Here is a 72,089-nt window from a genome sequence, read left to right on the forward strand (position 1 = left end):
CACGGCATCTGATAGAAGAAAAAGTTGGCTAGGATCTACATACTGTGGGGTCGGGCTCCAAATTCCTCAATAGGACTCCCATAGCACAAGAGTTAATAACTAGAATCAACAAATGGGACTTACTCAAACTAAAAAGTTTTTTCTCAGCAAAAGAAACAATAAGAGAGATAAATAGGGAGCCTACATCCTGGGAACAAATCTTTACTCCTCACACTTCAGATAGAGCCCTAATATCCAGAGTATACAAAGAACTCAAAAAATTAGACAATAAGATAACAAATAACCCAATCAACAAATGGGCCAAGGACCTGAACAGACACTTCTCAGAGGAGGACATACAATCAATCAACAAGTACATGAAAAAATGCTCACCATCTCTAGCAGTCAGAGAAATGCAAATCAAAACCACCCTAAGATACCATCTCACTCCAGTAAGATTGGCAGCCATTATGAAGTCAAAGAACAACAAGTGCTGGTGAGGATGTGGGGAAAAGGGTACACTTGTACATTGCTGGTGGGACTGCAAATTGTTGCAGCCAATTTGGAAAGCAGTATGGAGATTTCTTGGAAAGCTGGAAATGGAACCACCATTTGACCCAGCTATTCCCCTTCTAGGTCTATTCCCTAAGGACCTAAAAAGAGCATGCTACAGGGACACTGCTACATCAATGTTCATAGCAGCACAATTCACAATAGCAAGACTGTGGAACCAACCTAGATGCCCTTCAATAGACGAATGGATAAAAAAAATGTGGCATTTATACACAATGGAGTATTACTCTGCATTAAAAAATGACAAAATCATAGAATTTGCAGGGAAATGGATGGCATTAGAGCAGATTATGCTAAGTGAAGCTAGCCAATCCCTAAAAAACAAATGCCAAATGTCTTCTTTGATATAAGGAGAGTAACTAAGAACAGAGTAGGGACGAAGAGCATGAGAAGAAGATTAACATTAAACAGGGATGAGAGGTGGGAGGGAAAGGGAGAGAGAAGGGAAATTGCATGGAAATGGAAGGAGACCCTCAGGGTTATACAAAATTACATACAAGAGGAAGTGGGGGGAAAGGGAAAAAAATACAAGGGGGAGAAATGAATTACAGTAGAGGGGGTAGAGAGATAAGAGGGGAGGGGAGGGGAGGGGGGATAGTAGAGGATAGGAAAGGCAGCAGAATACAACAGACACTAGTATGGCAATATGTAAATCAATGGACGTGTAACTGATGTGATTCTGCAATCTGTATACGGGGTAAAAGTGCGAGTTCATTACCCACTTGAATCAACGTGTGAAATATGATATAGCAAGAACTATGTAATGTTTTGAACAACCAACAATAAAAATTAAAAAAAAATAAAATAAAATAAAAAGAATGAAAGGGTGACAGAACAGTCAGAAAACAATTAAAAAAGGCGGAGGGAGGGTCTTTCCAATGGATAAATACTGTAATTGTTAATGAAATAAATTTGTCAATCAAAAGCTGCAGAATGGCTGGATGGATAAAAACCAGGCCCATAGAGTGCTCCCTGCAAGAGACTCATGTCACTTTAAAGACACTCATAGATGACGATTGAAGGAATTGGGACCAGAACAGCGAGAGCGGCTATTCTCATATCCAACAAAACAGACTTTAAGTCAAAAACTGTAATGAGTGACAAAGGTGGCAATTACATCATGGCACAGGGTAAATTCATCAAGAGACTGTAACAATTGCAAATATTCATGCACTTAACACTGAAGCCCTAATGTACAACACAAATACTAAACGATCTGAAGGTAGAAACAGAGAATACAATAATACAGAGACTTGAGCTACCCTACTTCCACTGTGGATAGATCATCCATGCACAAAGCCAATAAGGAAAAATCAGGCTTGAAGAACACCACAAGTCAAATGGCACTAGCAGAGATGCCCAGGCCACCACGCCAGCAGCAACAGACCCATTCTCCGCAAGCCACACAGAATATTCTCCAGGACAGGGCACATGTCAGGCCACTAGACAAGTTCTAACTCATTTCTGCTTCAACAGACTGAAACAGAATCGTGGGCCTGTTCTTACCCCAGGGAGCATAAAACTAGAAACCGCTAACATGCAAAAAAATGCAAAAATTAAACAACACATTCCACTCCCGAACAACCGAGGAGTCAAAAAAGAAATCAAAAGGAACATAAAGTATTTTGGGATCAGGCCTTGGCTATGGGTGCAGGCACAGTCTTAGCTGGAAAGCAGTGTGGTTGTGCTGCTAACTCGAGGGGTCCTTCGGTAGAAGCAAGAGGACCTCACTGATGTGAAGAACTGGTGGAATGGAAATGCCTCAAGTTCAACCAAAGGGGCTGCCCCTCTGCTCAGTACAGAAGTATATGGTAGCTGCTTAATCCACGCCACCCTTCACATCGCTGATGGCACAAAAGATGGTGTTGTGCTCCATCTCCTTAGGAAGCAGAACCTGCCTTGGATAGTACCACCTCCTTTTGTCTTAACTCTACTCTACCCCTGGTCAGGAATAAATCTCACTGTAGTTAACAGAAGTCTGCATATCTATAACCATTAATGATTGTGGCCACCTTATACTGGAGTGAACACATGCATGGGCAACTTTAACTCAGGTAGCAATATAAAATAGAAGCATGGGTAGCAAACTGTACACACTGAAATTTGATAACAGGGCAGAACTAGAACTCGCACAAATATTCTTATACGCTCCCTTCCCTCAGCATGAAGGTATTCAACTCTCCCCTTTCCAGTCTGCGTAACTTGCTTACTTAAAGTATGTGAGGGCTGCAGACGAATACCTGTATACAAAAAGAATGAGATGATAACTGCAAACAATTCTCTTTAAGAATGGCTCTTTCCTCATGTCTCCCTCAAATATCCAGGATTTAGATAAAAATGCTGTCCTTGACTTGCTGAGGAATGATGTTCTAATAATTCATTAGCAAGTTTGTTATTTGAAATTCAAAAAAACTTTTTCTAGGAAACTTGATTAAATGTTATCCAGTTCAGACTGTAAAGTCAGTTTCAATAAGCATTCAACAAAGAACTATTGATTATCAATAATGTTGAGTACTGTACACAGAAGGGAGTGCAGGAAATGGAATGACTGAAGGACATAGTACTTATGATTTTATCTAAAGGACATAGTACTTATGATTTTATCTAAAGGAGAGTACAACCTGCTTAAATTAAAGGTAACATATGACATATTTAATGTGTTGAGTCATAGGGCTACAGAGTTTAAAAACAACTAAATGAAACAAAACTGACGTTGGAATAAGTAAAATGAAGAGATAGTATAGTCCAGTCTAGACTAAAGGAGCCGAATACACAAAGGTATCACAGTACGAAAATTCATTAAGTGCTATGTTTCGTATGGCTAAATAAGGAGTTGGTACACTTTCTGCAAAGGTCCAGAAAGTAAATATTTTAAATTTTCTGGACCACTGATCCTTTTAAAACTACTCAAATAAACTTGAATAGAACCCCCCCCCCAAAAAAAAGGTATTTGGGGACAATTGGAATCTCCTGGGGTGCAGCAGAGCATGCCAAGACAGTGCCTGCAAAGAGAAAAAAGATCTCAATGACCAAACTGTACACTGCAAAAGAATAGGAAAAAAGAATACAACAAGCCCCAAATCAACAGAAAGAAAATAGCCAATATCAGAGCAGAAATAGATGAACTGGAAAACGATATTAAGGATCAGTGAACTATTGGGTTTTTTTAAAAGATAATCAAAATTGACAAACTTTTACCTAGGCTAAGAAAAAAGACAAAAGTCAAATAAATAAAACCAGCAATGAAAGGGGAGGCCTAAGAACTGACAGCATAGAAAGACAAGGATCGTGATAGTTTACTAGGAGCAATTATATACCAACCAATTGGATAACCTACAAGGAATGGGGAAAGCCCTAGAAATCAACACTGAGCAGGACAGAAACATAAAGAAATAGAAAATCCGACCAGATCAGTAATCAGTAAAGAGATTGATTCAGCAATCCAAAACCCCAGGACAAAGGAGAGTCCAAAACCAGATGGTTTTAAGGTGAAATTCTACCAAACATCAAAAGGACAATTAATACTTTCTACAAACCCTCCAAAAATTTGTAGAGGACATCAAACTTGTTTTACGAGGGCAGCATGACTTTGAGAAGAAAGCCAGACAAGGAGACTACAAGAACACAAGTTTATTTTAATGTGTACCAATTATATATGTGAGCATATATGAACTGTACATTTAGCATGAATTAATTGTACCAGTTAGGGGGTGAAGGGTGACATTGCAATCCATTCATACACACGGCTTCCCTTTATCCACTCCACACTTCTCAGTCCCTAACCACCACCATCCTACATTCATGTGTACCCCTATTTCCCCCACCATATCTGAGAGAGTATGTAGTAGTTGTCTTTCTGTGGCTAGCTTTTTTTTCACTTAATATAGTGACCTATAGCTCCGGTTTCATACTTGTGGCAACTGACAGGATTTCAATCTTCTTCATGGATGAATGATATTCTATTGTGTATACGTACCAAATTTTCTTCATTCATCTGTGGAATCACGTAGCTTGACCCACGATCTTAGTTACTGTGAATAGAGCTGCAATAAGGCATAGGACATGCAAGCACATCTTGGGTATACTGATTTCATTTCCTTTGACTATATACCCAGAGGTGGGATAACTCTGAATAACATGCTAGATCTATTTAAATTTTTGAGGATTTTCCACATTGTTCTCATAATGGCTACATTTATTTACATCCTCACCAAGAAAATAGGAGAATTCCCCTTTCTCCACATCCTCAACAACATCTGTTATTTTTTTGGGAGTGTGTGTTTCATAATATCCATGCTAACCAGAGTGAGAGATCTCATTGTAAATTTGATTGGCAGTTCCCTGGTGTCTAATGAGTGAATGGTGAATTCTTGGAATTGAAAATACTGGATAGGTTTTTGAAAGGATGTGTGTTCATGTGTGTGTGTGTGTATGTGTGTGTGTGAGAGAGAGAGAGAGTATGTGTGTGCCCATGTGTGTCTGCATTCATGTGGCAGTCCCAAATCTTTGTGCAGTTTAAGCTTTAAGAAGTCCTGAATTATAAATGCTGCACCCTTAGAAAAAAATATCATTTGAAGTTTGAGCTACTTATAATTCTTCCATATTTAGATTTGTGAATTTTGAATGATCAATTATTTTAATTTTATGTATGTAGGTCCCTCTGATTGAAAATGGGACAAAAAAAACCTTAGTATTCAAAATTCATAGAACTAAATTGAGCGTAAAAGAAATGTATGTCCCGTCCCTGCACTGACGTAAGAACATTGTATGGGAAAGTCAGAATTGAAGACAACTAGATCCTGGGAGTAAAACTTCCTGGGAAACAGCCACAATTAAAGGGTCAAGCTCAGATTTTTTAAGGGCTGTAAAACTGGTAGAACCCAAGTTAGGATCTCCAGTGGATAAAAGGAAACAGGTGGTGTTGAGTTGGAAGAGGAGTGAATAGGACATAGAGAGAGGTCTATCTCTGACAGTTGAACAGGTGGCTTTGGAAGCAAGAGTCTAGAAGGCCCAGTGGGTGGAGGGTGTGCTGGGCTACTGGGGAAGGGCTGGGAGTGAGCCTTTTCTCCTGTGCCCTCCCCGCCTCTCTTACCCACTGTGAGGAGCAAGCCTGAGCTCTGGGCCTGGCCCCTGGCCCCTCTTCCCAGAGGTAGCTCTCAGGGCCCCTTCCTGCCAACAACAGTGCAATTCAAGTGGTGAACTGATGCAACTTCAGGAAGAGCTATCAGGGACAGGGACCTGTCGGGCCAAGGACAAGCCCTGCCCCCCCCCCAGACCTCCCTGTCTACAGGTGACAGCAGCAGGGATACACAGAAGGTGAGGTTCCAGCTAGAGAAGGACACAGGCAAGCATCTGGGGCATATTCTAGGGAAGGTCCCGAAAGATCCATCCAAGGACTTGGAGGTCCTCCCAGGGAAGGTTCAGCAGGCACACACTCTGGATTCAGTAAGTAACCTGACGAAGCTGTTGAAGAGACGCTCAGAAAGCGACTTCTCAAGACCCGTGGACCAGAACCAACTAGGAAGCACGCTGAAAGGCCACTTGTGCCTGAAGTCGGGGCAGATCCAAGAGGGCCTGGTCCCCTGGAATGTGGACCAGTCCTGGCTCTCTATCAAGAGCACTTCGTCCACGTCTGCCGCCCACCTGGAAAGCGGGTCCCTGGCACTCTCCGAGAGCTGGGACACCTGCACGAGCACCTGCGCGAAGCTGCCCTTTCTCGATGCGACCACTCAGCAGATCCTGGAAGACCATATTATAAAGCTGTGGGTGAAGCACAGGTGGGGCCTACCCCTCAAGGTCCTCAAGCCCCTAAATCTCTTAAAGATGACATCGGCTCCACCATGCATGACCCTTCCAGAATTTGACGGCCCCTCCTCCTCCTCCCAGGTATCTGGGGCCAGCTCAAAACCTGAGGTTGCCAAGATCTTGGGGAAACCACCTCAGGCATGACAGAGAGGGCAGGCGCTAACTGACGAGTCTGTTCCCACACTGGGCCAGGCATATCCCACACTAGGTCAGGCATATGCGAGAGGGAAGGTGCAAATTAAGGAGCCTGTTACCACACTGGGCCAGGCATATCCAAGAGGGAAGGCACTAACTAAGGAGTCTGTCCCCGCACTGGGCCAGGCATATCTGAGAGGGAAGGTGCTAACTGAGGAGTCTGTCCCCACACTAGATCAGACATATCCCGCACTGGGCCAGGCATATCCGAGAGGGCAGGCACTAACTGAAGAGTGTCTTCCCGCACTGGGTCAGATGTGTCCGAGAGGAAAGGCGCTAACTAAGGAGTCTGTCCCCACACTGGGTCCGGTGTGTCCGAGAGAGCAGGCGCTAACTGACGAGTCTGTCCCCACACTGACGAGTCTTCTCCTCATCTCCTCACTTGCGGGTAAGGAAATCGAGCGGGCCCTGACAGGGGTCCCACCCACTCATGACCACAGGCTTCCAGAGGCCCCTCCAGCTCTACAGGAGAGCAGGCCGCCTTCTAAGACCCTCACACACAACCTCCTGGACAGAACCCTGCAGAGCAGGACAGTCCAGGGGACGGGGAAAAGCAGCCTCAAAGCCCCTTTGCAAAGTCTTCACTTATTATATGCCGGGCTCCTCCTGAAGGGTGCACTTTGGTGACACTACATGTTTCTCAGTGCTCATGGGGGCACTGTCTTCTTGCCTCGTGAAATATTTCTCATGACAACTGTTAAAGATGTACCACCCTATTATTTCTCAGGACCACAGGGTCCAGTCCTTTCTGTGAGAGGTACACAGGGCCAACACCAGTGCTCTGCTAACCTGTTTCTGTTTCAGCAAGAAATCCCCTTTTTATGTTCTCTTCATTTTAAGTTTCCTGACCATGAAGTTTTCTACTTCATTCCCCTATGATGTCATTAAGTCATAAAAGATGAACTATCATCCTAGATGTCCTCTAATGTGCTACAAGGCCACACAGACTTTTAATAGAGCAACCTGTGAAAGTAAGGTGATTGGTGAGAACCACATGGAATCAACTAGGGGAAATTCCACACATGAAGCTATCCTTTCCAAGTTGACTGTTTTAACAGCCTTGAGATCAGTGATTTTGCTCAGTCTTAGAAATTTAAGTTGCTCTGGGTGGCTGGGAAAGTCTGGGAACAGGGAAAACGTCCATAATAAATGGCATGTTGAATGTGTTGTTCTTAACTGGTAATTCACTGTTCAATAATCTGTGAAAAATTGCAAGGAACAACGCACATTAACGCAAACCCCATCACTCACTGTACAGTCATCTGTCACACTTGGCCTCAGGTGGTTTGTGCCTAATTTTCACAGAATAAACTTGAAACTTCACCCCCAAAGAAATAATCAAGGGAGTTCAATCCATTAAAAAGATATTGTCAATATTTTCCGACTCTATTACCATCTGTACCTTATTTTTAATGAGATTCACCTATTGCAAATTTTATAAGCATTTTATCATTTATATATGCCCAGATGAAATGTATATCCATAATTAGATAAGAAAGAAAACAATAAAATAGATCTCCTTTGTTTTCAAAATATTTTACATCAAAACATATTTCTGGAAAGGAAGTGATTTTTAATCTACAGATAAAAGGCTCTGTAAATGATATTCAGGATAGATTGCAAGTTTGGATTTAAAATAGATTCATCCTTAAAAAAGGGCTCACAGCGCTTTCAATAAACCAGGCTCTCAGAACACAATGTGTTGGGGGGGGGGGCGGGAAGCGATTCCGTGTGGACTTGCTACTCCTCCAAGGGGTGAAGATGTTTTCTGACAAGCAGAAAGAACAGTCCCTCCACCATAACAGTGACTGAGAGCAACCCCCTCTCCAGCCCACAGAGCCAGCTTCCTGCAGCACTAGTGCGTGGGCTCCACAGAAGAGTCTGGACATTCCCAACCCTGCACAGCTGCACTGCCCCTGTGAGCACACCACTGGCAAAGCACAGCACAACACCCTCAGACCCAGACACCAGGGCTTCAGAGTCGCCTCCTCTAATGCAGAATCTGTATCAAGTAATGAAATTGAGGCAGCTATCAAAAGTCCTCTACCAGATGGATTCTCTACCAAGTTCTACCGGACCTTTAAAGAATCCTCCTCAAATTATTCCATGAAATAGAAAAGGAGGGAACACTGCCAAATTCATTCTATAAAGCCAGTATCACCCTGCTACCAAAATCAGACAAAGACACGTCAAGGAAAGAAATCTTCAGGCCAATATCCTTGATGAACACAGATGCAAAAATTCTTAATAAAATATTGGCAAACCGCATTCAAAGACACGTTAAAAAGATAGTGCACCATGATCAGTGGGGGTCATCCCAGAGACGCAAGTGAGGTCCACACACAGGAGTCAGTAAATGTGATTCACCACATAAATAGAGTTAAGGACAAGAATCATATGATTATCTCAATTGATGCAGAAAAAGCATTTGACAAAATACAGCACCCATTCATGTTTAAAACATCAGAGAAATTAGGATAGAAGGAACTTAACTCAGCATTGTAAAGAATGCAGATGACAAACCCAAGCATTATAGGGAAAGGAGAAAAACTGAAAGTATTTCCTCTAAAAACAAGAACAACTCTCAACAAAACAAAGATGTCAACTCTCACCACTTCTATCCATTTAACACCTAAACAAAACAAACAAACAAACAAAAAAACCCAATCAATAAATGGGCAAAGGAACTGAAGAGGAACTTTTCAAAAGAAGAAATACAAATGGCCAATTAAAATATGAATAAAATGTTCCACATGTCTAGCAATCAGGGAAATGCAAATTAAAACTAAATTGAGATTTCGACTCACCCCAGTCAGAATGGCAATCATCAAGAATACAAATAATAAGTCTTGACGAGCATGTGGGGGAAAAGGTACACTTATACATTGTTGGTAAGACTGCAAATTAGTGCAACCCCTCTAGAAAACTTGGAATGGAATCACCATATGACCCAGCTACCCCACTCCTTGGTGTAGATCCAAAAGATCTAAAAATCAGCATACTGCAGGGACACAGCACATCCATGTTTATAGCAGCACAATTCACAACAGCCAAACCATGGAACCACCCCTAGGTGCTGGTCAACAGATACATGGATACAGAAAATGTGGAGTGTTAGCCATAAAGAAGAGTGAAATTATGGTATTTTCTTGTAAATGGGTGGAACTGGAGACTTTCATGCTAAGTGAAATAAACCAGACCCAGAAAGTCAAAGATGGAATATTTTCTCTGATAAACAGAAACTAGATCAAAATAAGGGGTATGAGGAGTGGGGGATAAAAGAAAAGGGGTTCCATCAAGACAGAAATCAGTGGAGTAGGGGAAGGAGGGAGGAGGGAGGAGAGCAGGAGGGAGGAGAGAAAGGATAAGGGGAAAACAGTGGAATGCATCTGACCTAACTTCCCTATGCACGTATCTGAATATACCACGGTGATTCTCACCATTACCTACGGTCACCTACACTAATCTATATAAGAAGTGCAGGTAGATAGCAGAAAGATCAGTAGAGAGATGGGAATAGGGGAGGGAAGGGGAAATACTGTAGACTTACAGCAAATTATATCCCATGCTTTTATCATTATGTAAAAATGGATCTTCCTCCGTGCACTTTGCGGGATGGGCCTGTCCTGACCATTCCTGAGCCACCCTTGGTCTAACTGCCCCGCGGTGCGCATCGCCGCATTTTCCAGCATCGCCCCCTGCTGGTCCCCGCGGGTGACTGCGCGCCCTCCGGGGCTTGCAGCAGCTGCGCTCAGCGAACCCACGGCCCCAAGAGCCTGGGCTCCTGGGTGGGGACACGCGCACATCCCGCCACAAGTGCGCAAGTGACGCGCCTACCCCAAGTTCCAGGCAGCTGCAGGAGGAGGCGAGCCAGGCCCGGGAGCCAGGCGCAGAAAAGGCCATATGCCCTGTTCCCAGCAGCGTCTGGGGAAAGGCGGGCAGTTTAAGAGGTCGTCTCCTCATTCATTGTCACAACCTCTCCTTTACTTCTGCCACAGCTTTATACCAACGGTGCTTTACACACCTATGTACAATGTCAATAAACGTATTTCCTAAAGACAGTCCCTGGAGTCGCACTGTCTCCCTACCTGCTGGGTCTACTTCTTGAACAAGTCATGTGTGGCCCAGATGTAGCAATTTTGTACAACCATATTACTTTATCTCAGAAGATTTTGTGAAATGTTATAAAACTTTTCTTATAAAATTTGTCAATCTAGGGACTTATGCTTTGTTATTATTTTTTTTAAAAAAACATTGTAGTTGTCCAAATGCAGGGCAAGTTTTCTTCTTTACATATATCAGAAACTACATTAAGAACTTGGCAAGGAAGATATCACTATTTTGTCACTTTCACTTTATATATTTATTTTACATTAAAACCTGTATTATTGCACAGAAAAGAAGAAAATTGTTTCCCTGGCGGGGGCAGGAGTCACCCTTAAGGGCTTTCTAAGAGTAGGGGCAGGGGATGGAGCTCAGTGGTGGAGTGCCTTCTCAGCGTGCCCCAGCTCCTGGGTTGTTCAATTCCCAACACTGAATAAGAAAAAAAAAAAAAAAGAGACTCATTAAATTAAAGCTCAATGTTTTAGATCTGAGGGTCACTTTACCTTTCTAAAGATGATTTTTTTTTTTAATGAGATGGTAAGAAGACCCAAAGTTTTAGTAATAGAAACAAATTGAGAATGAAGACTCAGATTATGACATGGAATCTTGTAACAGCATGTGAGGCTACCCAGTACCAGTAGTAGGTGGGAAACTTTTAGGTGTTAGGAGGATGGCTTCCAAGTACCAGGTACCAGAGAGAAACCAGCAGACAGAGTATTCCTGAGCTGAGAATGGCCAACACCCTGCTGGGCTTCTGTCTGGGATGCTTTAACCCCTAGAGGAAGAGATTTCATGGGGAGACCATGGAGAAGGGAGAAGACAGCCCACAGCAGCTGCTATCACAGCTGTGCTGGCTGTTTTCCTCTGTATTATGAATGTGATTGCTTTTAGGCACAGGCATGATGTCACAGGCACTTGTTTACTTGGGGGTGAGTTCCTTTATATTGTGAATCAAACATCACTTGGGTCAGTCTGGTCCCGGGAGGTGTTAGGATGATGAGCTCTTTTCTGAGTGAGTTTGTAACCATAAAAATGCATCCACAGGGACACTAAGAAAATATTTCCTAGTAACTTTCTAATCAGAAAAGTATCCAACAGCATACTTATTTAGGGATAAAAATATGTCTTTAGAAAAATTTTTGACGCAGGGCAGGGATGGGCAGAAGTGGTGCCTTGGGCCTGGCTGGTAAGTTTTCTCCTTCATGACTGTGCAGTGGGCACCCAGGTCTTGTCCAACTGCTAGTGTCGTGGTTCCCAGGCTGTGGCCTCTATCATGCTCAGGGCAACCTGGGCAGCTGCATATCTGAAGCCCAGTGTTCCTGTTCCTTCCTATCCCCTGCTGTCCAGATGGACACTCAGCACCTTACAGAGCTAGGAGTGTAATGGGCCAGGCTAGATGGGCAATGACCAAACAGACCTCATTTTACCCTGAGACTCCATATCATATAAAAGTGCTTCTCCCATGGGAAAGCCCCATCTCTGTACCCATTAATAGTTACCTAGCATCGTACTTGGCAACACAAAATAGCAATTCTTATACAATATAAAATTGTTCTCTGGTTTCCATTTTTATTGGGCAATGTACCTTGTCAGAGATTGATTGTCTAGACATTAGTAACCATTCTCTAACTTGTACTGAACTAGGGTCATTTTGACCCACTTCCCTTCTGCTTGCTTGCTGCTAGACCAGCCTGGAAAGTCCTGTGGGAAATACCAATGTACCCATTGCATTGTCTCACTCACTTCCCAATTCAGCTTCTGTACTTGCTTGCTTGCAGCTGTGTCAACCCAGATGTGGTTTTTGCAGTTTTTGCCTTTAAATATCCTAAAATATTGAGGCTCGAAGCTTGTTTCCTGCAGAAAAAACTTGGTCCTGTAGGAAGCAATCCCCACAGGTCAGAATAAAGACTCTTCAATTTGGACAAAACTGGGACTTGTGTGTTTTCTGAGCCACCTGCCCCACAGCAGGAGGTGTTTGCTGAACTAACTCGCTGCCTCAGAGGACATGCCAGGCACTCTGTGGGGATGGCCCTCACTGTCTTCTGTAATGTCAAGGTGGAAGTACATAACGAGCCTTAAAGCCACCCCACTAGAATAACGTTCTCAATCTCCCCCCACTAAAAGTGTTGTGTTAGCTGCTGTTGCTACCTACCTACCACAGACTGGGGGGCTTAAGGGAATTTATCAAGTTAGAGCTCCAGGTCAAGATGGCAGCACATGTGATTTCTTCTGAGGCCTCTCTCCCTGCCTTTCAGACGCCACGATGGCCTGTGGTCTACATTGTCCAATCTCCTCTTCTTATAAGGAAACCAGCCTTATTGGATAAGGCCCAGCTTTAGGATTACTTTTACCAAATGACCTCCTTAGAAGCTCCATCTCCTACCACAGTCACATTCTGAGAGTGAGGGTTAGGACTTCAACTACGCAACTTGAGGGGACATGGTTCAGCCCATAGCTGTCCACATGATTTTCATAGTGAACTGAGTGTCAGAGAGACTGGACTGAGGTTACAGTGACCTAGGAATGCCACAGAACAGCTGGGGGCTGTTTCCCCCGAAGGTACGCAGGCCTGGAGGCTTGGAAAGTGTGAAGGTCGATCCTCCTCACAAGACTGGACTCAGAAGGTCAGAGTACTTAAGACCACCTCTTCCAATATGGTAAATACACACAATAAATATAGTACTTGAATTTTAATGAGACATTTAAAATTTTCTCAGGAAAACAATTGTTGTTTGTCGCGACCCCTTGCCCGCAAGGAAGACGCAACACTCAGGAATCTTCTCTCAGTAGTTTATTCAGGTCCCTTGATATTTCTTATTCTTTCTTCTTCTCCTCTTCTCTCTCCCCCGGATGCCCTCCCAGCCTTAATAAAGCATCCCAAGCCCCAATACAAAGCTGCCGCGTGGAGCTTTCTCACAGGGTGGTGAAAATCATGTGCCAACTCTCTCAGATAAGGAGTTGTTTGTCACATACCACAGCGGAGCCAGCGCCATCTCGTAATGGCGACCATAGTCTGCAGAAACGGCAGAAGCGGCTCACCACAGTTCCCCCTTCTGTTTTATTAAAACAATACAGGCGAGAGTAGAGGTCCTATCCCACTGTGCAGAAGTGGCTGCATAGTATGGCTCAGTCCTAAGGAGGGCCCTTCCCCAGATCCGAGGCCATATCAGCCGACGCCTTTTTTCGTGGGGCGGGGCGTGGACGCGTCTAACCCGCATGCAATAGGACATGCTCTCCTTGAGGTCCACGTCAAGGATCACTCAAGTGCAGTGCCTTGCCTCGCATCCTGTATCGTGACGATGGTGGACGAAGGGGGATAGCTGAGGCTGAACTGTGGCTGTATTAATGACAAACAAGTTGACAGCACCCTGAAAGAAAGGCATGGACTTTAAGGCGATAGTAAAGCACTAGTGTGGAAACCCATCTGCGTGCAATGGCAGCAAGACCGGCAGAGTGCAAGGGCTTTCCAACACTAAGAGAATAACAAGGAAAGTCATGTCGATCCCAGTGCAATGTTATAATAACTTGGGGTGCAACGACCATGACAAAGGTTTACTGTTTAAGATGCGCAAGCCAGACTTGAGGTGAGTTGCCATTTTCTAAAGCTGCAAGAGCTTGTATGATCATAGCCTTTTCTTGTGCATGGCGAGTTTTAAGGAGACAGAGAAACCACAAACAAAGTATAACACTGAAGCAACACATTGCACCAAAAATGCCTACTCCCACCCACTCTTTGAAGAAGGAAAAAGCAGAAGATATCCAATCGGTGAATTGACCCAAAGTCACTGGTTCGACACGGGTACTGTTCAAGACAGCTATCTGGGTTAGTTGAGACTGGATCATGTCTTCCGCTGCCATGGACCAATTTCCAGCCAAATATTCGCCAATGATGCGGGAGGCATTTCTGGAATCATTAAATCTGACAGAGGTTATGCATAAATGTGCACGTTGATCAACACAACCCAAAAGCACTAAGTCAGCCAATTCTTCTACCTGAGCTTGAAGTAAATCTATCCTTTGGTTGGCAGCTAAAATCCCTGACAAAATATGTTGATTAATTGAATTTTGGGATTCAAGTATGGTGGAAGTTTGTTGAACAACTTGATTAATGGTGGCAGCAGTTTGTACTTGACTGGCCATGGCTACTCCAGCTGTAACTGCTGCAGCAGCAGACACCGCCACAGCTGTCACTATAGCTGCCGTAATTCCAAAATCTCTGCGGACTCTAAGTAGTTCAACAATGGGGAATTTATCTGGGTCCGCAGTGACTGGGATTGGGACAAAGGTTGGAATTTTCATAATCACTGCCGTAGTCCAGGAGCCATTCCAACACTCAGACAAGTAGCAAGTAACATTAGAACAATTAAGCATCCCCTGTAATGTAACATTAGCCAAAAGAAACAGGAACGGAGATTGGAGACAGACTGCTGCGGAGGGCAAAGTAGCATTTGATAAAAAGCATATCCTTATCCCAGGCAGGGTGTCCTGCTGCATGATTTTGTGCAGCCTGCTCTACCGCGCCCTCTAGCATAAATGCTCTCCAGTCCAAGTATTTGCCTGGGGAGACACAAGCGCGCACCAGACTAGCCCAATCTGAGGGAGTCATGCAAAATCTAGTAAGTCCCTCCACTTGAGTGAGAGTGAAAGCGGCATCTATGCCATAAGTGCGGACAGATTCTGCCAAGGTTTTAACTATCTTAAAGTCTAAAGGCTCATGATATCTTCCCCTGTTATTGTCCTGAAACACCGGGTACGCAAGTCCCATATCTGTATTAACTGTCCTCCAAACTTGCGCATGAAAAGACCTCCCGGAACCTTGGCTCCCCCCCACATACGGGGGTGGGGCAACAGGCATCATATCTTCTTCTAAATTTTCAACCTCCTCCTCCTCAGAATTCTGTTGACCAATATTAGATCCCTCCCCCTTCTTACAGTAGGCATGCGCGCCTTGTGTCTCCTTTTTCTTCTTTTTCATTTTTATCTTATGTAGTTGTTGCAACAATATATCAAGGTCCTCAGAACACTCTGAGCCACTTGTGTCCTCAGATGTTTTGAATTCGGTCAAGTCTGGATAGAGCCTTCTCCTATTTTTATCTTCAGGCTCTTTTGCCTTCTCACTACTGTTACTTTTGATATTCTCTGCCACTTCACTATGTGATCCTTCAGATTTTTCCTCATGTAGTTGTTCAAGAATGGCCTGACCCTCACTCACAGCTTCTTGGCATTTACCATCTGTAAGGCAACTACGGACCATGTTCCAAAGGGGTATCACCCCACCCTCTAATATGCCCTGCTCAGAAGCAAAGTCAAGATCTTTGCCTAATTTATCCCAACTAGGTACAGTAAGGCTGCCCGAAAATGCAAACCACGGTGCAGCGATATCTATCTTCTGTAAAAATCTCTGTAAAGTACTATGTTTCACTTCCAGGCCCTTGGAACGTAACAGGCCATCTAGGGCCAGGAGAAGCGGACTTGAAGATGCGGCACCCATGACACAACAACAAAGGAAGCACAAAAAACAAAAGCGAAAGTAGAAGCAAAAGTACACAGTGCAGCTGCAATAAAATGTAAGGCTCTCTCTGTGTTTACAGAGGAGCTGCCCCGCTTTGGTCGCGGATCCCACTTACCTGGGACTAACCCCGCTTTGGTCGCGGATCCCACTTACCTGGGACTAACCGGTGCACCACCCCTGACTGCTGAAAGTTCTGGTTCCCGGGTCTCGGCACCACTTGTCGCGACCCCTTGCCCGCAAGGAAGACGCAACACTCAGGAATCTTCTCTCAGTAGTTTATTCAGGTCCCTTGATATTTCTTATTCTTTCTTCTTCTCCTCTTCTCTCTCCCCCGGATGCCCTCCCAGCCTTAATAAAGCATCCCAAGCCCCAATACAAAGCTGCCGCGTGGAGCTTTCTCACAGGGTGGTGAAAATCATGTGCCAACTCTCTCAGATAAGGAGTTGTTTGTCACATACCACAGCGGAGCCAGCGCCATCTCGTAATGGCGACCATAGTCTGCAGAAACGGCAGAAGCGGCTCACCACAGTTGTTCATTATGGTTATAAAGGAAAAAAGCCAAATAAGTCATTATGGAGTGACGAGCCTAACGTGAGAAAGTGGGAAAGGGCCCAGTACAGAGGCTCTGGGCATCACTCACAGGAAGCACTGTCCTTTGCAGTGTGCCTGGTTCCCTCTCTGTCTCTGTCTCCCTCTGTGTGTCTCTGTGTCCCTGTCTCCCTTTGTCTCTGTCTCTCTCTGCCCACCCCACCCCCACTCACACACACAGAACATCAAGCCCATGCTATGTGGCAGGCACTGTGCTAGCTGAGGGGACAGGGTGAACTTTCTTGTGCTCCTCAAGTTTACCGTGCACATGAAGAAAGAAACCACTGACGGGACAATCACACAGCCCTCAGATGCAGCCACAACCACCGACCAGAGCCGCTGGTGCAGCCCCTCTCGTCACCCAGCCTCCTGTCTCTCTCGACCTTCAAGGAGGCCTGTCCAGGTGAAGGCCTGGAGTGAGTCGCGCTCTGTGGGAGGTCACAGAGGACACCTGCTGTCCACCTCTGAACTGTGCAGCTGGACTGAAGGTGGGGAACAGAAGTGGGAGGGAGAAACCCCAGCACTGTGCCCAGCCACCTGCTTCTCCCTGACTGGGCAGCCACTAGCCCACTGCTGTGTCAACTCCCCTCTGGCCCGTCACAGGGCATCAGAGACCCTGCCAGCTGGAAGCCTGGCTGCGCCCACAGCACCCCCTCACTCAGGGCTGCCACCTGACTGCAGCACACCCAGCCTCCCGCCTGCGCCTCAGAGCCCTGCACTGTCTGCGCCCCCTCAGGTTCCTGCTGGCTCCACCCTGCCCTTCCCCACTGCCGCCCAGCCCACCCCGGGTCCTCCTAGCTTTTCTACACACACACACACACACACACACACACGCCTGACAATAAAGGAAAACCCATTCAAATAAAATTGGACAAAAGATTCAATAAGACACTTAACCAAAGAAGATGCATGAATCGTCAATAAGCACATGAAGAGATTCTCAGCGTGCTTCATCAAAAAAGTTAAAATTAAAATTAAATAACGTCACGCCCCCCTTAGGGTGACTAAATTTTAAAAACTGATAACACCAAATGATGATAAGGAGGGGTTACAACTAGAACCCTCGCCCACTGCTGATGAAAACAAGAAGCGATATGCCGCTCTGGCAGAAAGCGTGGCACTGGCCTGTCGTGTTATTCGTGTTATCCCAAATTTCACTCAATGGTAGGAATTTACACAAGGAAAATGAAAACTATGTCCACACAGAACTCGTATACAAATGTGAACTCGTATACAAATGTTTATAGCAATAACTTTATTCACAATTGTCTGGAAACAACCAAAATGTCCATCAACAAGTAATAGACAAATACTTTAGGGTTTATCCATGCTAATACCTAGTTATAGAAGGAATAGCACTAAGCAGTAAAAAGTGGTGAAATAGTACTATACACAACAAAACAGGTGAAATCAAACATCATGCTGAGTAGCAGCACAGGGGCTAAGCACACACTGGGAAAGCACAGAAGGGAAACATTCAGATTCAGTAGAGGAGCATGCACAATTTTTCTATAAAATAGACATTAAATATTGAAATAGAAAACAATTAGAACCCAGAGGCTTTAAGATGTCAGTTACAAATGGAGACTAACAGCTGTGAGATTATTTATGTCGGTTTCTGCACCTCTTTGAATAAGTGTTTGGCCTTAGCATAACTGCTGAGCTCATCTTTCTATTTACACTGTAGGTTTAGTGCTATGCACATGACAAGACCTCAACAAATGCTTGTAGAATAAATAAAGCACCTTTGTCTCTATGTATATCAATGCTCATTTTTCATGATTAAACTCGAAGGTGATCAATTCCCAAATGATTGACTACTGTGTTTTCTCAAGAATTGTTATTTTATCATGGACACTTCAGGGGAAGAGTTCACAAATTTTGCTTTGCCAAGGTCCGTATAAAAACAACAATAAAAAGAACAGCATTTAATATTTTATACCAGCACATTGTCAATCTAGAATGAAAGCACTTGCAAAGTGGTTTTTTGAAGATGCCTGCCCATAATAATAAAGTGGTTGTTTACAGAGGAGTGGGCAGGGTGAAGGACCTCATAGGAGATGGGCAGTCATCTGAGAACCAGGAGTGGCAGGAGGGTGATCCCTTTCCCGGGCTGAGTGGGCAGAGGTGGGAATGTGCTATTAGTGCTACAGACAAGGATGGAGTAAATACACAATATTTTCAATGATTATTTAATATTTAATGGTTCATGGGCTGCCCAGTGTGGTATGTGGTATATAAGCTAAGTAAAACACGGGAGGATGGCCAAAAGCCAGGAGGGGAGAGTTGAACTATGACAATTTGAAGTTTTTGCACATATTAAGTGATATAAGATCACTTGAATACAAGCTAAATCAAGTGAAGGATAATACAGTAGAGACCCCCCAAACAACCACTAGAGTTATAGCCAATAAGTAGCAACCGAGATTATATTAAATCATTATTTTTAAATTCAATTAATCCAAGAGAAGGCAGAAAAAGATGAAAGAAAAAAAAACAGAGAGTCGTATGATAGATTTAAGTAACACTATATCAATAGTAACATTAAGTGTAAATGTCCTAAACACCACAATTGGAAAACAGAGATTGTCAGAGTGAATTGAAAAGCAAACTGTAACTATATTCTACCTATTTTAAACCCACATTAAAGGCAAAGTCAAATTAAGTTAAAAAGTAAAAAGGAATGAAAAAACATTAGGCTCACCCTAATCCAAAGAAAGCTGGAGTGGCTGTCTTCGTATCAAAGAGGATTTCAGAGGGATGAAGTGTCCAGTGATCAAGCAGATACACTGACGAATTTCAGGCACCTCGCAATGGCTTCAAAGGATTTCAAGATTAAACTGATATAATTGCAACCAATAGAGAAATCCACAGTAACAGCCAGAGATTTCAACACTCACATCTTATTAAGCTGGACCTTGGAGACAAATTTAATATGGACACAAACACTTAATTAACTTGACTTAACTGACATTTGTAGAATACATCCAAAACAGCAGAGAACACATTCTTCGAAGTGTAGACGGAACATTCTAGGTCATAAAACAAGCTCAACAAAAATAAACTGATTCAATTCTTACAGTGTATGCTCTCCAACAATCCTGGAACTAAATTAAAAGTCAGAACACAGATATCCACAGCTTCCTCACATGTTTGCATATCACATAAAACAATCGAAAACAACTCCTGGGGCAAAAGAGGACTAAGAAATTAGAACATATTTTGAGCTGAATGGAAAATAGAACACATGACTTAAATGAGTGAGTTCTCCCTTGAGTAAAATCAGTAGCCCTGGGTGCTTACGTTAGAAAAGAAAAAAGTTCTCAAACCAACAACATCAGTTAGCTTCCATCTTAAGAAACCAGAAGAGCAAAGAAAAACAAAAGTAAGTAAGACAAAGGAAGTATTTAAAAAGACCAATGTGGAAATGAACAGAATGGAAAACAAGCAAAAACATTAATGAAACCAAACTCTGCTTCTTTGAGAAGTTCCATAATATAAATGAACCTATTCAGGTTGATCAGAGAAAATAAAAACTACCACGTAAGGAATAAAAGAAATAACAGGAGAACAAATTCAACATGTTAAAAAAGACAATAAATGGGCCAGGCGGAGCCCCTGTAATCCCAGCGGCTTGGCTTGGGAGGCTGAAGCTGGAGGATCAGGAGTTCAAAGCCAGCCTCAGCAATGATAAGGCTCTAAGCAACTCAGTGAGACCCTGTCTCTAAATAAAGTATAAAATAGGGCTGGGGGGTGTGGCTCAATGGTCCAGGGCTCCTGAGTACAATCCCTGGTGGTGGTGGTAATAGTAGTAGTGATAGACCCAACCTGATCTTTTATTAAAATTGGGAGCCATCTTGCCACAAAGCCATGAAAAGATAATTTCAGCTTTACTATAAATTACTGCAAATTCTGAACCTGCTTGCAATGCCTGCCCGTGCCTTGAACTCACCCATGCCTGGCTCTCTGACCAGATAGCAGCCCTCTCTGAAACTTAGTGACACCTCATAAATATTGGCCTTCCCTGGCCAGACAACAACCCTCTCTGAGGCTCTAATGGTCCTCATAAATTCTGATGTTGGGGCCAGCAAAAAAAAAAATGTAAACTACCATTAGTGTGATGCTTGTTCTGTTATCTGTAACCCCCCTTTTGTGTAACTTTCTGGGCTATAAAGCTGGGCTGTAGGAAAGGTGGGGTTGCTGTCTTGTTCCCGCCGTTTTGGGAGGGAGAGGCAGCCCGGCCGGTCGAAATAATAAGCTTGCTTTAATTTGACTTTAATTGGAGTCAGTGGTCTTTTCTTGAGTCCTGGTCTAACAGTAGTAGTAGTAATAAAAATAAACTGTAACTTTGAACAATATAATGTCAATAGATCTGACAGCTTGGATGAAATGGACACATTTCTGCAAGAACATAATTACTTAATCTCTTTCAAGAAGATATTCACGGAGGTGGAGGGAACTCTATCTAATAAAGAAATTTTCATGTTTAAACCTTCTCTAAAGAAAATTCTAGGCCTAGATGGCGTCAGTGAAGACAAAATGTTCAAGAAAAAATATATGACGGATTCTTAGCAATTCTTCTAATTAAAGAGAAAACCGAGGGGGGAGGGTGGGACCAATCCTATGAACGACTTGCACTTAGACACACAGGTGTGCAGCTGCGACATCCTTTAGTGAAGAATTAGCTATTCTCACAGGTGAACTGGCCACAGTCAGAGACAGGTTTCAATTTCTTTTCAAATTTCTGCATGGAATCTCTGCGGGAAAACGAGTGCTCCTGACAGGCAGATGCTTTCCGGGGGAGGAATGTCACTTACACAGCTTCTGAGCTTCGGACCACAGCCCCAGAAGCAGGGGCGCGGGCGCTGGCCAGGGAGGAGTGCTTGGGTTTCCATGGCAACGCGTGGCTTTTCATTGTTTTTTACATAAGAAAACAGTTCGGAAGTTGGGACTCCGCCACTTTCTAAGCCTCATTTTTGCATAGGAGGAGGAGAAGCTGGGAGGGGCTCTTTGTTTGGAGGGAGTTTTTGTAAAACAGTTCTGGGAGGGACAGAAGCAGCCTCTCGCTAGAGTGCCCGGTGCAGATGGGGAGGTTGCAAAAGCTGGATGGAATCAGACGCCGAATCCGGCCTGGGCTGCGGATCCCTGATCCTGCACCAACCGCGGGAGGGAGAGATTCCCAAGCGGGCACAGCGCTTCTGCCACACGGTTACCCCAGAGGTGTAAGTCGGCGGCCTCGAGCGCGGTCTGTTAGTCAGTCAGCAACACCGTGAAGCCCGCTTCTACAGCTCTGGCTGCCTGTCGCGGTGAAGGAAGATCGCCCAGAGCAAGAACTTCACGGCGAACCCAAATCCAAATCTACGGCTTTCCTGCAACGCCAGGCCTGGGGCAGGCTGATCCAGGGCTACTGTGCCCACTCCGCAGCTTCCCGCAGTGGATGTGCTGCTATCCGACACGCCCCTCGGTCACAGACAGGCCGCAGTTGTCACACGCACTTGTCAAGACAAGCTAAAGGCCAGGGGACCATCTGGAGCCTTGGAGACCTTGTGACTTGCCCACGGAGACGCAGAAACGTGAACGCCACTGGCCCTGGCTCTGTTCTCACTGATGCACCAGCAGATGAAGGGATGCTGGCAACAGTGACTTCCTTCCTGCAGAGCCTGTCTCCCTTAGCCGTTGCCCTTTCATCACCCACCGGAGGAGGGGAGAACCCCAGGCCCCACGGCCACCTCCCCAGAAAGCTCTGAGCTGTGCTTTCAGAACACAGTGAACTCCTTGGCCATTTTTCTTTTGAAACCGCTTGTGAACGTCCTGTCTCTGCCCAAGCCTCCCCAGCCCCTCACTGTATGTCCCTGGCTCTTCTTTGCTGTTCTCTGAGGGGACCCTGTGGGCTGGCCCAGTGAACAGAGATCCAGCATTGAAACAGGCTGTGATCTTAAAACCCAAGACCCTAAAGTGACAGGATGGAGAAGTGTTGGGGTGAGGACAAGACAGTCAGACTGGACCGCAGCTTGTGAGATCACCGGCCAGAGCTCCCCTGGGTCAGCCCAGCATTCTGTGATTCTGAAATACTTCTGACTGTATTGGATTTGGGAGTGGCATCTTCTTTTTGGTGACAGCCAGCACATGTGTGCAACTGAGACCTTTTAGAGCTGTAAGAATATTCGTATTTGACCCATAAAATGGAGCTCTCGTGTTTAATGATTTAGAAGTGTACATCACTTAAATGTGATTTAAAAAAATTTAACAGATCATTCCCACTGCATCACTCCAAAGTATTAAAAAAAATCCTCTCCAATTACATTAATATAATTTAAATACAGGGTAAATTACAGAACATTTATACATGTGTACTTATTTGTGAGCATTATTAATAATGAGTATTTGATAAATACGTTAGGGACATCACATAAGGCGCCTGGAATACACCCTCCCCCACACAGAGTTTACAGTCCACCTGGAAAAGCAGAATCAGCATATAACACTGAATGATTCCAACTATGTTTCCATAGTGGCCTCTTTCACTTGGCAATGTGCATTTAAGAGTCCTCTGTGACTTTTTGTGGCTTAATAGTCCATTTCTCTTTTATTGCTGATAATACTCCATCGTATCCATTCACCGCAGTTCATGTGCTCCCCTACTGAAGGACATGTTGGTTTCTCATGAAGCACTGGCTCACCTCCCAGATCTACCCTCCTGGCTTCTCATTCTTCAGCCTAGCCAACTTGCTTCTTGTCTCTGAGCTCTGATGTCTGCCCACTTCTCTCCTGACAAGTCCTTCTCTTTCCCCCATTAGTGTCCCTGCACATTTCCCCCAAAGTCCATTCTTCAAAGACATTCATTCATTTTTTACTGAAAACTCAGCACAATTTCCAGCACTATGTTCAACCCCAAGGCTGCAAATGCCCAAAGCATACTGTTTGCCCATCCCAGAGACAGAACTTAGAGGACTCAATGGAGAGGTTTGGGACATTTTATTCCTCACACCTCCTAGGCAGGGCAGGCTGGCTTGTTATGGAGGGCCACCCCCCACCTACAAGCAGGGCAAGTCTGTGGGCCAGGCTACAGGCCCACTGCACAGCTGGAGTTGCTCAGATGTTTTCTGAGCAAGTTCTTTTACTGTACAACCAGAGGCACTCTGCTTTGATTCTCACAAAAGATGGGAGATGGAGAAGTGGCCACTTCCCTGTCCACTTCCTTCATTTCACATTCTGTGGAGTCCTTATCTCACCACATGCTTTCTTTCTTAGGTGCTGATCTATGTTTGACAGAACACCTATGCTAGATGTTGGGGTGATTTAAGGTACAAGACCCAAAAGATCAGCAATCCGCGGAGTTCCATTCCACTTACAAAGATCTTAAAAGCTCAGACATGAACTTTTCAGGTAACAAATAGACTATGATTATGATTGGATCAAATAGTTCCAGAGATTGTGTTTCCAGGCATATACAGTTAAATGCATTATCACTCAGGGCACTGAGCTAGGCATTTTACCTAAGGGGGTTGTCACTGAGGGTGTGCATGCTCCTAAGGTGTGAGGCTAAGGCCATTATTGCTAAAGGAGTTGATGACAAGGGCATTTGTTATCCAAGACCTTATTTTCAGGGTAACTGTTCCTAGGGCACTGTTGCTAAGGGCATTGCTTTGAGGGTCATTGTTACTAGGGGTGTTGATGTAAGGGACAGTGTTTTAAGGTCATTGTCACTAAGGAAATCTTAATATAGGCATTGTTGCTAAAGGATACAGCTGCTGAGGGCATTGAAGGTGGTGTATTTTGGTGAAATTATTGTTCCTAAAGGGATTTTTGCTAAGTACATTCTAAGGACCATCTCTAAGGGCATTGTTAGTAAAGGTGATGTTACTGAGGACCATCAGAGTATTGTTGCTAGGTACCCTGTTGCCAAGTACACTGTTGCTAAGGGTGTTATTCTGAAGGCTTTGTTGCCAAGGGCATTGATGCTAACAGCATTGTTTCTCGGCATCTTTGATGTTATGGTGTTAACTGTGATCCGTATGCTTTGGCTAAATGTAATTGTTGCCATGGGCTGTGGTAACTAAGGTGGTGGAGTGTATATGGGCCACTGTAGCCGAGGGTGATGTTTCCATGGACATGGGTGCTAGCAGTCATTGTGTCTAGGGAAATTATTTCTAAGTGTCATTCTTGGGGGCACTGCTGTTATGGGTGAAGCCACTGTTGCAAGGACATTTTTGTAAAGACACCATTGCTATTGGCAGGATTTCTAATGTTGGTGTTGTCACCAACACTGATCCTAAGGTGGTTGTCACTAGAAACCCAGTATAGGATAGTATCACTATTATTGCTGAGAGACTATCACATACTGTTGTTAAGGACACTCTCTAAGGGCATCATTTCCAAAGTGGTGTTGGCAAGGGACAGTTTTATTAAAGGCATGGTGACTATAGGAAGTGTTGTTGAGGGATTTTCTTCAAAGGGCATTGTTGATCAGGGGCCTTTAGCTACAGGCATTGCCGATAAAGTCCTTAATACTAAGGTATTGATGCTGGGGCATCAGAATCAAGGTTTTGTTTTTAAGGGTCATTGTTGCTACAGTTGTTGCTTCTTGTTAGAAATACTGGGTGCCACGAGGAATCAGACATACACTCAAAACTAGCCCAGCAAGGAAAATTTACTTCTACAGAAGGGTGTACTGTTGAACACAGCCAGACAAGCAAGCACATTGGGTGGGCCATCCACCTGTTTTCATCCCCAAAGCAGCACTGCCCCTCCTTGCTCTGATAGGAGGAGCTCAGAGTCAAAATCTAATTTGAAATTGGGGCGGGAAAAGGAAGGACCATAATTATGATTGGATCATTGAGAACACTATATACATTATGATTGGAAAACTGGAGGACAAATGTTGATTCTAGTTGGGGCTTGTGCCATACATAGGTATCAGGCTGGGCATTCTTGCCCATATGTGAACATATGTCATACACGCTGGGAATTCAAAATGGCTATATTTTAACCATATGGTTTTGTAACTTAAAACGGTTCCACCTAACCACACCCTGTGAAATTTACATTTTAGGTCTCAGTAAACATTCTATTGGGAAACTCAGACTACAGGTTTAACTTTGACAGAAAAGAATACGTTCATCTTACATTCTAAGGGCCAGGAATGCTGGTGCCAATGATCCTGCTGCTAAGGGGATGAACCCTACCAGCAATATTGTGAGAAGATTGTTGCAGAAGGTGTTATTGAGAAAAGTCATTGTTTCATGGGACATTATTGATAAAAATAACTTTTAAAAGAGCATTATTGCTAAGGGCATTGGCTAGAGGGTACTATTGCTAATGATAGGTTACACACAGACATGAGCGGTGAGAACATGAGGTTAAGGGACCAGTTCCATAAACAGGGCCCATTATGCTGACTCCCACATGCTTTCTTTTTTAAAAAGCCCTGCCTGGTTTAAGTCAATAGGCTATGTTACATTCTGCTGCAAATAACCTATTATCTGCAGAAGAAATGCAGATAATAACTGCTAATAAGAACCCAACTTAACCTGGAGGAAGAGGGGAATTTTGTGACCCTTACACAGACCTGGTTCCAGAACACAGGGAAATAAGTATAATTCCCCCAAACATAAGAACAGGTTCCAATTAGAACTGGTCAGCATGGGCCAAAGTGACCTAGAGTTGCCCTGGAATTTTATCATGCACAGTTGGGGACTTGAAAGTTTAATGTCACCCTGCTGTTGTCTGCCAAAAGTCAAGAAGCAGATCTGGGCAGGATTCTCTGGAAACTTCCCTGAGACCTTCAATAAAACTGAAGGACAGGAAGGGCACACCATCCTTCTCTTCTCTGAAAAGACCCACTCTCTCCCTTGAAAGTGTCCCCCTTTCCCTTTTCCTATTTATTCTAAGTAATCTCATACCTAATTCTCTGAGTGACATGTCTGAAATTTTTCTGGCACAATCACAAAAAGCAGTGAAGAAGGACCGTTGGCTAAGAAAATCGGTGTTAGCACTAGCAGGATGAGGCTTAGGATGTTTTTACTTAGGGCGTTGTTAAAGGTGTTGTCTCTAAGGTTTATTATTTAGGGCAGTTTTCTAATGGCCCTGATGTCAAGGGTGTGACTCCAAGACCCTTGTGGCTGAGTTCACTGATATCAAGTATCTGTTGCCAGGACATTATTACTGCACAATGTGTGCCATTACCAGCAACATCACCATGGGGGCATCTTGTCAAGTGGTTGACACTAAGGCTGTTTTGACTAACATGCTGCTGGCATGGGTGCCGTGGCTAAGAATGTCCTTTTTCACTAAGGATATTGCCACCAAAGGCTTTATTTCTAAGTTTGTTGTTGATTTGGCATGGTGTTAGAGTCATTCTTTCTAGAAGTTTTTGCTACGACATACTGTCCAAAGGACCACAGTTTCAAAAGGCATGGTTTGGACATTTCCAAAGGATCAAGGCAATTTGTGGAGCTAAATGGCACAGCCTTGTTGCCAAGGGCATTGTTGATATGAGAATTCTGATGGTGAAGGTCAATGTTGCAACTGGCACAATCCCAGGGGCCTTGTTGCTACAGGCAACACATTCAGGCTGTTGTTCCTCAGAGCTCTGTCAGTCAGGCCCGTTGTTCCTAAGCACCATTGATGCTAAGAGTACGGTTAAGAGTGATGTTTCTATGAATATTAACCCTGGGGCCATTGTTTCTCAGGGCTGCTTTTATCAAGGGTTCTATTCAAAGGAGGATTTCTAGGAGGACATTATTGGTAAAGTGTTTACTATTTGTCACTGTTATTAAGGGTGTTGAGGCCAAGGGCTACGGCTGTAAATATTACTATTACTGAAGGAACCACTGAGTCCTGATGTCAGTGTTGTTGATAAGGACATTTTTGTGACTGACACTTTTAGCCCACTCAGTCTCTTGGTTAAGAGAATCAGTGCTCACGATGCTGTCTCCTGAAGCATTATTTCTGATGGCACTGATGCTAAAGAATTTGTTGCTAAGGGCAATTATTAGTCAGAGGCATTATTAAAATAGAATTGTTTTTTCTAAAGGCATTGATGCTAAGGGTGGTGTTCTTAAGAATGTCTTTGTTAAGGGAATTACTGGTAAAGGAATTATTGCTAAGGCCACCTTTTCTCAGTGGGTTGATGCTAATATGTCCACACCTTGAAACTGCTAACTCACTTTCCTTTGCCTCCTCACCTCCCCAGGCCATATTCCAATTCTTTCAGGCTCTCTGATAGCCCAGTAAAGGTCTTATTAGAATAGCTGATAGAGTGACAGAGGCTTCTATCAGAAAACAAGAGTGTCCAGCCGAGGTGCCAACCCATTCTAAGCTCAGGGTGGATGGCAGGCCTGACAGGAAGCTCAGGTTTAAACTGAGACCTCTTAAACTCCTGGGCTTAAAACTGGCTGAGTAAGCAGGCATGGTGGTGTGTGCCTATTCTCCCAGCTCCCTGCGAGGCTGAAGCAGGAGGATTTCTGGAGCCCCAGATGAGAGGCCAACCTGGGCAACAGGCCTTGGAGCCATGTTCACAGATAACATGAAATACCTCACAACTCAATTTGCTCTATCTATTCAATGTCTTTTCACTTAAAATATGCACAGGGTCAAGTGAGGACACTGACAAATAGATTTTCATATTTCTGGGAAAGAGAGGAAAAATAACACCTCATAAAATATCTAAAGAAGAAAAAATTCATTAGGAGGAGTGCTTTCCTAACAGCCAAGTCTTAGAAAGCTTCAATCATCCAGGCAGGGTGGTGGGGGTATGGTGAGGGACAAATAGCTCATAGCAAAACAGGGACCCCATAATCATGCTTAGCATTCATAGCCATGTTTGTTTATGGGTGTGTGTGCACATGTCAAAGGGGAGAGAAGGGATCATTTAATTTAGGATAAACAAACCTGATAAGTAATTTATAAAGAAAGTGACTGTTCAATTTTAAAATATTAATAATAAATTGTTCAATAGCAACATGAAATTCTGTGAACACAGGGGTCAATTTGATCAAAGATTAAAAAACATTTGGAGTGCTGGGACTGTGACTCAGAGGTAGAGAGCTTACCTAGCACATGCGAGGCCCTGGGTTTGATCCTCAGCACCACATTAAAAAATAAATAAAACAAAGGGTCCAACTACAACTAAAAAATAAATATTAAAAAAAGAAACATTTGGAGCCTCCACTCAATAAAGTAAAAAATTTAACCTACCCTGGAGGATGGAGATGAATACAATGGTTTAACCATTTTAAAGGTGAGTTTTTCATGATGCAGAGAAGGAAAAGCAAATAGATGGAGACATACTACACATATCAACAGACAGAGCCAAAATCACTAAAGATGTCAATTCTATCCAAATGGCCAGTATGATTCCAGCCAAAACCTCAATGAGATTTCCTGAGAACCTTCATGAACTGATGTACAATGTATATGAAAAACAAAGCCTCCCCTACCCCACACCAAACAAAATCACAGAGACACTCTTTGTGCAATGACATATGGGAACTTACGAACTGGCTCTTAAACCTTATGATGAAGACAAATTACTTAAGGCAGTTTTGCAGTGTCAGGTAGAGACAAACCCTCTGTAATGGTTCATTTGAATTGTGAACTTGACTGGATTAAGAGATGCCAAGGTTTAAGAAGATTTTGTGTGTGGCAATGAGGGTGTGCTGAGGAATGATTGGCATGTGGGATAGCCAACTGAAATGAAGACCCTCCCTAAGTATGGGCAGCACTGACCAATAGGATGGTGGCTTGCATGAAATATAAATTGGAAGAACAGCCATAGATACAAGCTTGATTCTTCTTGAAGGGGTTCTTGATTGCTTCTGTGATCATCTGAGGATATTGGATTCTGGCTTTTTTATTCTTCCAAAGCGGACTCTGCCAGTGATTCTCCAGAAGCCTTTGGTCTCAGACTAGGGGAATACCATTGATCTCTCTTGTTCTGGGGCTTCAACCTCTTGGACTGCTCAGCTACTGGTTCCTCCAGCTCTCCAGTCTGCAGATGGCCACTGTGGAGTATCTAGCTTCTGGTCATAAGCCAACCTAGTAAGTCCCCCTTTTATAATTGTACTTCTTCTTGATTCTGTTCCTCTAACGAACCTTGACTAATACACTATCTAATGAAACTGAAGAGGGAAATGGGAATGGATACCTCTGAGACAGGTGACATGACTAAAATAGCTAAACCATTCAGATATCCACATGGAAACACTGCGGATCTTCATCCATCATAAAAATAAATCCATCTCGGTGGGATTAAAGACTTCCACGTGCAGCACAAACATTTCAGTCATCTTGCAAAAGGAATAAGATAATTTACTCAGGAATACAAGGAAACGCTGTAGGAAAAGGAATAGAGCCAGCACAATTCAAGGTTCAAGTAAAATTTGCATTATCAGGGCTGGGGTTGTGGCTCAGCAGTGGAGCACTGGCCTCGCACATTTGAGACCCTGGGTTCGATCCTCAGCACCACATAAAAATAAATAAGTGAAATAAAGGTATTGTGTCCAACCACAACTAAAAAATAAATATTAAAAAAGTTTGCATTATCAGTTTTAGTCCAGGTCTTAAAGAAGATTTCTGAGGATTTCTGTCACAAGCCCATCAATCTCCCTGCATAGTTTCATAGCTTAAGATCCTTAATAGTCACAGGAAGAGGCTGTTAAATCTAAGCTGTCTTTAGATTATCTATGCATTTTGGAGAATGCATCAGTATTTAAGAGGCCACCTCATGTGTTCCTCAATCTCTTAATCTGTGCTAGGGGGAATCCGCAACTCCCCCATGGTCCTGTGTGGTAGGCCAGGTACTGCCTTGGAGGAAGAAGCAGCTGGCAAAGTGCTCATACCTGCAGGGTTTCATGCTCCACGGGTTGTTCTTCCTACAGCACTGTCCTGCCACTCCAGTCAAGGTTAGTGTTCCTGGTTCACTTCTGAAACCAAAGAACAAAAGAAAAGGGAAGGAAAGGCAATCGTTGTTTACACAGAAATTAAAAAGAGAAATTGTTTTTAAGAAGAATGACCTTTCATTTTATTTCTTCAGTTCAGCTGAACTCAACAGATCTGAGGGCCAATGTTGCTAACACAGGTGTGACTGCCACCCTCCCCTGTCTGTGCATGAAGTGCTAGAAAAGGAATTAACAGTGGGAGTTCAGTGAGCACCGTCAGTCTCGTTGCCAAAGAGAAGGGAGGTGGAACTGGTTATAATAACCATATTCAAGGAGTGCAGTGTGATAATGCCTGACATGTATATAAACATCAGAGCCATGCTAAATATTAAGATTTTAAATTTTTCTATCAGCCCAAAATATTCCTGTTGCCCCTTGGGCATCCATTTCTTCCTCTCCTTCCCACTGAACCAGATAATCTGCGATCTGCTTTTGGTCATATAGATCAGTTTGCTTTCTCTGGTATTCTATATAAATGACATCAGTATGTACTCTAGTGTGGCTGGTTTCTCTCACTGTTATTTTTTAGGATTCATCTTGCTGTAATCTGTATCTTGGTCTCACCCATACTGAAGTATTACAAATTTTATAGTATACAACAATTATACATTCACCATTTGCCTTGGTTCCAGGTTTTGCTTTTAGAAATAAAGTGGCTGTAAACATTGAAGTACACCTCTCTGTATATAAGCTCTGTTTTCTCTTGGGTAAATATCTAGGAATAGAATTTCTGGAACAAATGGCAGGCATGTTTATCTTTTTGAAAAATTGCCAAGGTATTTTCCAAAGTGGCTATACACTACCATTTTAAACAGTCACCAATAATGTATGGGAATTCCACTTCCTGTACATTTTGTCAACACTACATACAGTCATTCATTTTTAATTCTTGACATTCAGATGGGTGTGTGGTGATGGCCAGGTGCTTTGGGCTTGGATTTCCATAATGGCTACTAACATTCACATGCATTTTTCACATTCTTATTTGTTATGTATAAAACTTTGGTGACGCAAATTTAAATGGGGATGTTTGTTTTATTATTTACTTTGAGGATCTTTTATATATTCTGAATACAAGTTCTTCATCAGACAAAAACTTTGCAACTGTAATCTATAGTATAATTCAAATTATACTATAGAGCTACAGTAACAAAAACAGCATGGTACTGGCATTAAAAACAAACATGCAGACCAATGGAATGGAACAGAAGACAGAGATAAACCTACACAGAAATTATGCAATGCTAGAAGAAAACAGTGTCAAAACTCCAACACACAGGTGCAGATATAGACTTCCTTAATAAGATTCCTAAAGCTCAGGAAATAAACCAAGAATTAATAAGTGGATGGTATCAAATTAAAAGCTTCTGCACAGGAAAAATAAAAATTAAGAGTGTGAAGAGAGGGGCTGGGGATGTGGCTCAAGCGGTAGCACGCTCGCCTGGCATGTGCCGGGCGCTGAGTTCGATCCTCAGCACCACATAAAAATAAAGATGTTGTGTCCACCGAAAATTAAAAAATAAATATTTAAAAAAATTCTCTCTCTCTCTCTCTCTCTCTCTCTCTCTCTCTCTCTCTCTCTTAAAAAAAAGAGTGTGAAGAGAGAGCCTACAGAATGGGAGAATATCTTTGAAAACTACTCTGGGACACAGGATTAATATCCAGAATATATAAACAACTCAAAAAAAAAAAAAAAAAAAACTTAACACCAAAAAAATCCCAAATAACTCAATCAATAAATGGACAAATGAACTAAAAAGATATTTTTCAAAAGAACTACAAGTGGCCAATAAATATATGAAAAAGTATTCCACATCTTTAGCAATCAGGAAAACGAAAATCAAAACTACACTGGCATTTCATCTCGCCTCAGTTTAAATGGCACCCATTAAGAATACAAAAAATGAGCCTGGTGTGGTGGCACATGCCTGTGATCCCAGGGACTCAGGAAACTGAGACAGGAGGACTGCAAATTCAAGGCCAGCTTCAGCAATTTAGCAAGGCCCTAAGCAACTTAGTGAGACCCTGTCTCAAAAATTAAAAATAAAAATGTCTGGGAATGTGGCTCAGTGGTTAAGTGTTCATGGGTTCAATTCCCAGTACCAAAAAAAAAAAAAAAAAAACTAAAAATAAATGCTGGTGAGGATGGGGGGTGGGTGGAAGGAGACTTATATACTGTTGGTGGGATTGTAAATTAGTATAACCAATATGTAACTCAATATGGAGTTTCCTCAAAAGATTAGGAATGGACCCACCATATGACCCAGCTATACCACTTCTTGGTATATATAGGAAAAAATCAAAGTCACTATACTAGAGCAATGCATGCATACCCGTGTCCATAGCAGCTTACTTCACAATAGCCAAGTTGTGGAACCAGCCAAGGTGCCAAACAATGGATGAGCGAATAAAGAAAATGTGGTCTACATTCACAGTGGAGTTTCATGCAGCCATTAAAAATGAGATTATGTCACTTGCAGGTAAATGAATGGAACTGGGGGATACTGTGTTAAGTGAAATAAGCCAGTTTCAAGAAGTCCAGGGTAATATTTTATCTCTCATATGTGGAAGCTAGAGAGAAAAGAGTGAAAATAAAGACCAGTAGAGTAGAGAATGGAAATGGTGGGAGAGGAGGGAGGATACATGGGCAATGAAAGTGATCAAATTATATTATGTGCATATACAAATATATCACAATGAATCCCACTATTTTGTATATCTATAATGCATCATTAAAAAGGAAAAAATAATACAAATAAAATATAGTTCAAAGTAAGGATCAAAGTTGAAAATAAGTTTTCCATATATAAGCAGTTGATTTCTGGAATTCATAAAGTTCTGTTGTTCTATCCGTCATCTTCATACCAATACAAAATTGTCTTGAAGCAGCCTCAAAATTAGTCTGTGCTACTCCTCCAACTTTTTCATTTTGTAACATTGCAAAGTGGATTCAACCATTCTAGGTCCTTTGTATAGCTATATGAATTTTAATATCAACTTATAATTTCTATAAAAAGGTCCCTGAGATGCCCTGAATAGGGTAGAATATACAGATTAATTTGAAATTTGACATATTAACAGCCCTTTGACCAAGCATATCTCAATTTTTAAATTTATTTTAAAATTACTTTCAGCATTTTTCTGTAGTTTTCAACAGAAAATATTTTACAATGTTTTTGTGGGGTTTTTTTTTCCTAAGATTTATCTTTAAGTATATGCTTTTCTATCTAGCTACAGTGGTACATACCTGTATTCCCAGCTGAGACAGGATGATCCCAAGTTCAAAGCCAGCCTCAGCCACTTAGCAAGACCCTGTGACCAAAATAAAAAATAGAAAGTGCAGGATACAGTGCTGCACCCCTGTAATCCCAGAAACTTGGGAGGCTGAGGCAGGAGGATCGCAAGTTCAAAGCAAGCCTTGTCAACTTAGCAAGATTCTAAGAAATTTAGCAAGACTCTGTCTCAAAATAAAAAATAAAAAGGACTGAGGGACTTTGGAAGATGGCGGCGAGGGGAGTGCATTGCCCCCGTGTGCTGCTTCACTGTGTGGGAGTATGACAAGTCAGGACGGCTAAAGGCTATCTTGTTAGGAATTTCCAACAATAGTGGGGTGCTCCGGAACCTGGAGGAAGGATTTCCATTGCACGAGGATCGGCTACGGGGACTCAAACGCGAGAGGTTTGTCGCACGGAGGGTAACACTGCTTATTCAGCAAATCGCCCCGCGGCTAGAGTCTGCAGCGCGCGCTGGGAAACGAGGAGATAGCGACGCAGGGATACAGCGCTGCAGTTTCTGCCAGCCGTGCAAGCACCATACTCAGGGCTGAATTCTGGGTTCGAGACGGGGGAAGGAAGCGGTCCATCTCGGTTCTCCACACCGGTCAGACCACAGAGGAGGCCAGCAGCCACCATGTTGGAAAGCTGACGTCACCATCCCTGCTTTCGACTGACCGCAGCTCATTCAGCCATAGAACAGGTAATTTCAGGCTGCCATTTGCCTGCGGCTTGCAGACAGATTGCTAGGGTTCAGTGCCTGGGGGCTTCTTAGAACCTGATCTTATCGGAGCGAACACCGAGCGCGGGGCGGCCGAGTTCTGGCTCCCGGAACCGCCCTGGCCCAGGGCTGGGGAGCCTGCGGAGGCTGCTTCTTGGACCCTGCTCCTATCAGAGCATACACCAAGCACTAAGCGGCCGAATTCCGGCTCCCGGAACTGAGCCCGTGGGGACTGCTTCTTGGAGCCTACTCTTATAGGAGCTTACACCGAGCACGGAGCGGCCGATTTCTGGCTCCCGGAACTGCCCTGGCCCGGGGCTAGGAGCCCACGGAAACTGCTTCTCGGTCCGGGTCCTGCTGAGGGCCGGTCAGGACTCACCCGTTGCTTTGGTTGCCTGGCAAGGGGAACGAAATGCTGCCATTCGCATAGGATACCAACATGGCAGAGATCTGATGTCATCAGAAAGCGGCGGAGGAGAGAACTTCATCAATACCGGCGGCGACAGAAACAGTTGGTCTCCTGGTAGGGGGGGTGAGGAACAGACACCCGAGTCTCCTCAATTTGTCGTCGAGCCAGAGGGGAGGAGCCGGGCCGCCGCCAGCGCCTGGAGCAGGCCCAGCGGCTCACCAGCGTGGTGACCGCGTGACCCCAATTGGAGAGGGGGCGGAGCGGAGCCGCCACCCGCACCCGCAAGGTGAGCAGACCCGCGACCCAGTGGTACATGGGCGTGGTAGGAGGGGCAGGGCAGAGCCGCTGCCCGCGCTTGCAAGGTAAACAGACCTGTGACAGACTGGCGGGTCAGGCCCAGTGGCCTGCCAGTGTGGTACACACGTCACCCCAACTGGAGTAGGGGCAGAGCAGATCCTTCTCCCATGCCCGGATCAGGCCCTGCCAGTGTGGTGGCCACGTGACCCCAATTGTAGTGGGGGCGGAGCGGAACCGCCACCCGTGCCCACAGGGTGAGCAGACCTGTGACCAACCTGGAGATCAGGCCCAGGGGTCCGCAGGCGTGGTAGGAGGGGCAGGGCAGATCTGCCGCCCGCGCCTCCAAGGTAGGCAGACCTGCGACAGACCGGCGGATCAGGCCCAGGAGCCTGCAGACGTGGTACACACACCACCCTAATTGGAGTAGGGGCAGAGCAGAGTCGCTGCCCGTGCCAGGAACAGGCCCAGCGACCTGCAGGCGGGTAGTCACGACACCCCAATTGGAGTAGGGGCAGAGCAGAGCCGCCACCCGTGCCCAAAAGGTGGGCAGATCTGCGACCGACCAGCGGGACAGGCCCAGTGGCCTGCCAGTACGACAGACACGTCACCCCACTTGGAGTAGGGGCAGAGTAGAGCCGCCGCCCGCACCTGCAGGGTAGGCAAACCTGCAACCGACTGGCGGATCAGGCCCGGCGGCCTGCCGGTGTGGTACACTCGTCACCCCAATTGGAGTAGGGGCAGAACAGAGCCGCCGCCAGTGCCCAGAACAGACCCAGTGACCTGCCAGCGTGGTAGCCACGACACCCCAATTGGAATAAGGAGAGAGCAGAGCCGCCGCCCACGCCTGCAGGAAAGATACGCAAGCAGTATGAAAAGACAAGGAAAGAAAGGACCACAAGCAATGCAGGTCAACGCAACTTTAGAAGAGGTAACAGCTGCAGCAGATGGAATGTCAGATAAAGAATTCAGGATATACATGCTTCAGATGATCTGGAGTATCAAGGAAGACATTAAACAGCAAAATCAGACAATGAAAGATCACTTCGACAGTGAATTACACAAACAAATCCAGGAAGCAAAGGATCAACTATACAGGGAGATAGAGGTTATAAAAAACAAACAAACAGAAATCCTAGAAATGCAGGAAGCAATAAACCAACTTAAAAACTCAATGGAGAATACTACCAGCAGAGTAGAACACTTAGAAGATAGAACATCAGACAATGAAGACAAAGTATTTCAACTGGAAAAGAACATAGACAGCTCAGCAAGACTGTTAAGAAACCATGAGCAGAACATCCAAGAAATATGGGATAACATTAAGAGACCAAATTTAAGAGTCATTGGGATACAGGAAGGTACAGAGCTCCAAACCAAAGGATTGAGCATTCTATTCAATGAAATAATACGAGAAAACTTCCCAGACTTGAAGAATGAGACAGAATCCCAAATCCTAGAAGCCTACAGGATGCCGAATGTGCAAAATCATAAGAGATCCACACCTAGACACATTATAATGAAGATGCCCAACATACAGAATAAGGAGAGAATTTTAAAAGCTACAAGAGAAAGGAAGCAGATTACATTTAGGGGTAAGCCAATCAGGATAACAGCTGATCTTTCAACACAGACTCTGAAAGCTAGAAGATCCTGGAATAACATATTTCAAACACTGAAAGAAAATGGGTTCCAACCAAGAATTGTGTATCCAGCGAAATTAAGCTTCAGGATGGAAGATGAAATTAAAACCTTCCACGATAAACAAAAGTTAAAAGAATTTGCAGCTAGAAAACCATCTCTTCAAAACATCCTCGCCAAAACATTACAGGAAGAGGAAATGGAAAATAACAATGAAAATCAACAGTGGGAGGTAGGACAGTAAAGGGGGGGAAAATAATCAAAGAGGAAAACAAACCATGTTTAGTAACAGAAATAAACAAATATGGCTGGAAGAACAACCCATATCTCAATAATAACCCTAAATGTTAATGGCTTAAACTCACCAATTAAGAGACACAGGCTAGTAGAATGGATCACAAAACAAGATCCAACACTATGCTGCCTACAGGAGACGCATTTGATAGGAAAAGACATACATAGGCTGAAGGTGAAAGGTTGGGAAAAATCATATCACTCATATGGACTTCGGAAACAAGCAGGAGTGTCCATACTCATATCAAATAAAATAGATTTCAAGCCAAAGTTAATCAAAAGGGATAAAGAGGGACACTACATACTGCTCAAGGGAACCATTCACCAACAAGACATAACAATCATAAATATTTATGCCCCAAACAATGGTGCAGCTATGTTCGTCAAACAAACTCTTCTCAAGTTCAAGAGTCTAATAGACCACCATACCATAATCATGGGAGAGTTCAACACACCTCTCTCGCCACTGGACAGATCTTCCAAACAAAAGTTGAATAAGGAAACTATAGAACTCAATAACACTATTAATAACCTAGACCTAATTGACATATATAGAGTATACCACCCAACATCAAGCAGTTACACTTTTTTCTCAGCAGCACATGGATCCTTCTCAAAAATAGATCATATATTATGTCACAGGGCAACTCTTAGACAATATAAAGGAGTAGAGATAATACCATGCATCTTATCTGATCATAATGGAATGAAACTGAAAATCAACGATAAAAGAAGGAAGGAAAAAGCATACATCACTTGGAGAATGAACAATAGGTTACTGAATGATCAATGGGTTATAGAAGACATCAAGGAGGAAATTAAAAAATTCTTAGAGATAAATGAAAACACAGACACAACATATTGGAATCTATGGGACACATTGAAAGCAGTTCTAAGAGGAAAATTCATTCTTGGAGTTCATTCCTTAAAAAAAGAAAAAACCAACAAATAAATGATCTCATTCTTCATCTCAAAATACTTGAAAAAGAAGAGCAAAACAACAGCAAAAGAAGTAGAAGGCAAGAAATAATTAAAATCAGAGCTGAAATTAATGAAATCGAAACAAAAGAAACAATTGAAAAAATTGACAAAACTAAAAGTTGGTTCTTTGAAAAAATAAGCAAAATCGACAGACCCTTAGCGATGCTAGCGAAGAGAAGAAGAAAGAGAACTCAAATTACTAGCATACGGGATGAAAAAGGCAATATCACAACAGACACTTCAGAAATACAGAAGATAATCAAAAACTATTTTGAATCCTTATACTCCAATAAATTAGAAGATAGTGAAGGCATCGATAAATTTCTTAAGTCATATGATCTGCCCAGATTGAGTCAGGAGGATATAGACAACCTAAACAGACCAATATCAATTGAGGAAATAGAAGAAACCATCAAAAGACTACCAACTAAGAAAAGCCCAGGACCGGATGGGTATACAGCAGAATTTTACAAAACCTTTAAAGAAGAACTAATACCAATACTTTTCAAGCTACTTCAGGAAATAGAAAAAGAGGGAGAACTTCCAAATTCATTCTATGAGGCCAACATCACCCTGATACCTAAACCAGACAAAGACACTTCAAAGAAAGAAAACTACAGACCAATATCTCTAATGAACCTAGATGCAAAAATCCTCAATAAAATTCTGGCGAATCGGATACAAAAACATATCAAAAAAATTGTGCACCATGATCAAGTAGGATTCATCCCTGGGATGCAAGGCTGGTTCAATATATGGAAATCAATAAATGTTATTCACCACATCAACAGACTTAAAAATAAGAACCATATGATCATCTCGATAGATGCGGAAAAAGCATTCGACAAAGTACAGCATCCCTTTATGTTCAAAACTCTAGAAAAACTAGGGATAACAGGAACATACCTCAATATTGTAAAAGCAATCTATGCTAAGCCTCAGGCTAGCATCATTCTGAATGGAGAAAAACTGAAGGCACAGTCTGGCTGGGCAGAATCAGAAGCCACTTGTCAAAAGAAACTAACTTTATTTTTAGAACCAAACACGCCAAACAAAACAGCCTCTCAGGAAAAATCCTCAGAGCCTCAACTGCCACCACCGGCTTTCCACAAGCCTCTCTCTCCCCCCCACAAGTTTCTTTTTTCCTCCCACAATCCACCTGCTCTTGAGGCCGATTGGCTGGGTCATGTGGGCAGAGCCAAAAAAGTCCCCCAATGAGCAGCTCCGTGGTCTGAAAGGGCAGGGAAACAGTCCAATGAGCATCACCGCAGAGGAGCCAATCAGCTAGATGTTGCTGGGGCCGAGGAGCCAATCAGCTAGATGTTGCTGGGGCCGCTGTGAGCCAATCATCAGCCAGCAGCTGGTGCTGGCAGCTGGAAGTTTGCTGGGGCCCCTTCGGCTGTGGCTCTGAACATCTCCCCCTCTCTGTTTAAACAACAAGCATGTGGCTTAGGGACCGTGTCTGTTAGGCAGTCCAATTCAACATATGGTCCTTACCCGTCATCGGATGAACTGACCTCTAGGCGTCAGCCTCCTGTCTTAGGTTGTTACCACTGCAATTTGATCATACCCGTCACTGACTACCGGTCCAGCATACAGCTATACTTGTGGATAGGCCTTTGCACCAGTGGGGGGGTGAGGTTCTTTGCCTCACCTCTGTTGGCCCCCAAATTTTAGACCATCACTAGTAGAGGAGGATGCAAAATGCCATGACATTAAGCCAATTGAGGGCTCCTTTGAAAAATTGTACCACCGGTGACATCATCAGCAAAAATACCCCAACACTACCACAAGTCGCTGCACCAACAGATAGTTCACAATGCATACAGGTGAGCTCACAATGTGTCCAGGCAAGTTCTGCAAGCAGTTCAGTGATGGCTATTGTAGAAGCTGTAGATTGGTTTTATCTTTGACTTCACCAGCACTGGGATGAAGATAGGAATTCTGGCAATAATGGCTAAAGAAAAATTATGTAACATTACAGAAGGCACTAAAAGAAAACAATTTTCTTAACAATTTACATTGTCTTCACCGGCACTGGGATGAAGATAGGAATTCTGGCAATAATGGCTAAAGAAAAAATTATGTAACATTACAGAAGGCACTAAAAGAAAACAATTTTCTTAACAATTTACATTATCTTTAAGAGAATTATTAAATATAATGAAAAGGAAAGGTGAAAGTAAACAAACAGATCTGTTAACCTTCTTTTTTGTTTACATATTAAAACAATCCTCAACAGTTGTTTACCCAATTTAAATTAAACCATATAAATCACGTGAAAAAAAAAATTTGGATCCATTTTATCATGAGCGCTCATCATATATGATATATGGACATACGTACATTCAAACATATAACACAAAACACAAGTGTGCACACATAATATAATACATACAACACATAACATTATAGTAAAGGCCTTATAACTTTTTACAGGTGAAATCTCCATTGCAATGTTTAAAAACTCTATAGTCAAAAAATAGAACTGATCAGCAAAACATTAACCTAGGTCTGTATGAGCTCAAAAAACAAAATAGAACTTCATGATATGGCAAAAGGCAATAATAAAATAGATATTGAAAAAAGCATCCTGGTTCTGTTGCAGATGTAAGAATAGCCAAACTGGAGTTTTGGATATCAGTTGTTATGGATTTGAGCCAAATCATCTTCTTTTTGGTCTGTAGAAATCGCTTTAGTTAATCTTTCTGGAATCCAAATCGGCTGCTGTTCTCCCTGTGGAAACACATAAATAGACCCCCGACTCCAGACAATCACTGGGTCAGGACCTTGGTTAATCTCTCTGGAATCCAAATCGGCTGCTGTTCTCCCTGTGGAAACACACAAACAGACCCCCGACTCCAGACAATTACTGGGTCAGGACCTTTCCATTGTCCTGTTAGAATATCCTTCCAAAGTACCTTGGGCTTATGTACATTTTTTGGACACATATGCCTTTCCGCAGCACTAAGTCCTGATGAATCCAAATTTAAAAAGTTTAGAGTAAAAAGGGTTATTTTAAGTTTATCTTTGGGGAATATATACCCCTTCCCAATTCCTTCTTTTTGCTTTAATAAGTACATTTTAATAGTTTGATGAGCTCTTTCAACTATGCCTTGTCCCTGTGGATTGTATGGGATTCCTGTTATATGAGTAATGCCAAATGTTGAGCAAAATTGTTTAAAAGAGGTAGAAGTATAACCAGGGGCATTATCTGTTTTTAACTGTTTTGGAACACCCACAGTGGCAAAATTTTGTAAGCAGTGAGCTATAACATCTTTAGTTTTTTCTCTGGCATGAAGGGAGCCCATCAAAAATCCAGAAGAAGTATCAACTGTAACATGCAAATATTTTAATTTTCCAAATTCTGGCAAGTGTGTGACGTCCATCTGCCAAATATGGTTAGGTATCAATCCTCTAGGATTGACTCCAAGATTAACTTGTGGTAAAAAGGTCACACAATTTTGACATTGTTTTATTATTTGTCTAGCTTGTTCCTTAGTTATTTTAAAACGCTTTTGTAAAGTATTAGCATTGACATGGAACTTTTTATGAAAATTTATAGCTTCTTCTAGTGTAGAGAAAATATGTATGTCATGTGTAGTTTTATCTGCTAAATCATTGCCCAAACTAAGGGCTCCAGGCAATCCTGTATGTGCCCTGATATGTCCTATAAAGAATGGATCTTTTCTCTCCCAGATTAGACTTTGTATAGTGGAAAGCAAAGAGAAAACAGTAGAAGAAGGGGAAATCCTACCAGCATCTTCAAGAGATACTATAGCATTAACTACATACTGACTATCAGAAAATAAATTAAATACAGAATCTTTAAACATCACAAAAGCTTGTAAAACTGCATTAAGCTCTACCTTTTGAGCTGATTGTTTGGGTACTAAAAATGTAAAAGTTTGATCAGGGGTAACTACTGCTGCTGTACCATTATTTGACCCATCAGTGAATATATTTGGAGCATTCATGATAGGTGTTTTTCTTGTCATTTTTGGAAAAATTACAGGATGCAATGACCAAAAAGACAATAAAGGATTAGATGGTAAGTGGTTATCAAATGAAACATTAGATTTGCACATGATTATTGCCCAAGTATTTAACTCATTAGCTAACTCATCAATTTGATTCATAGTATATGGAGTAATAATTTTATTGGGAGAAATTCCAAACACTCCCTTTGCTGCTTTTATTCCTTTGAGTATTAATTGTCCTACAGCCTCAGGATACCTAGTAAGAATAGTGTTAGGAGAATAAGATAAATGTATCCATAATAATGGACCTTCTTGCCAAAATACTCCTGTAGGAATATTTTTTGTTGGTAGTACAATAAATAATAAAGGCAAACTTATATCAATTCTATCCAAATGCATATTTTCCATATATGTTTCAATGATTTTTAATGCCTTTCTTGCTTCAGGCGTTAACATTCGGGGTGAATTTGGATCTGATGGACCTTTTAGGATATCAAATAAAGGTCCCAACTCTCCTGTTGGTATACCTAAATAAGGCCTTATCCAATTTATGTCTCCTAATAACTTTTGAAAGTCATTAAGTGATTTGAGTTGATCTACTCGTATTTGAATTTTTGGTGGACGGACCATGGTTGAGGATAATAGAACTCCAAAATAATTGATTGGAAAATTTAATTGTACTTTATCTATTGCTATCTCTAGATTATAATTTTTTAATAAGTTTGTAAGTGTGGCATAACATTCTAGCAATGTGTTCTTATCTTTGTGTGCTAATAATACATCATCCATATAGTGAAATATTTGTAGTTCAGGATTTTCATTTCTAAGTGGCTGGATTGCTTTGTTAACATAAATTTGACACATAGTTGGGCTGTTAGCCATCCCTTGAGGGAGTACTTTCCATTCATATCTCTGATCAGGATCTTCATGATTCAGTGCAGGGATAGTAAATGCAAAACGTGGACTATCCTCAGGATGAATTGGAATTGAAAAAAAACAATCTTTAATATCTATAACTAAAACATACCAGGTTTTTGGCAAAGCAGACAATTGAGGAATCCCTGATTGAGCAGGTCCCATAATAACCATCTCATTATTAATGGCTCTTAAATCTTGCAATAATCTCCATTTACCAGATTTCTTTTTGATGACAAAAATGGGAGTATTATGGGGAGATACAGAAGGTTGTATATGTCCTTCCGCTAATTGTTGTTTGACCAGGTCATGGGCTGCTTGTATCTTTTCTTTAGTCAGGGGCCACTGAGGAACCCATACTGGTCTTTCTGATTTCCAAGTAATTTTTATTGTCTCAGTGGCCCTTTCTGAAAATCCAACCCATGTCTTTCTGTTCCTTGATCTATTTGTATTGGTGCTGCTATACCTTGTTCTTGTTTTTCTAATCTTTTTCCTTTCCTATAACCTTGTCTAGTCATAATAGTGGGTGCATTTTGGTTGATGTTATTTGTTAATGTCAAACCTAATTGATCTAGGACATCTCGTCCCCATAAATTTACGGGAAGATGATCCAATACATATGGCTGTATAGTTCCTTCACATCCTTCAGGATCCTTCCAATCTAATACCATTGCACTTCTATGGGGATTAGTCACCACTCCTAGGCCTCGAAGCGTTTGAGTGGCTTGTTGTAATGGCCAATGTTTTGGCCATTCTTGACGAGAGATGATGCTAAGGTCTGCACCTGTATCCAGTAGCCCATTAAATTCATGTCCTTGAATATTTAGTTTTAGCATGGGGCGAGAATCTAAATTTAAAGAAAGCATAGCCCAGTCTACACCTGTGGAGCCTAATCCCTTGGAACCTCTTTCTACAGTGCGACTGGAAAATTTATCATGTAGGCTGGGTATTATTAGTAACTGTCCTATTCTATCTCCTGGTGAAATTACTGATATACCCTTTGGAGAACTGGCTATAATTTTTATTTCACCTTCATAATCGGGATCAATTACCCCAGGACTTATCATAAGTCCTTTTAGAGTAGAAGAGCTGCGTCCCAATAATAAGCCTACTGTTCCTTTGGGAAGAGGTCCTTTCACCCCTGTGGGAATGATTTGAACTCCCATCTCTGGAGTTAGTACTGCTCTGGCGGAGGCGCAGATGTCCAACCCTGCGCTCCCTCTGGTTTGTCTGATGAGGGATCTGATGGACAATGTGTCCTGGGCACTACCCTGATGGGGTTGCTGGGTTCCTCCAGTGCTCCGTATATTTGTGGTTTTGGGCCCCGGAGCATTGGGCCCCCCTGTCCATTTTTTGGCAATGGAGCCCAATGCCTTTCTCCACGATATCATGGATAAACACCTGGTCCTTGTTCGTTTTTTGATAATGGAGTACCCTCTATGGTGGTTTGAGAACGGCATTCATTAGCCCAATGTCTCCCTCTACGGCATCGTGGGCAAATACCTGGTATTCTACTCCTTGGATACTTGGTTTTGTTAAACCCTCCTCCAATGGGGCAATTCCTTTTAAAATGTCCTGTTTGTTCACAATTGTAGCATGTTCTTGGCCTGGCATCTAAAGCCTGTTTTACTGCAGCTGCCACAATTTGCCCTTGTTCATTAATGTCTCTGGCATCTAAAGCCTGTTTTACTGCAGCTGCCACGACTTGCTCTTGTTCATTAATGTCTCTACATAATTTAATATATGTGTTTAAATCTTCATGTTTCCATGGTCTAATGATATCTCTGCACCAACGATTCGCTTGCTCATAAGCCAGGTGTTTTAGTAATGGCATTGCTTGTTCTGTATTCCCAAAAACTCTGGTAGCTGTTTGAATAAGCCTATCTACAAATTCAGCGTAAGGTTCATTAGCTCCTTGTATTACCTTAGATAATTGACCTTGTAAACCTCCATGTCCTTGTAAAGTCTTCCATGCCTTAATTGCATCTGCAGCAATTTGTGTGTATACGCCAGGATCATATGCAATTTGTTGCTGCTGATCCTTATAAGGTCCCTTTCCTAACAACATATCTAGATTTCTCTGAGGATAACCAGCTGCTGCATTTCGCCTAGCCGTCTCCTTGCAAAATTCCTCATTGGCAACCTTCCATAACAGGTATTGTCCTCCATTTAGCACAGCTTTACACATATTAGCCCAATCTGCTGGCGTCATGTTCAAGTTGTTAATGGATTCGACCATGCTTACAGTGAAGGGTGCTTGAGGACCATAGGTTGTTACAGCCTCTTTTAGCTGCTTCACTGTTTTGAAATTTAAAACTTGGTAAAATCGCTGCCCTCCTGCCTCAAATACAGGGCATGTTAATATTTGAGATCTTGTTTCAGGATCCCAACTATCAACTGCGGGGGTTGGGGACCTCCCAGCATATGGAGGTGGCCTTGTTAGTTGGACACTTACGTCCTCTGGTGATAGAAAGGTGTTAGTAGCAGTCTCCTGTAGAGGTGGTGCTGTTGGTTGGACACTTACACCCTCTGGTGATAGAAAGGTGTTAGTAGCAGTCTCCTGTTGTAACTTTCCCCCTGATGGCTTTTTCTGTTTTACACTTTCTTTCTCTGTCTGACTAACTTGAGAGGCCTTCTCTTTTACTTGAATCTTTTCCTCTGTCTGACTAGCTTGAGAGGCCTTCTCTTTTACTTGAATCATTATGTCTTCTCCTTCCTCTACTATTGTCTGAACTGAAGGCTTTGGACTAAGCAAACAAGACACCAACGCCCACAATGTCAATGTGCCAACTGGCAGAGTCCCTGGGCTTTTCTTTTCTATTCTTTTTAAATCTTCACCATGATGGTTCCATTGTGATATATTTAACAACTCCTCCTTAAAAAGCCATGGGCTACATTTTTGTATTGTATCAACGTATGCCCTGACTGCTATTGATTTTACTGGGATGCCTCCTTCCTCTAACAATTTACTTAACACTCTTTCAGTTTGTTTTTTACTAATTTCTGATCCCGTATTTCTACTATAATACAACCCAACAAGATGACGCCTAACAAAACTGAAACAGAGTGAAACAAAATTGAAACAACACAAAATCATTATAATAGCCTCCTGAAATGTCCATCCGTCCTTTCTCCCTATCTGTTCCTCAGATGTGAGCGGTTTTTCTTCCATCTTACACATCTCCAGGGACAGGCAACTTAAAACAAAAGTGAAACAAAGTAACAAAAGAAGAATCTTAAAATGGCTACCCATCCTCTCGCCCTGCCCTCAGGGGCGAGCAGTTCACTTACCCTCAGTCGCTCCCCGTGCGAGCCACCAGATGCCGCAGTCTGGCTGGGCACAATCAGAAGCCACTTGTCAAAAGAAACTAACTTTATTTTTAGAACCAAACACACCAAACAAAACAGCCTCTCAGGAAAAATCCTCAGAGCCTCAACTGCCACCACCGGCTTTCCACAAGCCTCTCTCTCCCACACAAGCTTCTTCCACCTCCCACAATCCTCCTGCTCTTGAGGCCGATTGGCTGGGTCACGTGGGCAGAGCCAAAAAAGTCCCCCAATGAGCAGCTCCGTGGTCTGAAAGGGCAGGGAAACAGTCCAATGAGCATCACCGCAGAGGAGCCAATCAGCTAGATGTTGCTGGGGCCGAGGAGCCAATCAGCTAGATGTTGCTGGGGCCACTGTGAGCCAATCATCAGCCAGCAGCTGGTGCTGGCAGCTGGAAGTTTGCTGGGGCCCCTTCGGCTGTGGCTCTCAACAATTCCCTCTAAAATCTGGAACAAGACAGGGATGCCCTCTCTCTCCACGTCTGTTCAACATAGTTCTCGAAACACTGGCCAGAGCAATTAGACAGACGAAAGAAATTAAAGGCATAAAAATAGGAAAAGAAGAACTTAAATTATCACTATTTGCAGATGATATGATTCTATACCTAGCAGACCCAATAGGCTCTACAAAGAAACTATTAGAGCTAATAAATGAATTCAGCAAAGTGGCAGGATATAAAATCAACACGCATAAATCAAAGGCATTCCTGTATATCAGCGACAAATCCTCTGAAATGGAAATGAGGACAACCACTCCATTCACAATATCTTCAAAAAAAATAAAATACTTGGGAATCAACCTAACAAAAGAGGTGAAAGACTTATACAATGAAAACTACAGAACCCTAAAGAGAGAAATAGAAGAAGATCTTAGAAGATGGAAAAATATACCCTGTTCATGGATAGGCAGAACTAACATCATCAAAATGGCGATATTACCAAAAGTTCTCTATAGGTTTAATGCAATGCCAATCAAAATCCCAACGGCATTCCTTGTAGAAATAGAGAAAGCAATCATGAAATTCATATGGAAAAATAAAAGACCCAGAATAGCAAAAACAATGCTAAGCAGGAAGTGTGAATCAGGCGGTATAGCGATACCAGACTTCAAACTATACTACAGAGCAATAGTAACAAAAACAGCATGGTACTGGTACCAAAACAGGCGGGTGGACCAATGGTACAGAATAGAGGACACAGAAACCAATCCACAAAACTACAACTATCTTATATTTGATAAAGGGGCTAAAAGCATGCAATGGAGGAAGGATAGCATCTTCAACAAATGGTGCTGGGAAAACTGGAAATCCATATGCAACAAAATGAAACTGAATCCCTTTCTCTCGCCATGCACAAAAGTGAATTCAAAATGGATCAAGGAGCTTGATATCAAATCAGAGACACGCCGTCTGATAGAAGAAAAAGTTGGCTACGATCTACATTCGGTGGGGTCGGGCTCCAAATTCTTCAATAGGACACCCATAGCACAAAAGTTAATAACTAGAATCAACAAATGGGACTTACTCAAACTAAAAAGTTTTCTCTCAGCAAAAGAAACAATAAGAGAGGTAAATAGGGAGCCTACACCCTGGGAACAAATCTTTACTCCTCACACTTCAGATAGAGCCCTAATATCCAGAGTATACAAAGAACTCAAAAAATTAGACAATAAGAAAACAAACAACCCAATCAACAAATGGGCCAAGGACCTGAACAGACACTTCTCAGAGGAGGACATACAGTCAATCAACAAGCACATGAAAAAATGCTCACCATCTCTAGCTGTCAGAGAAATGCAAATCAAAACCACCCTAAGATACCATCTCACTCCAGTAACATTGGCAGCCATTATGAAGTCAAACAACAACAAGTGCTGGCGAGGATGTGGGGAAAAGGGTACACTTGTACATTGCTGGTGGGACTGCAGATTGGTGCAGCCAATTTGGAAAGCAGTATGGAGATTTCTTGGAAAGCTGGGAATGGAGCCACCATTTGACCCAGCTATTCCCCTTCTTGGTCTATTCCCTAAAGACCTAAAAAGAGCATGCTACAGGGACACTGCTACATCCATGTTCATAGCAGCACAATTCACAATAGCAAGACTGTGGAACCAACCTAGATGCCCTTCAATAGACGAATGGATTAAAAAAATGTGGCATTTATACACAATGGAGTATTACTCTGCATTAAAAAATGACAAAATCATAGAATTTGCAGGGAAATGGATGGCATTAGAGCAGATTATGCTAAGTGAAGCTAGCCAATCCCTAAAAAACAAATGCCAAATGTCTTCTTTGATATAAGGAGAGTAACTATGATCAGAGTAGGGACGAAGAGCAGGAGAAGAAGATTAACATTTAATAGGGATGAGAGGTGGGAGGGAAAGGGAGAGAGAAGGGAAATTGCATGGAAATGGAAGGAGACCCTCAGGGTTATACAGTGGAGGGGGTAGAGAGAGAGGAGGGGAGGGGAGGGGAGAGGTGGGGAGGGGGGAGGGGGGAGGATGGGAAAGGCAGCGGAGCACAACAGACACTAGTATGGCAATATGTAAATCAATGGATGTGTAACTGATGTGATTCTGCAATCTGTGTATGGGGTGAAGGTGGGAGTTCATAACCCACTTGAATCAAAGTGTGGAATATGATATGTCAAGAAATTTGTAATGGTTTGAACAACCAACAATAAAAAATTAAAAAAAAAAAAAGGACTGAGGATGTGAAAGGCCAAGGTTCATCGTCGTCAGAGATTAAAATGCACACACAGATAGCAGTGACAAAGATGAAGCACTTTATTGCAAGCTGGTGCTAGCTTATAAAGAAAGTGAAAGTCAGTTATCGTAAACCAGTAAGCTCCCAGGGCCAATCATAGTAAAAGTCAGGTCATCACCTACCATCACCTATGGTGCATGCACGTCCGCCCTGCATAAGATTCATGGGGGGCACAAACTGTCCACGGGCACAGAAGATGGGAGGACCAATTAGAAAATTTTCAAAACAACTTGTTATCTGCCCACTCTCAATTTGCCCGCCGCCATGTTGCATTAGGGGCTCCTTATCTGAAAGGCCCAGGGAGTTCTCAGGGAAACTCCCAACAGGATGTGGCTCAGTGGCCAAGCACACCTGGGTTCAATCCCCAGTACCAAAAAGATAAAAATTTTAAAATAAGGTACTGGGGAAGTAGCTCAGTAGTAAAGTGCATCTGAGTCCAATCCCTAGTACCAAAACAAAAACAAAAAGAAAGAAAGAAAGGAAAGATGAAAGAGACACCTCAGTGTTTTTCTGTTACTGTTGTAAATTTCATTTTTAAAAAAATTCAATTTCTGTTTATTACCAGTGTATAGGAAGAAACTTGGTATAGTCATATTTTGGATCTCAACATTGCTTAACTTACCAGTACAGTAGCATTATCAGCTCTTTAGTTAACAATAACTTTCAGGGGGAATGAGGGCCAGCGTCTCTTTGTGGAGCCCTTGCTGCCCAGGGGAATCCAAGCTACCCTAATGATCCATATCTCAATGCTAGATCATATAGTAGCTTTTTTTTTTTTTCATTTTTTGAAGAACCTCAACATTGCCTTTCATAGTGGTTGCACAATCTTTAATTCCTACTAATATGTACAAGGGGGGCCCATTTCTCCACATCTGCACGTGTGTGTGTGTGTGTGTGTGTGTGTGTATACCCATGCATGCAAGCATATGTGCATGATAAAAACACTTAACACAGATGTACTTATTACTTGATTGTGGTGAAGGTATCATAGGTTGTGTGTGTATGACCAAACTCATATTGCATATATTGAATATACACAGACATTTTGGTATGTCAATTACTCAATAGAATTGTTTATAAAAAACCAATTAAAATATATCATATTAGCAAAATAAAAGGAAATCAAGGTATCATACACTCAATTTACACAGAAAAGTATCTGATTAAATCCACCGTCCATAAAACCTAAATAAAAAATTGCTTAACGCCCTAAATAAAAAGTTAAAAAGAGCTTCTCCCACCCATTAACCTTCATGTGTGGAATAGCACGTCCTGGTGAAAGGAGAATGCTCTCCATATAAGACTGGGAACAGGGCAGACTATTCCCTTTCATGCTATGCAACACTGTCCTGGAAATTTTGCTAAAGAAATAAGGCAGAAAAATGAGGGAAAGGGCTCCAGACTGCAAGGAAAGAGAAAAATCACCTTCTAATGCACAGATGTAATCCTGGATATAAAATAAACCTTGAGGAATTCATAAAAACCACTCAAAGTAATAAATGAGTTGAGCAGTGCCGCAGGGTGTGAGCTCCAGAGGCAGCCATCAATCACTTGCATATGCCAGCAAGCGGCAGCCTGAAATGCAATTAAGAAAACAAGGCATGCAAGATCGCATCAAAAAGAATTAAAACTCTGGGAAGAATGTAAGAAAATGGTACTCTGAGATTACGCTGAAAACCGCAAAGTATGACAAGACAAAAACAAGTTTTAAAATGAAATAATGATTTTAGTAAGAATTTGTTAAAAAGAAATGTAAATTGCCAATAAGTATGTAAAATATGCTTAACATTAGTGATTAGGGAAATGCAAATTAAAACCCCCAAGTGGTGCCAATTCCCAGTAGGTGGGCTTTAATCCATTAAAAGTGAGTTTCACAGGGTCATGGAGAAGGTGGACCCTCACACACAGGGCTGGTGGCTCTGAAAACATCCCCTCTGAGAAACCACTCCCAGCTTCTCAAAATGCTTCACAGGGCCATGCTGTCCTGACCCAGCAGCTCCACAACCCACTACGTGCCTAGATGATAAGGAAACCCCAGTGCAGAGAGACCCCCTGCCATAGTGTTTGTGACCCCAAGGAGGATGACCACCTACACATCCAGGACTGAGGGTAAAGAAATCAACATGTGCTGTATCTTTGTAATGGAATACCATTTGGCAATCAAAATGAATTAATTAATAACATGATGGTGCAACAGGAGCAAAACCAAATTAAAAAAAAAAAAAAACACTAATAGAAATAAACCAAGCAAAGAGAAACAGAACAGCATGATTCCAATCAAAAGACAAATCAGTGAGACAGGGTTTAGGTTAATGTCCATCTTGGACTTCAGGGGAATGGGAGTGACCTCAAGGAGCATGAAATTTTTATGGGGTTAATGGAAATGTGCTTCAAGGAGCCTGCGATTATAATCACATAACCGCACCAACATGCTGCATGCACAGAATGTCCAAAAGCTTGTGGTCGCTACAGTCCAGGGGGTTGTCCTCAGTTGGCAGCCTCAGGGGGCCCCTGATGTCAAAGAAATATCTCCCTGATGTCCAGGGTAAAGCAGCCTCCTGCAGCTGAGTGCACCCCCAACCCCAGAGTGTACCCTGCCACCTTCTCCCCCTGCTTGGCCCACCCAGCCCTGGCTCACTGCCCACAGTGCCCGCTGTCTCCTCTTTGTCCAGGGCTGGTTTGGAGCAGCAGAGGGAGGTGGACTGAACCAAGGGTGCCAGGGACGCAGAGTCTGAGCATCAGCACTGGGCGCAGAGCTGGCTAGCCTTTGCTGGCTTCTCCCCAGCACCCAGTCAGGTGCAGCACCTAGAGCTCCTAGGCTCAACAGGTGACACTGGGGCACCTGGACCATGGGGGCTGCCAAGCACCCTCTCTGTCTCCACCTGGGGTCTATGAAGTGAAGCAGTAGCAAATTGAAAATGTGCATTACAAAAATTCAAAGTGGACCCTTATGATACAGCATACATAACAATCAACTCAAAGGGGATTAAAGACCTACATAAAAGACCCGCAACTAAAACACTCCTTGAAGACAGTATAGGGGGAATTCCATGACACTCGTAGTGGTAATGATTCCGGGGATAAGACACTAAAAAGACAGCAAAATGAATAAATGGGACTATAGCATACCAAAAGTTTTCAGTACAGGATAAAAAAAAGGGGGTGGGGGATAAAAAAGAAGGAGGCGAAAGAAAACCACGGAATAGGAGACATGAAAGAAGAGATTCTCAAACCAAATGTTCAATAAAGGAGTAATATCCAAAATACAAAAACAATATGCAGAATAGCAAAACCAATCCAAAAAACATAATTAAGAATATGGCAAATTCAACAGCAATTTATTTTCTCCAAAACAGACACACAAATGGTCATAAGGTCTATGGCATTCAACATCAATAATCATAAATGAATTATACATATATAGTGGGATAGATAGCTCCTACCTGTTAGAATGGCCATTACCAAAATGTTTTAAAAAAAATAAGTGTTGGACAGTGTGTGGAGAACAAGAAACACTGATAATTTGTTGGAGGGAATGTAAGTTGGTACAGCCATTATGGAGAACAATGTGGGGGTTCCTCAAAGGAAATTTTAAACAACTGCTATGATGAGCGAGCAATACTTCTAAGAGTACCTTCAAAGAAATCAAGATCACTCTCTGAAAGAGACACAGGCACTCCATATGTTCACTACAGCATCTTTCACAGTAGGAAGACACAGAAACAACCTGAGTGTCTTCCAGAGATGAATAAAGAAAATATCACACACACACACACACACACACACACACTGAAATACCTGAATCCAAAATGATGGATCTGGAGACCATTCTGATAAATTAAATAAGCCAAAGAAAGATAAGTACTCTATGATCTCACTTAGATATGTGTGTTCATTGGCTTTTCTTCACTGTGATCAAAATACCTCACAAGAACAATTAAAAGTAGAAAAGTTAACTTTGGCTCACAGTTTCAGAGCCATAGAAAGCCCATTGCTTGGAGGCCTGAGGTGAGGCAGAACATCATGGCTGAAGAAAGCTGCTCAGCCCATGGCAGCCAGGAAGCAGACAGAGAGAGAGAGTGCCAGGGACAAGTTGTAGCCCCCACGGGCACACCCCTAGTGACCTCCTTCCTCTATCCATGTCCCACCTGTCTACAGTTTCCACCACCTCCCAGCAGCCCCTTCAGCTACCAGTGGATTAACCCACTGATGAGGTTAGAGCCCAAAATGATCCAATCGCTTTCCAAAAGCATGTTCTCTGCAAGCCTTCAACACAGAAGCTTTGGGGGGACATTCTAAATCCAAACTGTAATGGTACAGAACCTAAAGAAGTCAAACTTAGAGATGTGGAGAGTTCAATGGTGTTTATCAGGGGCAGAGTGTGGGGAAAATAGGGAGATACTAGTCAAAGGCACATATTTGTAACATGAGTAAGTTCTGAAGACCTAATGTAGAGTTGGTGGCTACATTTAGAAAGTAATTGTTATTAGAAAAGCATAGATCTTGAGTATCTCACCAAAGAAAAAAGGTAACTATGAGGCAATGACCGTTAGCTAACTTGATTGTAATATTCATTTCAGAAAATATATATGTATATATATGTATATATAAATCACCATGTTGTACACCTTGAATATGCACAGTAAAGTTGAAAAAATAAAGCCAGATCCTATGTTAAAAGATGTTAAAGATGGAGGTTCCTCAAAAGTGTAGGCATGGAATCATCGTATGACCCAGCTATACCATGCCTCAGTGTGTACCCTAAAGAATTAAAGTCAATATACTGCATACCCATGATCACAGCAACTCAATCCACAATAACCAAACCATGGAACCTGCCTAGGTGTCCATCAACGGATGAATGGATTTTTTAAAAATGTGCTATATGGAGATTTATTCAGCCATAAAGAAGAATGAAATTATGTCAATTGCAAGAAAGTGAATGGAACTAGAGACCATTGTGATAAGAGAAATAAGCCAAACCAGGTCAAGAGTCAGAGGTTTTCTCTCTCATGTGCCAGGTAGAAAAGGAAAAGAAAGGTTGGGGGAATCTCATGAAAATCAAAGGAAGATGAGTAGAAGAATAGAGGAAAAGGACCAGGGGAGTGGGAGGAGAGGGGAGGGGGAGAAGGTGCTGGGAAGTGGTCTTGGCCACATTACACAGTTACATTGTGTGCATGTACAAATACATCACAACAAATCCATCTTGTTCAACTGTAATGCACCAATAAAAAATAGTGATTACATTAAAAAGATGTTAAAGATACATTTGGGAAACTAGGTTTATATCTTGGGGAAAGGGAAACGTTCATGGTACATATTTTTAAATATCAGCCTGACAGCTTAAGTTCCAAAACCTCTTGTATTTTATTTATTTTTTAAAAAATATTTATTTATTTATTTATTTATTTTACAATGATCTTGACAATTCATACATTTGAATCAAATGGGGTATAATTTCTCATTTTTCTGATTGTACAGGTTTCAGAATCACATTGGTCATACAGTCACCTATGTGCATACAGCAATAATAATGTCTATTTTATTCTGCTGCCCTTCCTATCCCCCCTTCCCCTCCCCTCCCCTCCCATCACTTCTCTCTACCCAATCTAATGTGACACACTTTTTCTTTTTCTCCTCACAACATCATACATGTATTCTGTATAACGATGAGGGTCTCCTTCCATCTTCCGTGCAATTCCCCTTCTCCCTCCTTTTCCCTCCCACCTCTCTTCCCTATTTAGTGGTAATCTTCTTCTCATGCTCTTCCTCTCTATCCCATTTTGAGTCACCCCGCTTATATCAGAGAAGACATTTGGCATTTGCAAAACCTCTTGTATTTTAAAAGTTAAAAGGTAGGCCGCAGCCTGTTGTTAAAATGTGCCAGAGCTGTTTATAATATCCAAACACCAAGTTCAAAACTTCCTCCAAGAATTGAAAATAAAATAAAAAATATCCAGTGACTTTATCAATGGATTTTTATTTGAAAAGAACTATAATACTTAAAATGAATCTAATGATATGAGGACGCAGGCCAGCTTCACAGGTGTGAACAGTGCAGTTGCACTGGGTCCCCTGCTCAGGAGAGGGTCCTAGGCTTTGAGTTTAATTACCTGTAGTTCCTGTCTCGAAATCCTGACTAAATTAAACATGGATTTGTGTCTTGTAAGTGAAGTCTGATAGGGAAATGTAGTGTGTGCCAAGACGCCTGGAGCTGCAGCATGCACAGTTTGACCTCCCCCACCTCCTTGGATGGATCTGATGCTGATTTGCTTTTTAACCCAAATTCCAAAGTGGGATGTCTTTTCAACCACATGGTAGACACAGCTCTGAAAACACAGTTCCCACCCTCTGTTGCATTTACATGCACCTGACACACACTGAAAACATATTCAAGGTTTTAAACATATATTTTAGGAGGAGAAAAAAAGGTGTTGAGGCATCCAAACTCCACATATTAGAAACATCTGCAACCAAACCCACAGAGAGCAATGTCAGTAATGCACAGACTGTGGGATTAGCTCTACCACCATCAGGAACAACCCAGTTGACCTGTAATGGATCATCAGCACCATGGTCCTGGTATTCCAATGGGTTGGAAGTGAAGACCAAGCAAGGACTAAAGATTTTTTTTAAATGAGAGTTATGTCATTATAAAAGCCACAGTTATGAACCTTAGCTAAAAACAGAAGGGAGAATGGAAGACATTCCTCTGAAACTACTCAAGCATGGGAACACAGCCTATAGGAAAAGCAGCAGTGGAGTTCAGTGGGAAAATGGTGTCTAACCAACAGTGCTCTTGGGGTACCAGGAATGAGAGAATGTTTTAGTCAGCTTTTTCGCTGCTGTAACCAAAAGACCTGACAAGCACAATTAGAGGAGGAAAAGTTTATTTGAGGGCTTACAGTTTCAGAGGTCTCAATCCATAGACAGCCGGCTCCATTCCTCCAGGCTTGAGGTGAGGCTGAACCTCACGGAGGAAGAGTGTGGCAAAAGGAAGTGGCTCACATGATGATCAGAGAGCGAGAGACTCTACTGCCAGATATAAAATGTATAACCCCAAAACATGCCCCCAGGAACCCACCTCCTCCAGCCACACCCTGCCTACCTACAGTCACCACCAAGTTAATCCCTATTGGGGGATTATTTCAGTGACTGGGTTAAGGCTCTCATAACCTGATCACTTCTCCTCTAAACCTTCTTGCATTGTCTCACACAGGAGCTTTTGGGGGACACATACCTAAACAATAACAGAGAACCTTCAAGGCCAACTCAGACAAATTAGTTCAGGAAGTCAGAAGAATCCTTATGACTGAGGATTCATAAAAGGCCAGAAGGAGGTACCTCCAGAGTAGAGAGTATAGGTTTATTTTTTGCAGCTCCTCTCCATAAGCACACCCATAAACCCCAAAATAACACAAGAAGGACTCAGGGGAGAACCCTGAAATGCAGTAAGACTAAACATAGGATCAAGGGATCTTAGACCCTCCACCCAACAGGAGGAGGAGATCCACCTGGTGTTCTGCCCACCTGCCAACAGACTCCCTAGTTCTGCTGACAACAAAAGGTGAACCTCCCGTGACCAGCATGAAGGGAGGGGGTAGCCTAGAGTCTTGGGGACAGTTAGTAGCCAGTGAAACCACTCTTTCTCCCCACCAGGCCTGAGACTTCTCCTCCCACCTACAGAAGCTGAGGCAGCCAGGCCGCACCTGTAAGAGGGCACCTGGCACAACCAGCCGCCTTTACAGGATGATATGCCTGCAAAATACTCCACAGTTGTTTCATCCTGAGTCCAGAGCTCTAAGAGGAGGGTGTCAAAGGCCTGTGGTCATGATCCCACCACCTCCCCATGGTGATGTTTTCAAAAACTTTGCTAATAAGACCCACGAGTCATGAGCTATCAGGGAGGATGGAGAAGCTCTCAGACTGAAATAAGTTGTAGATAAGGCAAACTTGCTTCTGCAACAGCCGTGCCCGTGAAGCATGCCTTCCAGCTGCTGTTGCTCCCTGTTCTGGGCTTCTGGCGGGCACTGTGGACACCATTTGTGAAGTAGCGCAGCCCAGTATGCAGGTGCAGAGGAACCAGGCCTGGGCAAAGAGACAATGGCTAGAGCGGGCGTAAGCAGCCCATTGATAGGCAGTGCATTCAAAGGAGGTCTCCCAGAAGGATCATTCTGATTGGATAAGAGGAAACCTGTAGACCAACTCTGATTGGATACTTTTTCCTATGAGCACCAATCAGAAAACAAAGGGTGAAGCATCCTCTACCAAAAGTACCTTCAACAGATCTCCACCTACAGCACCTGTGTCCATGTAGTTAATTCTGATGGATTTTTTTCAGAACTTTTTTCTAAGTTGTGACTCAGCACAATGCATATAAATACAAGCATGTATAAAATATCAAAATACTGAAGCTACATTAGCCTTAGGAGGTAACATGAACTCAAAGATTACTCCAAATCATTTTGTTTTATTGTGGTCTGTCTTGTATTCCATCAATACCTCTCCCTTTCCCCCCCTTCCCTCTTCTTCTCCTTCTATGTCCTCTTCTCTCTTCTTTCTCTGGAACACTAAGGGGTGATACTGATTGAACAAAACATGGGGGTGCTGGATGGGATCCATCAGAGCACCTCCCCCTGCCCTGTCCGTGAGCTCTGCGGATAAAGAAGGTGTCCCTCCCCCAGGAATCAGCATTGGTCCAAACATCAGATGCACTGCAGATACCTAAAAACAGTTCTATTCAAGTTCTGTAACCAAAGATAACATTTACCTATTGACACTCCCGAGCTCCTATTAGATTTAAAATGTTAAGATGTTTCATGCAAAATTGGAAGTTGTTGCACCTAGAGTTTCTGATAAACATAGAAAAATCTGGAAGATTTGTATACAATCTGTAAAACTGATTTGTATGTTATTAACTTTAAATATGGCACCTTCATTATTTTTCTCTTCATATGTTAGTGATACTACAATTCCTACAAAATTAACGATGCGCTATCTTACGCTTACTTTGAAGTACCACCGGAATAATTGGAGTTCACAGTGGAAAATGAACAGCACAACAAGCAAGTCGCTGAAGGCTTGTGGTGATACCTTGTGATAGGTTTTACCTAATTATCCCTGCCTTGTTAATATTTCATACTTCCTTAACTTTGAAATAAATCATTTAATAATCTTATGAAAACTTCACGTGCTGCACATGGGCCGTGCTGCGTGATCGGGTCAGCTGGTACTTTCAGGGGTCCAGTCCAGGGCGTGGGTGGGACGACGGCTTGTGACTGAGGACTGCGCAGCTGGGGAGTGGGCAATGGGCGGTGCCTGAGAATTGAGAGCTGGAGGTGGAAAAGCACCTGCCGGTGTGGACAGCGAAGCCATCAATACACTATGTCAGTGTCATCGTCTGAGTCTTGTTTATTCAGGGACATTTGTCACCCCCACACCCGATGGCACCACGGCACAGTCCCGACAGCCTGGGGGCCAAAGCCTCCTTCATAAATCATCTGGTGACTTCACTCTGTGGCTGGGAAACCAGCCCGGTGATTCCTGTCCATGAATATAACTTCTGTTTCCTTTTGAGCCTGTGACCACTGCAAACATTTTCCTGAGGTCTCTGTGTCCTTGCTTCCTTCTCTGCCTTTAATGTCCATCAAAATGGACACACAATAGGTTTGGTTTTCAAAGCTTGTGACATGGGTTTCTGAAAGTGACACATAACCTCGCTAACTTTTTGCCCTGTTTATTTTGAAAGTGTTTATTTGCATATCAGTGACAGACATAATGCCCCATGAATTTCCTGGGGAAATAGCTTCCTCAGCTGGAGAGCAGCACTGTGTCCAGCTCCTTTGCCTCCACTCTGCAGCCTGACCCTCTTCCAAAGTCGCTCAGGCCAGCCCTCTCCCACCGCCCCCTTCAGTGAAGTTGTTTCCTGTGTTTGTAACCCGGGAAGATTCTTTTGTCCCATGCTACATTCCATCCCAGAGTCCCTAGACATCCTGAATGATCTCTCATTTGCATCCATTAAAGTTCTTTGGGTTTGGAAAAAAATGCATAGTGTTGTAAAGAATAGTTCACCACCCTCAAATCCTCCGCGCTTCCTCTATTCAACTTTCTTTCTTCCCTAAACCTCTACCAACCACCTGTCTGGCACTGGTATGGCTTTGCCTCTTTATTTAGAACATGCATTTAGATTCTTCCATTTCTATGTGGTTTGACAGCTCATTCTTTATCACTAGACAGATGCCCCACAGTTTATCAATTTATCTATTAACTTTATAAATTAACTTTACTACTTGTTCACTATAAACAAAGCTGCTATCAACATTCACATAGATGTTTGGGTGGACTTGGACATCTTCCTATCAGTTTGAAAACTACTTAGGAGTGTGATGGTTGGATCATGTTAATATTTGTTTGGCTTCTGAAGAAGCTGCCCAACTAGCTTTCAAAGTGGCCATACTATTCTGCATTTAGGTGTGTAGCCATTCCATAGGGTGAAATGCCATCTCTATGCTTTCATGTCTAATTCCCTGTGGGACGTGGTGTTGAGCTTCTTTTCAAATGCTCATGTGCCTCCGGGTATCATGGATGATGAAATGCCTGATCATATTCCACCAGCTCAGTGGGTTCTTGTGCTCTCTATCAGAACAATCAAATAAAGGCACCACTGGACAACAATAAGACTCTTTACTGAGGGCTTCTACCCAAGCAAGAAGGAAGACTCAGCACTGAACGGGGCCCTCAGGCTGGCTCAGACAAAGGCTTGCAGCTTGTGGGGCATCTCGCAGGAGGTAGGCCAGTCTCCACATCATACCTAGAGGTGGGGTTTTAGTTGTGCCAACCCTCCTTTTCTTCAAGCCTCCTCATAACCCATGTCTCAGAGCCACCTTAGGTGCCCACCTGAGAGTTGCTCTTTAGTAACTGTGGGTGACTGTTCTGTGTCTGCACGTTCTGGGTCTGCACTTGCCCCTAGCTGCCTGAAATCTGCTCTGTTTCAACATGAAAGTCCCTAATATTATTTCAGAACAGAGCACACATTGTCCTGCCTCAGCAGGTTCGATTTTAATGACCTTGTCTTGTCTGGCTCTGGCTTTTGGTATCTCTGCTGATCACAGAGTCTAGAAGGCTGAGTGACTTCTCAGGCCCCTGGTGTATTAGCTGCATTTTATAGCCTCAAGGCTCGCCTCCTTTCTAACTCCAAATTTTCTGGTACCCCTGTTAACCACATAAGACTGAGAACTAGCTTGCCTGTTTTGTTACCCCCAGAGAGATTTTATTCCTTTAACTTTAAGGGAGTCTGTTTTTGTTTTGTTTTTTATTCTAATTTGTTATATATGAGAGCAGAATGCATTACAGTTCATATTACACATATAGAGCACAATTTCTCATGTCTCTGGTTGTATACAAAGTATATTCACACCATTCCTGTCTTCATACATGTACTTTGGGTAATGATATCCATCTCATTCCACCGTCTTTCCTGCCCACCCATGCCCCCTCCCTTCCCCTTCCACCCCTTTGCCCTATCTAGAGTTCATCTAATCAAGGGAGCCTGTTTTTCATGGTGGGGGGTTGGCAATCTCTGTCCCAGTGTCATTTGCCCATTTTTATTTGGGATGTTGATTTTTTTTTGTAGTTGTGTTTCAACAGTTCTTTGTATATTATAGATATAAGTCCTTCATCTGACAGGGGATGTCCCCACACTTTCTCCTGGACAAGATTCTCTCCATTTTTTCTGTAATATGTCTTTTACAAGAAAAAGTTATCCTTTCTAATAGAGTATGATGTTGAGGGCCATTCATGGGCTGTGGGGACCACATGGCACGTCACAGCCTAATGAACAGGAGAATGTGGTGTCTGGGAACTTCCAGTGCACACTTCCTTTGGCTGACTGCCTAGACACATTCTGAGCCCTGTTCAGCTCACCAGGTCCCGCTCAGCACCGGAGATGGGGTGACCTGTTAGCTGCATAGCCCCTCTGCGATGGGTGTGACCTGTCAAGATGTCCATCAACCTGATGACTACAAGACTCCACCCCTGAAATCTTATCCCTGCCTTTGATGTGTCCCCTTAAATAAACCACAGGAGCCATTTTCTAATTGTCCAGCTCCAGCCTCTGTGTGGCTGTATCTATCAAGCGCTCCAGGTTCCCCTTAAAACTATCTTTTCTGACTCTTTGTCTTTTGTTCTTCACTAATTATTCTAGACTTCAATTTCTTAGGCGGCTGACACCCTCCTGATCAGGAAGAAGAACCCCCTCATGAGGTGCTGGATGCCTCCCCATAGTATAACTAATTTTTTTTCCTGTCAGGGATGATTTGGGCATCTAAAATTCATTTCCAAGCCCAGCATCATCCACGCATTCTATAGAACTCTTACAGCCTTTTCCTTCTGCTTTTTAGGTGTATGATTCATTTTGGAATAAAACTTGGGTCAATGTAAGAAAGGTATGTGTCCATGTTGGCTTTTTAACTGAGGAGGTCCTGCTGTTCCAGGCAGTGGCTATTTTTCTGTCTTCAGCTAGGTTCTGAGGTTTAGCTAAGCTACTTGAACACAGTTTGATCTTTTCAAGTCTTTCTCTTGTGCTGTGTTAGATGGGACTGGAGCAGCGGTTAGTCTTGGGTTAATTTTTTTCCCGTTTTTCAAAGCAGAACTCTTCTTCCTACTCCTTTTGATGCCTCATGAATTATGAAGGGTTCACTGGGCCAAAGGGGAGAGAGGAACAATTCCCATCTTTTTGTGAGCTCTGAGAATTGCTTCCTCTGATTCTTTGGGGTGGGGGGTGTTATCTTTTCCCCAGGCCCAGGGAGTTTCCCCCATTCACTGTTGACCAGTCCTCGGCTGAAACACTCAAGGCCCCCCCGCAGACCTGGACTCCTCTCTCTCTGCATCCTTCCCTATCCAGGGCTCTGCAAGCTGCAGGCGACTTGTCCTTCCCAGCCTGAAAACTGTGTGGCCGCCCCGGGCCTCAGTCCCTGTGGGTGGCAGCCATTCTCTGGGGTGAGCTGTGAGGACCATGGATCTCATCTGGTTTGTTTCCTGTCTCTTGCGGGTGGCTTAGGTGACTGGAGGCCAATATCTCTAGAGCTATTGTTTCATTCATTTTCTCAGGATCGTTTGTTTGTTTGTTTGTGTTCTGTTTTGTTTGATGTTTCTAGTGGGGAGGGAGATCCAGTCCCCATTTCTCCACCTGGGCTGGGAGTTAAAGTACCCTATAGTCATGCAATTTGGTAAAGTTGAAAAAGGAATATGTTTGTGATGGATGGAAATCACTGTTTCCTCCCAGCCTCCACTGAAATCCACTTCCTAGGTCCGATGTGGTCCCAGCGGCTGGGTGCCATAGGCAATCTGGGAAAGCTGGCCTCCTGCGGGGCCTCCATGTGCACCAGCAGAGCTGGGTGCCCCCACAGTTGGGCAGCTATCCTGATACAGACTGCTGCACATGACAAGTGACCGACCTGGACAGACTCCGTGGAGAAGCAGGGGACCCGGGCAGGCCAGCTGACAGCACTATGTGCCCCTCCACTCACCTGCAGGCCGTGTCCAGCTACTTAGGGAAATGGGAACACTAGAAAAATGAAAAATGCAAAGAAATATTTCCACTGTGTCCATCTGATCTTAAAAACTTCACACACCACCAGGAAGACAATATTCTCCACAGCCTACAGGCCGATGTGGGGGGCAGAGTGCAGCATCTAGGAACTGGCTCAGCTGTTCCTCGGACTTGGGTGCTGATTTGAATCCAGCATCCTACAGTCAGAGCAAGGACTATTGGGAAAATGGAAAGGATTTATTTCAGAGTCCAGATACGACCTGCCCTCGATGCTGTGGAGGTGAGCCCTGTGTGTTTGCTTGAAACAAAACGTTTCTTCAGTCAAAAACTGTCTTTGTGCCAGGTGTGGTGGCGCATGCCTGTGACCCCAGTGACTTGAGAGGTGGAGGCAGGAGGACGGTGACTTCAAGACCAGGCTTGCCACTTAGAAAGACTATTTAAAAAAAAAAAAAAAAACCTTAGTTTTATAAATTTGTCTCAGAAAATAAGAATAACAAACATCATAGAATAATTTTTTAGAAAGTAATACAGGAATAAATAAGAAAAGGGAAAACCACTCATAATCTCATTACTCAGCATTAAACACTCCTCAGATTATGTGTGTTTCTTCATATATGTGTATGGGCAGATAAACAGGAGTTTTATATCAAATTTTTTTTAAAAATACCATCACTGAACTTCTACTTCAAAACATGATCAGAAGCCCTAAACCCTCACTTATGCATCCTATAATCATTCCTTGACATTAACCACTAACTGAATTTAGTGTACAGTATTTCTACATTTCTGTTTAGCCTCTATTACATAGGTACTCATTCTTAAACAATACAGACTTATTTTTCATATTTTGAGCAACATATAATTGGTATAATCATATTTTTTTTCTACAGGTTGCTTATTTTATTCAATAAAATGTGGGGTGTGATTTGTCAAAGTTGATATAATTTCATTTATTCATTTCAACTGCTCCATTGGGCTACAGGCACCAATGTTTACTTATTCTCCTGTTACTGTTTTTTTTTTGTTTTTGTTTTTGTTTTGTTTTGTTTTGTTTGCTGTCACAAATATTGCTACTGCAAATATACTCTAAGATCTTTCTGTGTATGTGGGCACCAGGGTAGGGTCAGAGTATAAGCAATTTCATTCAATCACTCTGCCTGAGTGATATAAGAATTCAACAGAAGAGCAAATGTTTTCCCTTTGATCCAGATCTTTGCCCATCATTGGATTGACAGTCTCTTCCAGGTCATAAGACTCTGAAACAGCATTTCTTTGTGGTTCTAGATAGCTTTTCCCCAGTGACTAGTGAGGTTGAATATATTTCCATATAGTTATTCACTTCATCTTTTCTTTGAGTTGTTTGATCCTACTCTTTTCATATTTTTCTGTAGTTTTGCTCAGGAAATCCTTCCCTAATGAGGGTCATGGTATTTTCTTCTGAAGTTTTTCAAGATATTATCTGAATGGTTAAGATTTTGTTTGTTTTTGATGCTGGGGACTATAACCCAGGGCCTCACACAGGTTAGGCAAGCATTCTACCACTGGGCTATGTCCCCAGCCTGGCAGTTAACATTTTAACCCACTAGATTTGAGATTTGTAGGTATAGCTAGAACTGAGAAATATGGCTGTAGTCCCTGGAGTCACCACAAAATTACTTGCAAAAAGAGCTATTATCGGGCTGGGGATGTGGCTCAAGTGGTAGCGCGCTCGCCTGGCATGCGTGCGGCCTGGGTTCGATCCTCAGCACCACATACAAACAAAGATGTTGTGTCCGCTGAAAACTAAAAATAAATAAATAAATATTAAAAAATTCTCTATCTTTAAAAAAAAAAAGAGCTATTATCCAAAAACTCAATTAAAACAGAACACCAAAAATAGTTCCTATAACCCAAATAAATGAGAGAGAGAGAAACTAGAAACAAATGGCATGAATAAAAAATAAATATCAAAATATGTACTAAAATACAAATATGTCAATAATTATTTAATATGCAAGTGCTCTAAGCACAAAGGTCACGACAGAATGTCAAAATGCTTTTAAGAACTATATACAGTGTTGTTTTAAAATAGTTACAGTAATTACTTATCTAAAAATAGAAAATTTATCTATGTAGACAATGTCAGAATTACTTTTTAAAGTTTTATACAGTCTACAAGAAACTCTTCAAATGCAATGATACAAGAAGTCTCAATGTAAAAGGACAGAGGAGCATATACCATGCAAACAGGAACGAAAAGAAAGCTGAAATTTGTATATTAATTTCAGACAAATTAGACTTTAGTACAAAGAAAATGATCAAGGATAAAGAGAAACATGCCACGAGGATAAAAGGATTAACCTCTGAATTAGACACAACAGTCCTAAAAGTGGTTGTGCCTAACCCGAGATCTTGAAAATTCTGGAAAAAAACTGGCAGAATTTAAAAGAAAATTTGAAAAATACACCATGATAGTTGGAGATTTCAACCCTGCTCTACTAATAATGGTTTAAAATGGGGTTTCAATTTCCTGCATTTTGGTGGGGGATAGAAGTAGTGGTGAGAAAGTCATCAAGGATAAAGAACAGAATACCATCAGCCAGCTGCATCCAACTGGCATTTATAAACCCCCACCCAATGCAGTAAGACACACAGGCTTTTGATGTGTACATGAAACATTCACCAGGACAGGCCACATCTTAAGTCATAAATCAAACCTCAGCAGATTTAAAAGGGTATAAATCAGGGGTTCTGGCTCAGAGGTAGAGCACTTGCCTAGCATGTGTGAGGCACTGGGTTCGATTCTCAGCACCACATAAAAATAAAAGTATGGTGTCAACCTACAACTAAAAAAAATGTTAACAGAATATAAATCATATCAAATATGTTATATGACACAATGGTATTAAGTTAAAAATCAATAATGGAAAGACAACATGATTTTCCCTAAATGCTTAGAACTTAATTTAGCAGTTTTTCTTAAAATAGTTCAAAGAGGGAATTCTAACAGGAAATGAAAAATATGTTGCATGAAACAAAATGTGAAAATTTATGGGACACAAAGCAGTATTTAGAGGGAAATTTACAGCATTAAGTGCCAAGATTCCAACAAAATATAGCTGATGCTAAGAGCCAAGTATATGATGCATGGCATTTTTAGTCTAAAGGTGACGCCAGCTAGCCATTGAGATGATATGATTATGTTAAGATTTGCATTCATATGGATATTGGACTCCTGCTGTTCACCTAGGCCGGCTACAGGACTCCTGGAGAGTTTCCATTGGTTGGGGAAGTACAGTAGGAGGGAGTTCCGGGGGAGGAGCTCTCTGCGGGTCCGGGAGGAGGCCGCGTGGGTGGAAAAAATCTTCCCGGGCGCGTACCGGACATTGGCGGCAGTTTCAAAAAATAAACTTTGTTCCTGCTTGAGTGGCTCGTGATTTTGTGCCCGGCCAGACTGCGGCAACTGGCGGCCCGCACGGGGAACGCCTGAAGCTTGGAGGTGAGTAAAATTGCTCGCCCCTGAGGGAAGGCAACAAAATGGGTGACCATTTCAAAAAACAATGTGTTCTCGTTTTGATTTATCTTGTTTTTGTTTCAAGCTGCCTATCCCTAGAATTTTCTCAGGCAAACTGGGAAAATTGGTTGGCTCAAGGTTTGAAGTTATTCGGCCCTGAGAAAGAGAAAATTGATACAACTATTCTTTGTTCGGTTTTTGTTTCATTCTGTTTCGGTTTTGTTTTATGCTATCTTATTGGGTTGCGTTACCTTTATAGTAGATTAGAAACTAGTAAAAAACAAACCGAAAGACTGTTAAGTAAATTGTTAGAGGTCCAGACTATGGTAGAAAACATGTTAGGTCAAGCGAAAGAGAAGGTCTCTCAAGCTAGTCAGACAGAGGAAGATTTGAAGAAAGAAAGCTTAGAGGAAAAACAACCATCAGGCGGGGAATTACAACAGGAGGCTGCTACTAACCCCGTTCTATCACCAGAGGGCGTAATTCAACCAACAGCTCCATCTACAGCTGAGCGGCCCTCAACTCCCGTAGTTGATGGACGGAATCCTGAGGCAGGACCCCAAAGATTAGCATGCCCTGTACTTGAGCAGGCAGGAGGGCAACGAATTCACCGTGCTTTAGATTTCAAAACAGTGAAGCAATTAAAGGAGGCTGTAACAACCTATGGGCCGCAAGCACCCTTCACTGTGAGCATGGTCGAATCCATTACCAACTTAGACATGACGCCAGCAGATTGGGCTAACATGTGTCGATCTGTGCTAAATGGAGGACAATATTTGTTATGGAAGGTTGCCAATGAGGAATTTTGCATGGAGACAGCTAGGCGAAATGCAACAGCCGGTTACCCTCAAAGAAATCTAGAGATGTTATTAGGAAAAGGACCTTATGAGGGTCAACGGCAACAAATTGAATATGATCCTGGCGTATACGCACAAATTGCTGCAGATGCAGTTAGGGCATGGAAAACTTTACAGGGGCATGGAGATTTACAAGGACAATTATCTAAGGTAATACAAGGAGCTAATGAACCTTACGCTGAATTTGTAGATAGGCTTATTCAGACAGCATCTAGAGTATTTGGAGATACAGAACAGGCAATGCCATTTATAAAACAACTGGCTTATGACCAAGCAAATCGTTGCTGCAGAGAGGTCATCAGACCATGGAAACATGAAGATTTAAACACATATATTAAATTATGTAGAGACATTAATGAACAAGGGCAAGTCTTAGCAGCAGTACAACAGGCTTTAGATGCAGGCCAAAAACATGCTATAATTGTGATCAAACAGGACATTTTAAAAGGAGTTGCCCCATAGGAGGAGGGTTTAACAAGGCTAGGTATCAAAGGAATAGAATACCGGGTATTTGCCCACGATGCCGTAGAGGGAAACATTGGGCTAATGAATGCCGTTCTCAAACCACCATAGAAGGTATTCCGTTATCAAAAAACAGACAAGGACCAAGTGTTTACCCACGATATCGTGGAGAAAGACATCAGGCTCCATTGCCAAAAAACGGACTGGAGGGCCCAATGCTCCGGGGCCCAAAACCACAAATATACGGGGCAGTGGAGGAACCCAGCAACACCATCAAGGTAGTGCCCAGGACACATTATCCATTAAATCCCTCATCAGACAAACTAGAGGGAGCGCAGGGTTGGACATCTGCGCCTCTGCCAGAGCAGTACTAACTCCAGAGATGGGAGTTCAAATCATTCCCACAGGAGTAAAAGGACCTCTTCCCCAAGGAACAGTAGGCTTATTATTGGGACGCAGTTCTTCAACACTAAAAGGACTTATGATAAGTCCTGGGGTAATTGATCCCGATTATGAAGGTGAAATAAAAATTATAGCTAGTTCTCCAAGAGGTATATCAGTAATTTCACCAGGAGATAGAATAGCACAGTTATTAATAATACCCAGCCTACATGATAAATTTTCCAGTCGTACTGTAGAAAGAGGTTCCAGGGGATTAGGCTCCACAGGTGTAGATTGGGCTATGCTGTCTTTAAATCTAGATTCTCGCCCAATGCTAAAACTAAATATTCAAGGACATGACTTTAATGGGCTACTTGATACAGGTGCAGACCTTAGCATAATATCTCGTCAAGAATGGCCAAAACACTGGCCATTACAACAAGCCACTCAAACACTTCGAGGCCTAGGAGTGGCAACTAATCCCCATAGAAGTGCAATGGTATTAGATTGGAAGGATCCTGAAGGATGTGAAGGAACTATACAGCCCTATGTATTGGATCATCTTCCTATAAATTTATGGGGACGAGATGTCCTAGATCAATTAGGTTTGACATTAACAAATAACATCAATCCTAATGCGCCCACTACTAGAGCTAGACAAGGCTTTAGGAAAGAAGAAAGATTAAGAGAACAAGAACAAGGTATGACAGCACCAATTCAAATAGATCAAAAAACAAATAGACATGGATTGGGTTTTCAGAAAGGGCCACTGAGACAATCAAAATTACTTGGAAATCAAAAAGACCAGTGTGGGTTCCTCAGTGGCCCCTGACTAAAGAAAAGATACAAATAGCCCATGACCTGGTCAAACAACAATTAGCGGAGGGACATATACAACCTTCCGTATCTCCCCATAATACTCCCATTTTTGTCATTAAAAAGAAATCTGGTAAATGGAGATTGTTACAAGATTTAAGAGCCATTAATAATGAGATGGTTATTATGGGACCTGCTCAATCAGGGATTCCCCAATTGTCTGCTTTACCAAAAACCTGGTATGTTTTAGCTATAGATATTAAAGATTGTTTTTTTTCAATTCCAATTCATCCCGAGGATAGTCCACATTTTGCATTTACTATCCCTGCACTAAATCATGAAGGTCCTGATCAGAGATATGAATGGAAAGTACTCCCTCAAGGGATGGCTAATAGTCCAACTATGTGTCAAATTTATGTTAACAAAGCAATCCAGCCACTTAGAAATCAAAATCCTGAACTACAAATATTTCACTATATGGATGATGTGTTATTGGCACATAAAGATAAAAACACATTGCTAGAATGTTATGCCACACTTACAAATTTATTAAAAAATTATAATCTAGAGATATCAATAGATAAAGTACAATTAAATCTTCCAATTAATTATTTAGGGGTTTTATTATCCTCAACCATGGTCCGTCCACCCAAAATTCAAATACGAGTAGATCAACTCAAATCACTTAACGACTTTCAAAAGTTATTAGGAGACATAAATTGGATAAGGCCTTATCTAGGCATACCAACAGGAGAGTTGGGACCTTTATTTGATATTCTAAAAGGTCCATCAGATCCAAATTCACCCCGCATGTTGACGCCTGAAGCAAGAAAGGCATTAAAAATCATTGAAACATATATGGAAAATATGCATTTGGATAGAATTGATATAAGTTTGCCTTTATTATTTATTGTACTGCCAACAAAAAATATTCCTACAGGAGTATTCTGGCAAGAAGGTCCATTATTGTGGATACATTTATCTTATTCTCCTAACACTATTCTTACTAGGTATCCTGAGGCTGTAGGACAATTAATACTCAAAGGAATAAAAGCAGCAAAGGGAGTGTTTGGGATTTCTCCCAATAAAATTATTACTCCATATACTATAGATCAAATTGATGAGTTAGCTAATGAGTTAAATACTTGGGCAATAATCATGTGTAAATCTAATGTTTCATTTGATAATCACTTACCGTCTAATCCTTTGTTGTCTTTTTGGTCTAAACATCCTGTAGTTTTTCCAAAGATGACAAAAAAAACCCCTATCATGAATGCTCCAAATATATTCACTGATGGGTCAAATAATGGTACAGCAGCAGTAGTTACCCCTGATCAAACTTTTACATTTTTAGTACCCAAACAATCAGCTCAAAAGGTAGAGCTTAATGCAGTATTACAAGCTTTTATGATGTTTAAAGATTCTGTATTTAATTTATTTTCTGATAGTCAGTACGTAGTTAATGCTATAGTATCCCTTGAAGATGCTGGTAGGATTTCCCCTTCTTCTACTGTTTTCTCTTTGTTTTCCACTATACAAAGTCTAATCTGGGACAGAAAAGATCCATTCTTTATAGGACATATCAGGGCACATACAGGATTGCCTGGAGCCCTTAGTTTGGGCAATGAGTTAGCAGATAAATCTACACATGACATACATATTTTCTCCACAATAGAAGAAGCTATAAATTTTCATAAAAGGTTCCATGTCAATGCTAATACTTTACAAAAGCATTTTAAAATAACTAAAGAACAAGCCCGACATATAATAAAACAATGTCAAAATTGTGTGACATTTTTACCACAAATTAATCTTGGAGTCAATCCTAGAGGACTGATACCTAACCATATTTGGCAGATGGACGTCACACACTTGCCAGAATTTGGAAAATTAAAATATTTACATGTTACAGTTGATACTTCTTCCGGATTTCTGATGGGCTCCCTTCATGCCGGAGAAAAAACTAAAGATGTTATAGCTCATTGCTTACAAAATTTTGCCACTGTGGGCGTTCCAAAACAGTTAAAAACCGATAATGGTCCTGGTTATACGTCCACCTCTTTTAAACAATTTTGCTCATCATTTGGCATTACTCACATAACAGGAATTCCATACAATCCACAAGGACAAGGCATAGTTGAAAGAGCTCATCAAACTATTAAAATGTACTTATTAAAACAAAAGGAGGGAATTGGAAAGGGGTATATATCCCCCAAAGATAAACTTAAAATAACCCTTTTTACTCTAAACTTTTTAAATTTGGATTCATCAGGGCTTAGTGCTGCGGAAAGACATTTGTATCCAAAAAATGTACATAAGCCTAAGGTACTTTGGAAGGATATTCTAACAGGACAATGGAAAGGTCCTGACCCAGTGATAGTCTGGAGTCGGGGCTCTGTTTGTGTTTTTCCACAGGGAGAACAGCAGCCGATTTGGATTCCAGAGAGATTAACTAAAACAATTTCTACAAAACAAAAGGAAAATGATTCAACTCAAATCCATAACAGCTGATATCCAGAGCTCCAGCTTGGCTATTCTTACATCTGTGACAGTGATTAACCAGGATGCTTTTTTCAATATCTATTTTATTATTGCTTTTTCCCACATCATAAAGTTCTATTTTATTTTTGAGCTCATACAGACCTAGGTTAATGTTTTTTCTGATCAGTTTTATTTTTTGACTGTGGAGTTTTTGAACATTGCAATGGAGATTTCACCTAGGTAAAGCTACAAGGCCTTTACTATTGTCTTATGTGTTATATGTTACGTGTGCACACTTCTGTTTTGTGTTGTATGTCTGTATGTGTGTATGTCCATGTATCACATATGAGGGGCGCTCATGCACATGGATCCAAAAAATTTTTTTATTATTATTATTCACGTGATTTTAATAGTTTAATTTAATTTGGGTAAACAGCTGTTGAGGATTGTTTTAATATATGAACAAATAGAAGGTTAACAGATCTGTTTGTTTACTTTCACCTTTCCTTTTCATTATATTTAATAATTCTGTTCAGGATAATGTAAATTGTTCTAAATATTGTTCTCTTAGTACCTGTTGAAATGTTACATATTTTTTTTAGCATCATTGTCAAAATTCCTATTTTCATCCCAGTGCCGGTGAAGACAAAGATAAAACCAAACTACAACTTCTTCGAGAGTTATCACAACAAACCGTGTAAACTGATACATCAATGATTTATAACTCAACAAGTAATGCTCAATCAATGAGTC

This window comes from Marmota flaviventris, chromosome 16, assembly GCF_047511675.1.
Source record: "Marmota flaviventris isolate mMarFla1 chromosome 16, mMarFla1.hap1, whole genome shotgun sequence".
Classification (NCBI taxonomy): Eukaryota; Metazoa; Chordata; class Mammalia; order Rodentia; family Sciuridae; genus Marmota; species Marmota flaviventris.